Here is a 72,089-nt window from a genome sequence, read left to right as displayed (position 1 = left end):
ACTACTTTGTTGTACTTTGCTACTACTTTGCCACTACTTTGCCGTACTTTGTCGTACTTTGCCACACTTTGCCACTACTTTGCCAATACTTTGCCAAATATTTGCAGTACTTTCTCACTACTTTGCTGTAGGTTGTCACTACTTTGCCGTAATTTGCCACTACTTAGCCGTACTTTACACTTACTTTGCCGTACTTTGCCACTTATTTGTTGTACTTTGCCACTACTTTGCCGTACTTTGCCACTACTTTGCCATACTTTGACGTTCGTTGTTACACTTCGCCACTATTTTGCCGTACTTTGCAACTATTTTGCCGTACTTTGCCACTACTTTGCCGTACTTTGTCGTACTTTACCACACTTTGCCACTACTTTGCCACTATTTAGCAGTACTTTCTCACTACTTTGCCGTACGTTGTTACTACTTTGCCGTACTTTGCCACTACTTTGCCGTACTTTGCAATTACTTTGTAGTACTTTGCCACTACTTTGTTGTACTTTGCTACTACTTTGCCACTACTTTGCCGTACTTTGTCGTACTTTGCCACACTTTGCCACTACTTTGCCACTACTTTGCAGTACTTTGCCACTATTATGCCACACTTTGCCACTACTTTGCCACTACTTTGCAGTACTTTCTCACTACTTTGCCATAGGTGGTCACTACTTTGCCGTAATTTGCCACTACTTAGCCGTACTTTGCAATTACTTTGCCGTAATTTGCCACTTATTTGTTGTACTTTTCCACTACTTCGCCACTATTTTGCCGTACTTTGCAACTATTTTGCCGTACTTTGCCACTACTTTGCCGTACTTTGTCGTCCTTTGCCACACTTTGCCACTACTTTGCCACTATTTAGCAGTACTTTCTCACTACTTTGCCGTAAGTTGTTACTACTTTGCCGTACTTTGCCACTACTTTGCCGTACTTTGCAATTACTTTGTAGTACTTTGCCACTACTTTGTTGTACTTTGCTACTACTTTGCCACTACTTTGCCATACTTTGACGTTCTTTGTTACACTTCGCCACTATTTTGCCGTACTTTGCAACTATTTTGCCGTACTTTGCCACTACTTTGCCGTACTTTGTCGTACTTTGCCACTACTTTGCCGTACTTTGCAATTACTTTGTAGTACTTTGCCACTACTTTGTTGTACTTTGCTACTACTTTGCCACTACTTTGCCGTACTTTGTCGTACTTTGCCACACTTTGCCACTACTTTGCCACTACTTTGCAGTATTTGCAACTACTTTACCACTACTTTGCCGTACTTTGCCACTACTTTGCCATACGTTGTTACTACTTTGCCGTACTTCGCCACTATTTTGCCGTACTTTACAATTACTTTGACATACTTTGCCACTTATTTGTTGTACTTTGCCACTACTTTGCAGTATTTGCAACTACTTTACCACTACTTTGCCGTACTTTCCCACTACTTTGCAGTACTTTGCCACTATTTTGCCGTACTTTGCCACTACTTTGCCGTACTTTGTCGTACTTTGCCACACTTTGCCACTACTTTGCCACTACTTTGCAGTACTTTCTCACTACTTTGCCGTACGTTGTTACTACTTTGCCGTACTTTGCCACTACTTTGCCGTACTTTGCAATTACTTTGCCATACTTTGCCACTTATTTGTTGTACTTTGCCACTACTTTTCCATACTTTGAGGTTCTTTGTCATACTTCGCCACTATTTTGCCGTACTTTGCAACTATTTTGCTGTACTTTGCCACTACTTTGCCGTACTTTGCCACTACTTTGCCGTACTTCGCCACACTTTGCCCCAGTTTGCCACGATTTTGCAGTATTTGCCACTACTTTACCGTACTTTGCCACTAATTTGCCGTACTTTGCTACTACTTTGTCGTGCTTTGCCTCTATGTTGCAGTACTTTGTCACTACTTTGCCATACTTTGTCACTACTTTGCCGTACTTTGCCACTCCTTTGCCGTACTTTGCCACTACTTTGCCGTACTTCGCCACACTTTGCCGCAGTTTGCCACGATTTTCCAGTATTTGCCACTACTTTACCGTACTTTGCCACTAATTTGCCGTACTTTGCTACTACTTTGTCGTGCTTTGCCCCTATTTTGCGGTACTTTGCCACAACTTTGTCGTACTTTGCCACTACTTTGACGTACTTTGCCACTACTTTGCCGTACTTTGCCACTATTTTGCCGTACATTGTCGTACTTTGCCACACTTTGCCATACTTTGCCACTACTTTGCCGTACGTTGCCACTACCTTGCAGTACTTTGTCACTACTTTGCCATACTTTGTCACTACTTTGCCGTACTTTGCCACTACTTTGCCGTACTTTGCCACTACTTTGCCGTACTTTGCAACTATTATGCCGTACTTTGCCACTACTTTGCCACTACTTTGCAGTACTTTGCCACTATTTTGCCACACTTTGCCACTACTTTGTCACTACTTTGCCGTAATTTGCCACTACTTAGCCGTACTTTGCAATTACTTTGCCGTACTTTGCCACTTATTTGTTGTACTTTTCCACTACTTTGCCATACTTTGACATTCTTTGTTACACTTCGCCACTATTTTGCCGTACTTTGCAACTATTTTGCCGTACTTTGCCACTACTTTGCCGTACTTTGTCGTACTTTGCCACACTTTGCCACTACTTTGCCACTATTTAACAGTACTTTCTCACTACTTTGCCGTATGTTGTTACTACTTTGCCGTACTTTGCCACTACTTTGCCGTACTTTGCAATTACTTTGTAGTACTTTGCCACTACTTTGTTGTACTTTGCTACTACTTTGCCACTACTTTGACATACTTTGACGTTCTTTGTTACACTTCATCACCACTTTGCCGTACTTTGCAACTATTTTGCCGTACTTTGCCACTACTTTGCCGTACTTTGTCGTACTTTGCCACTACTTTGCCGTACTTTGCAATTACTTTGTAGTACTTTGCCACTACTTTGTTGTACTTTGCTACTACTTTGCCACTACTTTGCCGTACTTTGCCACTACTTTGCCACTACTTTGCAGTATTTGCAACTACTTTACCACTACTTTGCCGTACTTTGCCACTACTTTGCCATACGTTGTTACTACTTTGCCGTACTTCGCCACTATTTTGCCGTACTTTGCAATTACTTTGACATACTTTGCCACTTATTTGTTGTACTTTGCCACTACTTTGCAGTATTTGCAACTACTTTACCACTACTTTGCCGTACTTTCCCACTACTTTGCAGTACTTTGCCACTATTTTGCCGTACTTTGCCACTACTTTGCCGTACTTTGTCGTACTTTGCCACACTTTGCCACTACTTTGCAGTACTTTCTCACTACTTTGCCGTACGTTGTTACTACTTTGCCGTACTTTGCCACTACTTTGCCGTACTTTGCAATTACTTTGCCATACGTTGCCACTTATTTGTTGTACTTTGCCACTACTTTTCCATACTTTGAGGTTCTTTGTCATACTTCGCCACTATTTTGCCGTACTTTGCAACTATTTTGCTGTACTTTGCCACTACTTTGCCGTACTTTGCCACTACTTTGCAGTACTTCGCCACACTTTGCCACAGTTTGCCACGATTTTGCAGTATTTGCCACTACTTTACCGTACTTTGCCACTAATTTGCCGTACTTTGCTACTACTTTGTCGTGCTTTGCCTCTATTTTGCGGTACTTTTCCACAACTTTGTCGTACTTTGCCACTACTTTGCCGTACTTTACCACTACTTTGCCGTACTTTGCCACTATGTTGCCGTACTTTGTCGTACTTTGCCACACTTTGCCACTACTTTGCCATACTTTACCACTACTTTGCCGTACGTTGCCACTACATTGCAGTACTTTGTCACTACTTTGCCATACTTTGTCACTACTTTGCCGTACTTTGCCACTCCTTTGCCGTACTTTGCCACTACTTTGCCGTACTTCGCCACACTTTGCCGCAGTTTGCCACGATTTTCCAGTATTTGCCACTACTTTACCGTACTTTGCCACTAATTTGCCGTACTTTGCTACTACTTTGTCGTGCTTTGCCCCTATTTTGCGGTACTTTGCCACAACTTTGTCGTACTTTGCCACTACTTTGCCGTACTTTGCCACTACTTTGCCGTACTTTGCCACTATTTTGCCGTACATTGTCGTACTTTGCCACACTTTGCCACTACTTTGCCATACTTTGCCACTACTTTGCCGTACGTTGCCACTACTTTGCAGTACTTTGTCACTACTTTGCCATACTTTGTCACTACTTTGCCGTACTTTGCCACTACTTTGCCGTACTTTGCCACTACTTTGCCGTACTTTGCAACTATTTTGCCGTACTTTGCCACTACTTTGCCGTACTTTGTCGTACTTTGCCACATGTCGCATACGACTTATATACCACTTCCGTGTCACTGAGAATGTTCTAAAACCGTACTGTGCCTGGGTGGAATATTCTAGATTTTGTTTAGAAACTGGTTGAATAGGTAATAGAACACTGTAGGAGGCAATAAAAGGTAATGGAACATTCTAGAAATTGGTTGTAAGTTCCAGACTCATTATGTATGCTGATGTAATGGTCTATTTGTAGACAGTGTGGGTATATATAGAGGAGTTGTTCAGCACTGAGATCAGATCGGAGATCTCGTTGAATTGTATTGGAGTTTAAGTATCTAGTTATTGGAGTAGTGGAATTTTACCGCGTTATTGTTCTTGATGTTTGCAGAGTATAATAATACCAGTACCAGTTGAAACCTCATCTGTTGGCTCCGTGTTCGTATTTTATCGTCGCCGCCAGGGAAGTCTTTCTGTTACTGTGGCCATTTTGGTATTTGAACCATCACACCTGTACTATACCAATTACGGTAATATTACGTTGCGTGTGACACCACATTTTGCCACTACTTTGCCGTACTTTGCCACAATTTTGTCGTACTTTGCCACTACTTTGCCGTACTTAGCCTCTACTTTGCCGTACTTTGCCACTACTTTCCATACTTTGTCGTTCTTTGCCACACTTTGCCACTACTTTGCCGTACTTTGCCACTACTTTGCCGTACTTTGCCACTACTTTGCCGTACTTTGCCACTACTTTGTTGTACTTTGCCACTGCTTTATCTTACTTTGCCACTACTTTGCCATACTTTGCCACTACCTTGCGGTATTTACCGCTCCTTTGCCATACTTTGAAACTACTTTGCAGTATTTGCAACTACTTTGCCGTACTTTGCAGTATTTGCCACTACTTTGCCATACTTTGCCGTACTTTGCCACTACTTTGCCGTACTTTGCCACTCTTTTGCAGTACTTTGCTACAATTTTGCCATACTTTGCCACTACTTTGCCTCTACTTTGTCGTACTTTGCCACTACTTTGCCGTACTTTGCCACTACTTGGCAGTATTTTGCCAATACTTTGCCGTACTTTGCCACTTCTTTGTTGTACTTTGCCACTACTTTGCCGTACTTTGCCACTACTTTGCAGTACTTTGCAATTACTTTGACATACTTTGCCACTTATTTGTTGTACTTTGCCACTACTTTGCCGTACTTTGTCATTCCTTTGCCGTACTTTGTCACTACTTTGCCGTACTTTGTCGTACTTTGCCACATTTTGCCACTACTTTGCCGTACTTTGCCACTACTTTGCCATAGTTTGCCTGGTAAGTGAAGTGTAAAATTACTGAAGAAATAAATTAGGTCTTGTAAATGTTGATAAAAGAAAGACTGCTTGGAAAGTCCAAATCCTGACTGAAGTCTAGGAAAGTAGTTTTGCAAAGTTATCTCACACCTCAAAAAAAAGTTGTAGCAAGAGTTGCTTTGAATGCCAAAAAAGTTGTTTGCCTTGTGTGGTTGTGTATTGATGTTGCCCTACAATTCTCAAAAGTTGTTTAGAATGCCAGGAGCTTAATATGCCTTGAAAAGTTTAAACATTTTCTAGATAATCAGTTAATTTGCTGTGAATATATGAAAAGACCATAAAAAAACTCTGACAAGTTGTATGGAGAATTGTCTGGAATATAAAGTTAAAACCAGGCACAGCAAATGATTAGGCCACACTTTTATTATCCCTTGTTTCGCTAACCCGCCGAATGAACAAGAGCCAAAAATGAAATAAAAATTTTATTTCAGTGTAATTTCTTGCGCCCGCCGACTTTTAAGTGCAAAAAATTGCTAAAAAACTTATTTTATCTTCTTATTTTTCGCCCGTCGCATAACAAATCCAAGTTGCATTTTTGTGGGAGTATCATGATCAAAGTACCAAAGTCTTGCGCAGATGAGAAACAAGGTTATACATGGAATAAAATTTTATTTCATTTCTTCTCTCTGATCAATGATCTCACTTACAATTCTTTGAGAATCACACAAATCTAATGGGAAAAAAATAATTTTATTTTTTGTTCGCCCTCCTCACAAAAATTGCCTTATAAAAACTTGAGAAACAAAGAATAAAAAAAGTCTGGTCTTACTGAGTTTGTGTATTTAACAATCTGTGTTTACACCATTACCATGCAACAGTTAGAAAGTTTGTGTATTCAGTTATTTTGAGAAAGATTGTCAAATTTATGCAACACTTTGTGTTTAGACATCGTTCTGTGCAATAGTATGTGTTTACAGATGATACACAACCCTTTGCATGTTTACAAATACTGTTATACAACAGTGTGTGTTTACAGACACCATTATTGTGCAACAATCTTGGTTTATAAATACTGTTAATATACAATCATTACTATGCAACAATCAGTGTTTTCACTGTTATTGCGCAGCAGTTCGTGTATTTACAAACACCGTTATTGCGCAACAATCTTTGTTTCCAAATAATATGCAATGGTTTCTTGAGTTAAATATTATTATGCTACAATCTGTTTTTTTTTAAACAGTGTTAATATGCAATGGTTTCTTGGTTTAAATATCATTATCTTTTGACAGATCATGCATTTACAAACTGCGTTATCATGCGACAGATTGTGTTTACAAACACTATTATTATGCAACAGTTTTGTGTTTTCAAACATCGTTATTGTGCAACAGTTCGTGTTTTTACCAACACTGTTAATATGCAATGGTTTCTTGGTTTAAATATTATTATTCAACAATCTGTGTTGTCAAACAGCATTAATACAAACTTTAAGTCAAACCTCGATTATCCGAACACCGATTATCCGAATTACGGATTATCCGAACATGTTTCCCAAGTCCCATTTGAAATTTATTTACCGAACAAGACTGCATTTTTTTTATCTCCATTGTTGTTAACAAAAGAGTTGAAGAATGGGGTTCTTGTCACCTCTTTGTTTTGACGGACTTGCTAAGTTACGTCTTTTGTTTACCATAATGAAAGTGGTGTTACCGACACACGCTCGATCATCGGTATTTAGCACGTCCAGTAACCAGTCTTGTGATTGGTTGTTGACAAATGCTGAACAGGCCACGCCTCCAACTGTGCCGTGCGTTCGGGCAAACCGTTAGGAATTCCTAAATGGAGTAAATTTGTGTAGTTTTCTTGATTTATTCTGCAGATATCGGTAAAATGTAGGTAGGGCTTTGGCGAAATTTGAAAAAGCAACTAATATTCTTCAACCTGGTATTTTTTTTATATTTTATTTTTCATTCTTTTCGTCTGTTTTTTCGAGTTTAAAAAATGTGAGCTGGCTGGAGCCTTCATCCCTTGTCTATTTCTTACACTAGATACCAGCCGATACCCCCCCCCCCGCTCATAGAGACTGCGTATTACAGTTGATTATAGTTCCTGGGCTCCCTGTGGATCAACTGTGACAACAACATTGGGTCAGAGACTTTCACTGAGGACGAGATTGTAAAGATTGTAGCCGAAAATCAAAAAGACGACATTGAAAGTGACAACAACGAAAAAGAAAACATGCCGCCCAACGCACCAACACCAGCTGTTCCAGTGACGATCGACGGAATGCAATTTTTTATTGACTGGTACGAAGGTCAAGAGGACATCGATGCAGTGAAACTGGTGAAGTTACGACAAATGCTTTCATTTGCAAAATCAAAAAAACAACAGAAAGTGAAACAACAGCGCCTGGATCATTTCTTTGGGTAACATTTACGAACATTTTGCACGGACTGAAACTGAAACAATATTGACAAAAGTCGACTCTCACATTTTCTTCGTGGACACGTATTATTTATTTATTTATTTATTTATTTATTTATTTATTTATTTATTTATTTATTTATTTATTTATTTATTTATTTATTTATTTATTTATTTATTTATTTATTTATTTATTTTACTACGTAATAATTAACAAAAATCTTCGTTAACAACGATTTTTATAAATATTTACAGTGTAGAATTGTAATACACGTTTATTAATTAAATGTAATGTACATGTATCAATAAAACATGAAATCAACGTACACTCTATTGTCCTTCATTTTATGTTAATTTTACGTTCTGATCGTTTATCCGAACGATCAATTAACCGAACAAATACGTCACCGCCCACTGTGTTCGGATAATCGAGGTTTGACAAACAGCGTTAATATACCATCATGTTTTCTTGGTTTAAATATTGTTATCATGCGACATATTGTATTTACAAACACCGTTATTGTGCAACAGCTCGCGTGTTTACAAACACAATTATTGCGCAGCAGTTCATGTGTTTACAAACACTTAATGCGCAGTAGTTCTCGTGTTTACAAACACTGTTATTGTGCAACAGTTTGTTTTACAATGTTATTGTGCAACTGTTTGGTGTGTTTACAAACACTTTCAATATGCAATGATTTCTTGGTATAAATATCGTTATCATGCGACAGTTCATGTGTTTAAAAACACTGTTACTGTGCAACAGTTTGTTTATGAACACCATTATTGTGGAAAAGTTTGTGTGTCTACAAACACTTTCAATATGCAATGGTTTCTTGGTTTAAATATCGTTACTATGTAACAGTTGAGGTGTTTACAAACACCATTATTGCACAATAGTTCGTGTGTTTACAAACACCATTGTACAACAGTTCATGTGTTTACAAACTCTGTTATTGCGCAACAGTTTGTGTGTTTACAAACATTTTCAATATGCAATGGTTTCTTAGTTTAAATATCGTAACTAAGCAACTGTTCAGGAGTTTACAAACACCATTATTGCACAATAGTTTGTGTGTTTACAAACACCATTGCGCAACAGTTCATGTGTTCACAAACACCGTTATTGTGCAACAGCTCGTGTGTTTACAAACACCGTTGCTTTGCAACAGTTTGTGTTTTTACCAACACTGTTAATATGCAATTGTTTCTTGGTTTAAATATTATTATGCAACAATCTGTGTTTTCAAACAGCGTTAATATACCATCATGTTTTCTTGGTTTAAATATCGTTATCATAAGACATATTGTGTTTTCAAACACTATTATGAAACAGATTATGTGTTTACAAACACCGTCATTGTGCAACAGTTGGTGTGTTCACAAACACTTTCAATATGCAATGGTTTCTTGGTTTAAATATCGTTATCATGCGACATATTGTGTTTACAAACACTATTATGCAACAGATTATATGTTTACAAACACCGTTATTGCGCAACAGTTCGTGTGTTACAAACCCCATTGTTGTGCAACAGTTTGCGTGTTTACAAACACTGTTATTGCGCAGCAGTTAGTGTATTTACAAACACCGTTGTTGCGCAACAATCTTTGTTTCTAAATAATATGCAATGGTTTCTTGAGGTAAATATTATGCAACAATCTGTGTTTTCAAACAGCGTTATTGCGCAACAATCTTTGTTTCCAAATAATTTGCAATGGTTTGTGCAACAGTTCATGTGTTTACAAACACCGTTATTGTGCAACAGTTCATGTGTTTACAAACACCATTATTGTACAACAATCTTTGTTTCCAAATACTGCTAATATGGTTTCTTGGTTTAAATATCGTTACTATGCAACAATCAGTGTTTTCAAACACTATTATCATTCAACAGTTTATGTGTTGTGTTTACAAACACCATTGCGCAACAGTTTGTGTGGTTACAAACACCATTACGCAATAGTTTGTATGTTTACAAACATCATTGCGCAACAGTTCGTGTGTTTACAAACACCATTGCGCAACAGTTCCTGTGTTTACAAACGCTTAACATGCAACAGTTTGTGTGTTTACAAACGCTTAACAAGCAACGGTTCGTGTGTTTACAAACGCTTACCATGCAACAGTTTGTGTGTTTATGAACACCGTCATTGCGCAACAGTTGGTGTGTTCAAAAACACTTTCAATATGCAATGGTTTCTTGGTTTAAATATCGTTACTATGCAACTGTTTGTGTGTTTACAAACACCATTATTGCGCAATAGTTTGTGTGTTTACAAACACTATGGTGCAACAGATTTTGTGTTTACAAACACTTATCATGCAACAGTTTGTGTGTTTACAAACACCATTACGCAATAGATAGTATGTTTACAAACACCAATGCGCAACAGTTCGTGTGTTTGCAAACCCCATTATTGTGCAACAGTTTGCGTGTTTACAAACACTGTTATTGCGCAGCAGTTAGTGTGTTTACAAACACCGTTATTCCGCAACAATCTTTGTTTCCAAATAATTTGCAATAGATTGTGCAACAGTTCATGTGTTTACAACACCGTTATTGTGCAACAGTTCATGTGTTTACAAACAACATTATTATGCAACAATCTTTGTTTATAAGTACTGTCAATATACAATCATTACTATGCAACAATCAGTATTTTCACTGTTATTGCGCAACAGTTTTGTATCTTGCGACAGATTGTGCATTTTCAAACAGCGTTATCTTGCAAAAGATTGTGCGTTTACAAACACCGTTATTGTGCAACAGTTCATGTGTTTACAAACACCCTCATTGCACTACAATCTTTGTTTCCAAATACTGCTAATATGATTTCTTGGTTTAAATATCGTTACTATGCAACAATCAGTGTTTTCAAACACTATTATCATTCAACAGTTTGGGTGTTGTGTTTACAAACACCATTGCGCAACAGTTTGTGTGTTTACAAACACCATTACGCAATAGTTTGTATGTTTACAAACATCATTGCGCAACAGTTTGAGTGTTTATGAACACCGTTAATGTGCAACATTTTGTGTGTTTACAAACACTGTTACTGTGCAACAGTTTTTTTTATGAACACCATTATTGCACAATAGTTCGTGTGTTTACAAACACCATTGTACAACAGTTCACGTGTTTACAAACATCTTTATTGTGCAACAGCTCGAGTTTTTACAAACACTTATTGCGCAACAGTTTTTGTGTTTACAAACACCGTTGTTTTGCAACAGTTCGTGTTTATACCAACACTCTTAATATACAATGGTTTCTTGGTTTAAATATCATTATGCAACAATCTGTGTTTTCAAACAGCGTTAATATACCATCATGTTTTCTTTGTTTAAATATCGTTATCATGCGACATATTGTATTTACAAACACTATTATTCAACAGTTTATTTGTTTACAAACACCGTTATTGTGCAACAGCTCGTGTGTTTACAAACACAATTAATACGCAACAGTTCGTGTGTTTACAAACACTTAATTCGCAGTAGTTCTCGTGTTTACAAACACTGTTATTGCGCAACAGTTTGTGTTTTAAAACAATGTTATTGTGCAGCTGTTTGTGTGTTTACAACCACTTTTAATATGCAATGTTTTCTTGGTATAAATACCATTATCATACGACAGTTCATGTGTTTACAAACACTGTTATTGCGCAACAGTTGGAGTGTTTACAAACACCATTACGCAACAGTTCGTGTGTTCACAAACTCTTATCATGCAACAGTTTGTGTGTTTACAAACACTGTTACTGTGCAACAATTTGTTTATGAACACCATTATTGTGCAAAAGTTTGTGTGTTTACAAACACCATTGTGCAACAGTTCGTGTGTTTACAAACACCATTGCGCAACAGTTTGTGTGTTTACAAACACTTTCAATATGCAATGGTTTCTTGGTTTAAATATCGTTACTATGCAACTGTTCAGATGTTTACAAACACCATTATTGTGCAATAGTTCGTGTGTTTACAAACACTATTGTACAACAGTTCATGTGTTTACAAACACCGTTATTGTGCAACAGCTCGTGTGTTTACAAACACCGTTGTTTTGCAACAGTTCGTGTGTATACCAACACTGTTTATATGCAATGGTTTCTTGGTTTAAATATTAATATGCAACAATCTGTGTTTTCAAACAGCATTAATATACTATCATGTTTCTTGGTTTAAATATCGTTATCATGCGACATATTGTGTTTACAAACACTATTATGCAACAGATTATATGTTTACAAACACCGTTATTGCGCAACGGTTCGTGTGTTACAAACCCCATTATTGTGCAACAGTTTGTGTGTTTACAAACCAGATTATCGTATGCAACAGTTTGTGTGTTTACAAACACCATTGTTGTGCAACAGTTTGTGTGTTTACAAACCTGATTATCATATGCAACAGTTAGTGTGTTTACAAACACAATTATCATATGGAACAGTTTGCGTGTTTACAAACACTGTTATTGCGCAGCAGTTCGTGTATTAAATACAATTATAAATATCGTTATCAAGCGACAGTTCATGTGTTTACAAACACCGTTATTGAGCAACAGTTTGTGTGTTTACAAACACCATTACTGTGCAATAATTTGCAGGTTTACAAACACCATTACGCAACAGTTCGTGTGTTTACAAACACTTATCATTCAACATTTTGTGTGTTTACAAACACTGTTACTGTGCAACAGTTTGTTTATGAACACCATTATTGTGCACAAGTTTGTGTGTTTACAAACACTTTCAATATGCAATGTTTCTTGGTTTAAATATCGTTACTATGCAACTGTTCAGGTGTTTACAAACACCATTATTGCACAATAGTTCGTGTGTTTACAAACACCATTGTACAACAGTTCGTGTGTTTACAAACATTGCGCAACAGTTCATGTGTTTACAAACATCGTTATTGTGCAACAGCTCGTGTGTTTACAAACACTTATTGCACAACAGTTTTTGTGTTTACAAACACCGTTGTTTTGCAACAGTTCGTGTTTATACCAACACTGTTAATATACAATGGTTTCTTGGTTTAAATACCATTATGCAACAATCTGTGTTTTCAAACAGCGTTAATATACCATCATGTTTTCTTAGTTTAAATATCGTTATCATGCGACATATTGTGATTACAAACACTATTTTTTAACAGTTTATTTGTTTACAAACACCGTTATTGTGCAACAGTTCGTGTATTTACAAACACGATTATTGCGCAGCAGTTCGTGTGTTTACAAACACTTAATCCGCAGTAGTTCTCGTGTTTACAAACACTGTTATTGCGCAACAGTTTGTGTTCACAGACAATGTTATTGTGCAGCTGTTTGTATGTTTACAAACACTTTTAATATGCAATGTTTTCTTGGTATAAATATCGTTATCATGCGACAGTTCATGTGTTTACAAACACTGTTATTGCGCAACAGTTGGAGTTTTTACAAACACCATTACGCAACAGTTTTTGTGTTCACAAACTCTTATCATGCAACAGTTTGTGTGTTTACAAACACTGTTACTGTGCAACAGTTTGTTTATGAACACCATTATTGTGCAACAGTTTGTGTGTTTACAAACACCATTGCGCAACAGTTCGTGTGTTTACAAACACCATTGCGCAACAGTTGGTGTGTTTACAAACACTTTCAAAATGCAATGGTTTCTTGGTTTAAATATCGTTACTATGCAGCTGTTCAGATATTTACAAACACCATTATTGTGCAATAGCTCGTGTGTTTACAAACACCATTGTACAACAGTTCGTGTGTTTACAAACATCATTGCGCAACAGTTCAAGTGTTTACAAACACCGTTATTGTGTAACAGCTCGTGTATTTACAAACACCGTTGTTTTGCCACAGTTCGTGTGTATACCAACACTGTTTATATGCAATGGTTTCTTGGTTTAAATATTAATATGCAACAATCTGTGTTTTCAAACAGCATTGATATACTATCATGTTTCTTGGTTTAAATATCGTTATCATGCGACATATTGTGTTTACAAACACTATTTTGCAACAGATTATTTGTTTACAAACACTTTTAATATGCAATGTTTTCTTGGTATAAATATCGTTATCATGCGACAGTTCATGTGTTTACAAACACTGTTATTGCGCAACAGTTGGAGTGTTTACAAACACCATTACGCAACAGTTCGTGTGTTCACAAACTCTTGTCATGAAACAGTTTGTGTGTTTACAAACACTGTTACTGTGCAACAGTTTGTTTATGAACACCATTATTGTGAAAATGTTTGTGTGTTTACAAACGCTTAACATGCAACATTCCGTGCGTTTACAAACACCGTTATTGTGCAACAGTTGATGTGTATACAAACACTTTCAATATGCAATGGTTTCTTGGTTTAATTAATTATCGTTAGTATGCAACTGTTTGTGTGTTTACAAACACCATTATTGCGCAACAGTTCGTGTGTTTACAAACACTTATCATGCAACAGTTTGTGTGTTCACAAACACTGTTACTGTGCAACAGTTTGTGTGTTTACAAACACTTTCAATATGCAATGGTTTCTTGGTTTAAATATTATGCAACAATCTGTGTTTCCAAACAGCATTAATATACCATCATGTTTTCTTGGTTTAAATATCGTTATCATGCGACATATTGTATTTACAAACACTATTATCATATGCAACAGTTTGCGTGTATACAAACACTGTTATTGCGCAGCAGTTCGTGTATCTACAAACAATCTGCTACAATCTGTGTTTTTAAGCAGTGCTAATATACAATGGTTTCTTCGTTTAAATATCGTTGTCATGCAACATATTGTGTTCACAAACATTATGCAATGGTTTCTTGGTTTAAATATTATTATGCAGCAATCTGTGTTTTTAAACAGAGTTAATATACAATGGTTTCTTGATTTGAATAATTTTATCGTTATCTTTCGACAGATTGTGTTTACAAACACTATTATCTTGCAACAGTTCATGTGTTTACAAACACCGTTACTGCGCAACAGTTCGTGTTTTACCAACACTGTTAATATGCAATGGTTTATTGGTTAAAATATTATTATGCAACAATCTGTGTTTTCAAACAGCGTTAATATACCATCATGTTTTCTTGGTTTAAATATCGTTATCATAAGACATATTGTGTTTTCAAACACTATTATGAAACAGATTATGTGTTTACAAACACCGTCATTGTGCAACAGTTGGTGTGTTCACAAACACTTTCAATATGCAATGGTTTCTTGGTTTAAATATCGTTACTATGCAACTGTTTGTGTGTTTACAAACACCATTATTGTGCAACAGTTTGTGTGTTTACAAACCTGATTATCATATGCAACAGTTAGTGTGTTTACAAACACAATTATCATATGGAACAGTTTGCGTGTTTACAAACACTGTTATTGCGCAGCAGTTCGTGTATTTACAAACACTGTTATATAATATGCAATGGTTTTTTGAGTTAAATATTATTATGCTACAATCTGTTTTTTTAAAAAGTGTTAATATACAATGGTTTCTTGGTTTGAATATCGTTATCTTTTGACAGATCATGCATTTACAAACTGCGTTATCATGCGAAAGATTGTGTTTACAAACACTATTATTATGCAACAGTTTTGTGTTTTCAAACACCGTTATTGTGCAACAGTTCGTGTTTTTACCAACACTGTTAATATGCAATGGTTTCTTGGTTTATATATTATTAGGCAACCATCTGTGTTTTCAAACAGCATTGATATACCATCATATTTTCTTGGTTTAAATATCGTTATCATGCGACATATTGTGTTTACAAACACCGTTATTGTGCAACAGCTCGTGTGTTTACAAACACAATTATTGCGCAGCAGTTCGTGTTTACAAACACTTAATGCGCAGTAGTTCTCGTTTTTACAAACACTGTTATTGCGCAACTGTTTGTGTTTACAAACAATGTTATTGTGCAACTGTTTGTGTGTTTACAAATACTTTCAATGTGCAATGATTTCTTGTTATACATATCGTTATCAAGCGACAGTTCATGTGTTTACAAACACCGTTATTGTGCAACAGTTTGTGTGTTTACAAACACCATTACTGTGCAATAGTTTGCGTGTTTACAAACACCATTACGCAGCAGTTCGTGTGTTTACAAACACTTATAATTCAACATTTTGTGTGTTTACAAACACTGTTACTGTGCAACAGTTTGTTTATGAACACCATTATTGTGCACAAGTTTGTGTGTTTACAAACACTTTCAATATGCAATGTTTCTTGGTTTAAATATCGTTACTATGCAACTGTTCAGGTGTTTACAAACACCATTATTGCACAATAGTTCCTGTGTTTACAAACACCATTGTACAACAGTTCGTGTGTTTACAAACATTGCGCAACAGTTCATGTGTTTACAAACATTGTTATTGTGCAACAGCTCGTGTGTTTGCAAACACTTATTGCGCAACAGTTTTTGTGTTTACAAACACCGTTGTTTTGCAACAGTTCGTGTTTATACCAACACTGTTAATATACAATTGTTTCTTGGTTTAAATATCATTATGCAACAATCTGTGTTTTCAAACAGCGTTAATAAACCATCATGTTTTCTTAGTTTAAATATCGTTATCATGCGACATATTGTGTTTACAAACACTATTATTCAACAGTTTATTTGTTTACAAACACAGTTATTGTGCAACAGCTCGTGTGTTTACAAACACAAGTATTGCGCATCAGTTCGTGTGTTTACAAACACTTAATCTGCAGTAGTTCTCGTGTTTACAAACACTGTTATTGCGCAACAGTTTGTGTTTATAAACAATGTTATTTTGCAGCTGTTTGTGTGTTTACAAACACTTTTAATATGCAATGGTTTCTTGGTTTAAATATCGTTACTATGCAGCTGTTCAGATGTTTACAAACACCATTATTGTGCAATAGTTCGTGTGTTTACAAACACCATCGTACAACAGTTCGTGTGTTTACAAACACCAATGTACAACAGTTCGTGTGTTTACAAACATTGCGCAACAGTTCATGTGTTTACAAACATCGTTATTGTGCAACAGCTCGTGTGTTTACAAACACTTATTGCGCAACAGATTTTGTGTTTACAAACACCGTTGTTTTGCAACAGTTCTTGTTTATACCAACACTGTTAATATACAATGGTTTCTTGGTTTAAATATCATTATGCAACAATCTGTGTTTTCAAACAGCGTTAATAAACCATCATGTTTTCTTAGTTTAAATATCGTTATCATGCGACATATTGTGTTTACAAACACTATTATTCAACAGTTTATTTGTTTACAAACACCGTTATTGTGCAATAGCTCGTGTGTTTACAAACACAAGTATTGCGCAGCAGTTCGTGTGTTTACAAACACTTAATCCGCAGTAGTTCTCGTGTTTACAAACACTGTTATTGCGCAACAGTTTGTGTTTACAAACAATGTTATTGTGCAGCTGTTTGTGTGTTTACAATCACTTTTAATATGCAATGGTTTCTTGGTTTAAATATCGTTACTATGCAGCTGTTCAGATGTTTACAAACACCATTATTGTGCAATAGTTCGTGTGTTTACAAACACCATTGTACAACAGTTCGTGTGTTTACACACATCATTGCGCAACAGTTCATGTGTTTACAAACACCGTTATTGTGTAACAGCTCGTGTATTTACAAACACCGTTGTTTTGCAACAGTTCGTGTGTATACCAACACTGTTTATATGCAATGGTTTCTTGGTTTAAATATTAATATGCAACAATCTGTGTTTTCAAACAGCATTAATATACTATCATGTTTCTTGGTTTAAATATCGTTATCATGCGACATATTGTGTTTACAAACACTATTTTGCAACAGATTATATGTTTACAAACACCGTTATTGCGCAACAGTTCGTGTGTTACAAACCCCATTGTTGTGCAACAGTTTGTGTGTTTACAAACCCCATTGTTGTGCAACAGTTTGTGTGTTTACAAACCTGATTATCATATGCAACAGTAGTGTGATTACAAACACAATTATCATATGGAACAGTTTGCGTGTTTACAAACACTGTTATTGCGCAGCAGTTCGTGTATTTACAAACACCGTTATATAATATGCAATGGTTTTTTGAGTTAAATATTATTATGCTACAATCTGTTTTTTTAAACAGTGTTAATATACAATGGTTTCTTGGTTTGAATATCGTTATCTTTTGACAGATCATGCATTTACAAACTGCGTTATCATGCGAAAGATTGTGTTTACAAACACTATTATTATGCAACAGTTTTGTGTTTTCAAACACCGTTATTGTGCAACAGTTCGTGTTTTTACCAACACAGTTAATATGCAATGGTTTCTTGGTTTAAATATTATTAGACAACAATCTGTGTTTTCAAACAGCATTGATATACCATCATGTTTTCTTTGTTTAAATATCGTTATCATGCGACATATTGTGTTTACAAACACCGTTATTGTGCAACAGCTCGTGTGTTTACAAACACAATTATTGCGCAGCAGTTCGTGTTTACAAACACTTAATGCGCAGTAGTTCTCGTTTTTACAAACACTGTTATTGCGCAACAGTTTGTGTTTACAAACAATGTTATTGTGCAACTGTTTGTGTATTTACAAACACTTTCAATGTGCAATGATTTCTTGGTATGAATATCGTTATCATGCGACAGTTCATTTGTTTACAAACACCGTTATTGTGCAACAGTTGGTGTGTTTACAAACACCATTACTGTGCTATAGTTTGCGTGATAACAAAGACCATTACGCAACATTTCGTGTGTTTACAAACACTGTTACTGTGCAACAGTTTGTTTATGAACACCATTATTGTGCACAAGTTTCTGTGTTTACAAACACTTTCAATATGCAATGGCTTTTTGGTTTAAATATCGTTACTATGCAACTATTCAGGTGTTTACACAAACACCATAATTGCACAATAGTTCGTCTGTTTACAAACACCATTGTACAATAGTTCGTGTGTTTACAAACATTGCGCAACAGTTCATGTGTTTACAAACATCGTTATTGTGCAACAGCTCGTGTGTTTACAAACACTTATTGCGCAACAGTTTTTGTGTTTACAAACACCGTTGTTTTGCAACAGTTCGTGTTTATACCAACACGGTTAATATACAATGGTTTCTTGGTTTAAATATCATTATGCAACAATCTGTGTTTTCAAACAGCGTTAATATACCATCATGTTTTCTTAGTTTAAATATCGTTATCATGCGACATATTGTGTTTACAAACACTATTTTTTAACAGTTTATTTGTTTACAAACACCGTTATTGTGCAACAGTTCGTGTATTTACAAACACAATTATTGCGCATCAGTTCGTGTGTTTACAAACACTTAATGCGCAGTAGTTCTCGTTTTTACAAACACTGTTATTGCGCAACAGTTTGTGTGTTTACAAACACTTTCAATGTGCAATGATTTCTTGGTATGAATATCGTTATCATGCGACAGTTCATTTGTTTACAAACACCGTTATTGTGCAACAGTTGGTGTGTTTACAAACACCATTACTGTGCTATAGTTTGCGTGATAACAAAGACCACTACGCAACATTTCGTGTGTTTACAAACACTTATCATTCAACATTTTGTGTGTTTACAAACACTGTTACTGTGCAACCGTTTATTTATGAACACCATTATTGTGCACACGTTTCTGTGTTTACAAACACTTTCAATATGCAATGGCTTTTTGGTTTAAATATCGTTACTATGCAACTATTCAGGTGTTTACACAAACACCATTATTGCACAATAGTTCGTGTGTTTACAAACACCATTGTACAACAGTTCGTGTGTTTACAAACATCGTTATTGTGCAACAGCTCGTGTGTTTACAAACACTTATTGCGCAACAGTTTTTGTGTTTACAAACACCGTTGTTTTGCAACAGTTCGTGTTTATACCAACACTGTTAATATACAATGGTTTCTTGGTTTAAATATCATTATGCAACAATCTGTTTTTTCAAACAGCGTTAATATACCATCATGTTTTCTTAGTTTAAATATCGTTATCATGCGACATATTGTGTTTACAAACACTATTTTTTAACAGTTTATTTGTTTACAAACACCGTTATTGTGCAACAGTTCGTGTATTTACAAACACAATTATTGCGCATCAGTTCGTGTGTTTACAAACACTTAATCCGCAGTAGTTCTCGTGTTTACAAACACTGTTATTGCGCAACAGTTTGTGTTTACAGACAATGTTATTGTGCAGCTGTTTGTGTCTTTACAAACACTTTTAATATGCAATGTTTTCTTGGTATAAATATCGTTATCATGCGACAGTTCATGTGTTTACAAACACTGTTATTGCGCAAAAGTTGGAGTGTTTACAAACACCATTACGCAACAGTTCGTGTGTTCACAAAGTCTTATCATGCAACAGTTTGTGTGTTTACAAACACTGTTACTGTGCAACAGTTTGTTTATGAACACCGTTATTGTGCAACAGCTCGTGTGTTTACAAACACTTTCAATATGCAATGGCTTTTTGGTTTAAATATCGTTACTATGCAACTATTCAGGTGTTTACACAAACACCATTATTGCACAATAGTTCGTCTGTTTACAAACACCATTGTACAACAGTTCGTGTGTTTACAAACATTGCGCAACAGTTCATGTGTTTACAAACATCGTTATTGTGCAACAGCTCGTGTGTTTACAAACACTTATTGCGCAACAGTTTTTGTGTTTTAAAACACCGTTGTTTTGCAACAGTTCGTGTTTATACCAACACTGTTAATATACAATGGTTTCTTGGTTTAAATATCATTATGCAACAATCTGTGTTTTCAAACAGCGTTAATAAACCATCATGTTTTCTTAGTGTAAATATCGATATCATGCGACATATTGTGTTTACAAACACTATTATTCAACAGTTTATTTGTTTACAAACAATGTTATTGTGCAGCTGTTTGTGTGTTTACAAACACTTTTAATATGCAATGTTTTCTTGGTATAAATATCGTTATCATGCGACAGTTCATGTGTTTACAAACACTGTTATTGCGCAACAGTTGGAGTGTTTACAAACACCATTACGCAACAGTTCGTGCGTTCACAAACGCTTGTCATGAAACAGTTTGTGTGTTTACAAACACTGTTACTGTGCAACAGTTTGTTTATGAACACCATTATTGTGCAAATGTTTGTGTGTTTACAAACGCTTAACATGCAACATTCCGTGCGTTTACAAACACCGCTATTGTACAACAGTTGACGTGTATACAAACACTTTAAATATGCAATGGTTTCTTGGTTTAATTATCGTTACTATGCAACTGTTTGTGTGTTTACAAACACCATTATTGCGCAACAGTTCGTGTGTTTACAAACACTTATCATGCAACAGTTTGTGTGTTCACAAACACTGTTACTGTGCAACAGTTTGTGTGTTTACAAACACTTTCAATATGCAATGGTTTCTTGGTTTAAATATCATTACTATGCAACTGTTTGTGTGTTTACAAACACCATTATTGTGCAACAGTTTGTGTTTTTACCAACACTGATATTATGCAATGGTTTCTTGGTTTAAATATTATTAGGCAACAATCTGTGTTTTCAAACAGCATTGATATACCATCATGTTTTCTTGGTTTAAATATCGTTATCATGCGACATATTGTGTTTACAAACACCGTTATTGTGCAACAGCTCGTGTGTTTACAAACACAATTATTGCGCAGCAGTTCGTGTTTACAAACACTTAATGCGCAGTAGTTCTCGTTTTTACAAACACTGTTATTGCGCAACAGTTTGTGTTTACAAACAATGTTATTGTGCAACTGTTTGTGTGTTTACAAACACTTTCAATGTGCAATGATTTCTTGGTATGAATATCGTTATCATGCGACAGTTCATTTGTTTACAAACACCGTTATTGTGCAACAGTTGGTGTGTTTACAAACACCATTACTGTGCTATAGTTTGCGTGATAACAAAGACCATTACGCAACATTTAGTGTGTTTACAAACACTTATCATTCAACATTTTGTGTGTTTACAAACACTGTTACTGTGCAACAGTTTGTTTATGAACACCATTATTGTGCACACGTTTCTGTGTTTACAAACACTTTCAATATGCAATGGCTTTTTGGTTTAAATATCGTTACTATGCAACTATTCAGGTGTTTACACAAACACCATTATTGCACAATAGTTCGTGTGTTTACAAACACAATTGTACAACAGTTCGTGTGTTTACAAACATTGCGCAACAGTTCATGTGTTTACAAACATCGTTATTGTGCAACAGCTCGTGTGTTTACAAACACTTATTGCGCAACAGTTTTTGTGTTTACAAACACCGTTGTTTTGCAACAGTTCGTGTTTATACCAACACTGTTAATATACAATGGTTTCTTGGTTTAAATAACATTATGCAACAATCTTTGTTTTCAAACAGCGTTAATATACCATCATGTTTTCTTAGTTTAAATATCGTTATCATGCGACATATTGTGTTTACAAACACTATTTGTTAACAGTTTATTTGTTTACAAACACCGTTATTGTGCAACAGTTCGTGTATTTACAAACACAATTATTGCGCATCAGTTCGTGTGTTTACAAACACTTAATCCGCAGTAGTTCCCGTGTTTACAAACACTGTTATTGCGCAACAGTTTGTGTTTACAGACAATGTTATTGTGCAGCTGTTTGTGTCTTTACAAACACTTTTAATATGCAATGTTTTCTTGGTATAAATATCGTTATCATGCGACAGTTCATGTGTTTACAAACACTGTTATTGCGCAACAGTTGGAGTGTTTACAAACACCATTACGCAACAGTTCGTGTGTTCACAAAGTCTTATCATGCAACAGTTTGTGTGTTTACAAACACTGTTACTGTGCAACAGTTTGTTTATGGACACCGTTATTGTGCAACAGCTCGTGTGTTTACAAACACAAGTATTGCACAGCAGTTCGTGTGTTTACAAACACTTAATCCGCAGTAGTTCTCGTGTTTACAATCACTGTTATTGCGCAACAGTTTGTGTTTACAAACAATGTTATTGTGCAGATGTTTGTGTGTTTACAAACACTTTTAATATGCAATGTTTTCTTGGTATAAATATCGTTATCATGCGACAGTTCATGTGTTTACAAACACTGTTATTGCGCAACAGTTGGAGTGTTTACAAACACCATTACGCAACAGTTCGTGCGTTCACAAACTCTTGTCATGAAACAGTTTGTGTGTTTACAAACACTGTTACTGTGCAACAGTTTGTTTATGAACACCATTATTGTGCAAATGTTTGTGTGTTTACAAACGCTTAACATGCAACATTCCGTGCGTTTACAAACACCGCTATTGTGCAACAGTTGATGTGTATACAAACACTTTCAATATGCAATGGTTTCTTGGTTTAATTATCGTTACTATGCAACTGTTTGTGTGTTTACAAACACCATTATTGCGCAACAGTTCGTGTGTTTACAAACACTTATCATGCAACAGTTTGTGTGTTCACAAACACTGTTACTGTGCAACAGTTTGTGTGTTTACAAACACTTTCAATATGCAATGGTTTCTTGGTTTAAATATCGTTACTATGCAACTGTTTGTGTGTTTACAAACACCATTATTGTGCAACAGTTTGTGTGTTTACAAACCTGATTATCATATGCAACAGTTAGTGTGTTTACAAACACAATTATCATATGGAACAGTTTGAGTGTTTACAAACACTGTTATTGTGCAACAGTTCGTGTTTTTACCAACACTGATAATATGCAATGGTTTCTTGGTTTAAATATTATTAGGCAACAACCTGTGTTTTCAAACAGCATTGATATACCATCATGTTTTCTTGGTTTAAATATCGTTATCATGCGACATATTGTGTTTACAAACACCGTTATTGTGCAACAGCTCGTGTGTTTACAAACACAATTATTGCGCAGCAGTTCGTGTTTTCAAACACTTAATGCACAGTAGTTCTCGTTTTTACAAACACTGTTATTGCGCAACAGTTTGTGTTTACAAACAATGTTATTGTGCAACTGTGTGTGTGTTTACAAACACTTTCAATGTGCAATGATTTCTTGTTATAAATATCGTTATCAAGCGACAGTTCATGTGTTTACAAACACCGTTATTGTGCAACAGTTGGTGTGTTTACAAACACCATTACTGTGCAATAGTTTGCGTGTTTACAAACACCATTACCCAACAGTTCGTGTGTTTACAAACACTTATCATTCCACATTTTGTGTGTTTACAAACACTGTTACTGTGCAACAGTTTGTTTATGAACACCATTATTGTGCACAAGTTTGTGTGTTTACAAACACTTTCAATATGCAATGTTTCTTGGTTTAAATATCGTTACTATGCAACTGTTCAGGTGTTTACAAACACCATTATTGCACAATAGTTCGTGTGTTTACAAACACCATTGTACAACAGTTCGTGAGTTTACAAACATTGCGCAACAGTTCATGTGTTTACAAACATCATTATTGTGCAACAGCTCGTGTGTTTACAAACACTTATTGCGCAACAGTTTTTGTGTTTACAAACACCGTTGTTTTGCAACAGTTCGTGTTTATACCAACACTGTTAATATACAATGGTTTCTTGGTTTAAATATCATTATGCAACAATCTGTGTTTTCAAACAGCGTTAATATACCATCATGTTTTCTTAGTTTAAATATCGTTATCATGCGACATATTGTGTTTACAAACACTATTTTTTAACAGTTTATTTGTTTACAAACACCGTTATTGTGCAACAGTTTACAAACACAATAATTGCGCAGCAGTTCGTGTGTTTACAAACACTTAATCCGCAGTAGTTCTCGTGTTTACAAACACTGTTATTGCGCAACAGTTTGTGTTTACAGACAATGTTATTGTGCAGCTGTTTGTGTCTTTACAAACACTTTTAATATGCAATGTTTTCTTGGTATAAATAGCGTTACCATGCGAGAGTTCATGTGTTTACAAACACTGTTATTGCGCAACAGTTGGAGTGTTTACAAACACCATTACGCAACAGTTCGTGTGTTCACAAAGTCTTATCATGCAACAGTTTGTGTGTTTACAAACACTGTTACTGTGCAACAGTTTGTTTATGAACACCATTATTGTGCAACAGTTTGTGTGTTTACAAACACCATTGCGCAACAGTTCGTGTGTTTACAAACACCATTGCGCAACAGTTCGTGTGTTTACAAACACTTTCAATATGCAATGGTTTCTTGGTTTAAATATCGTTACTATGCAGCTGTTCAGATGTTTACAAACACCATTATTGTGAAATAGTTCGTGTGTTTACAAACATCATTGTACAACAGTTCGTGTGTTTACAAACATCATTGCGCAACAGTTCATGTGTTTACACACACCGTTATTGTGTTACAGATCGTGTTTTTACAAACACCGTTGTTTTGCAACAGTTCGTGTGTATACCAACACTGTTTATATGCAATGGTTTCTTGGTTTAAATATTAATATGCAACAATCTGTGTTTTCAAACAGCATTAATATACTATCATGTTTCTTGGTTTAAATATCGTTATCATGCGACATATTGTGTTTACAAACACTATTTTGCAACAGATTATATGTTTACAAACACCGTTATTGCGCAACAGTTCGTGTGTTACAAACCCCATTGTTGTGCAACAGTTTGTGTGTTTACAAACCCCATTGTTGTGCAACAGTTTGTGTGTTTACAAACACCATTGTTGTGCAACAGTTTGTGTGTTTACAAACACCATTGTTGTGCAACAGTTTGTGTGTTTACAAACCTGATTATCATATGCAACAGTTAGTGTGTTTACAAACACAATTATCATATGGAACAGTTTGCGTGTTTACAAACACTGTTATTGCGCAGCAGTTCGTGTATTTACAAACACCGTTATATAATATGCAATGGTTTTTGAGTTAAATATTATTATGCTACAATCTGTTTTTTTAAACAGTGTTAATATACAATGGTTTCTTGGTTTGAATATCGTTATCTTTTGACAGATCATGCATTTACAAACTGCGTTATCATGCGAAAGATTGTGTTTACAAACACTATTATTATGCAACAGTTTTGTGTTTTCAAACAACGTTATTGTGCAACAGTTCGTGTTTTTACCAACACAGTTAATATGCAATGGTTTCTTGGTTTAAATATTATTAGGCAACAATCTGTGTTTTCAAACAGCATTGATATACCATCATGTTTTCTTGGTTTAAATATCGTTATCATGCGACATATTGTGTTTACAAACACCGTTATTGTGCAACAGCTCGTGTGTTTACAAACACAATTATTGCGCAGCAGTTCGTGTTTACAAACACTTAATGCGCAGTAGTTCTCGTTTTTACAAACACTGTTATTGCGCAACAGTTTGTGTTTACAAACACTGTTATTGCGCAACAGTTTGTGTTTACAAACGCCGTTATTGTGCAACAGTTGGTGTGTTTACAAACACCATTACTGTGCAATAGTTTGCGTGTTTACAAAGACCATTACGCAACATTTCGTGTGTTTACAAACACTTATCATTCAACATTTTGTGTGTTTACAAACACTGTTCCTGTGCAACAGTTTGTTTATGAACACCATTATTGTGCACAAGTTTGTGTGTTTACAAACACTTTCAATATGCAATGGCTTTTTGGTTTAAATATCGTTACTATGCAACTATTCAGGTGTTTACAAACACCATTATTGCACAATAGTTCGTGTGTTTACAAACACCATTGTACAACAGTTCGTGTGTTTACAAACATTGCGCAACACTTCATGTGTTTACAAACATCGTTATTGTGTAACAGTTCGTGCGTTTACAAACACTTATTGCGCAACAGTTTTTGTGTTTACAAACACCGTTGTTTTGCAACAGTTCGTGGTTATACCAACACTGTTAATATACAATGGTTTCTTGGTTTAAATATCATTATGCAACAATCTGTGTTTTCAAACAGCGTTAATATACCATCATGTTTTCTTAGTTTAAATATCGTTATCATGCGGCATATTGTGTTTACAAACACTATTTTTTAACAGTTTATTTGTTTACAAACACCGTTATTGTGCAACAGCTCGTGTGTTTACAAACACAAGTATTGCGCAGCAGTTCGTGTGTTTACAAACACTTAATCCGCAGTAGTACTCGTGTTTACAAACACTGTTATTGCGCAACAGTTTGTGTTTACAAACAATGTTATTGTGCAGCTGTTTGTGTGTTTACAAACACTTTTAATATGCAATGTTTTCTTGGTATAAATATCGTTATCATGCGACAGTTCATGTGTTTACAAACACTGTTATTGCGCAACAGTTGGAGTGTATACACACACCATTACGCAACAGTTCGTGTGTTCACAAACTCTTGTCATGAAACAGTTTGTGTGTTTACAAACACTGTTACTGTGCAACAGTTTGTTTATGAACACCATTATTGTGCAAATGTTTGTGTGTTTACAAACGCTTAACATGCAACATTCCGTGCGTTTACAAACACCGTTATTGTGCAACAGTTGATGTGTATACAAACACTTTCAATATGCAATGGTTTCTTGGTTTAATTATCGTTACTATGCAACTGTTTGTGTTTTTACAAACACCATTATTGCGCAACAGTTCGTGTGTTTACAAACACTTATCATGCAACAGTTTGTGTGTTTACAAACATTTTCAATATGCAATGGTTTCTTGGTTTAAATATTATGCAACAATCTGTGTTTCCAAACAGCATTAATATACCATCATGTTTTCTTGGTTTAAATATCGTTATCATGCGACATATTGTATTTACAAACACTATTATCATATGCAACAGTTTGCGTGTATACAAACACTGTTATTGCGCAGCAGTTCGTGCATCTACAAACAATCTGCTACAATCTGTGTTTTTAAGCAGTGCTAATATACAATGGTTTCTTCGTTTAAATATCGTTGTCATGCAACATATTGTGTTCACAAACATTATGCAATGGTTTCTTGGTTTAAATATTATTATGCAGCAATCTGTGTTTTTAAACAGAGTTAATATACAATGGTTTCTTGATTTGAATAATTTTATCGTTATCTTTCGACAGATTGTGTTTACAAACACTATTATCATGCAACAGTTCATGTGTTTACAAACACCGTTATTGCGCAACAGTTCGTGTTTTTACCAACACTGTTAATATGCAATGGTTTCTTGGTTTAAATATTATTATGCAACAATCTGTGTTTTCAAACAGCGTTAACATACCATCATGTTTTCTTGGTTTAAATATCGTTATCATGCGACATATTGTGTTTACAAACACTATTATGAAACAGTTGATGTGTTTACAAACATACGCATGCCTCGATTCCCTATATTTCAAAATCGTTTTTTGAGTATGTTCCAACATTGACAAAATTCACTCCGAGTGCCCACGAACCTGCATCTATACCTTAAGCTACATACTGCAAAAGAATCCATTTTAATACGGATTGGACAACCTGACAATATCAATCAAATCCACGTTCACTAATTATAACGCTCATTGCTTTTTTGGGCCATATGTTATAATTATATTAACAAGCTTTTCCTAAATTTCCAAGACAGCCTGAATTGGTCGACCAGAAGAACTCAGATGCGACACATCTTATTCTACGGTTTTGTTGGTTTTCATAATTGTCAGTATTTACATCGCCATCCCGCATATGTTCAATAGTATGGAAAAACGAATTCTTTCAGAAGGTTTCTTGCATTCACATATTTTCGACACTATGTAAAATAGTAAAGTGGACACTGTAGTTCAACTGGTCATGATTATGTAAACCTGTTAACATTAATGATGCTAGAATAAAGAATAACCATGACGACTAATGAACACAATGATACTACCATTATTAGTCGTGAATTATCCAACCTCTCTAACATTTGTCAAATTTTAAAGCAGCCATGCCAACTTTGCCATAATTTGTACAACCTTATACATTGTTTTGTAACAATATCTGGACAGTTCATTCATATAATAAATCGCGTAGCGTCTTTTCGTCACTTTTTTCGAACTTTCAACTACGTGATTCGATAATACAACAACGTCGGTCAAATTGCCATGCAACATGCGACCACATTTCTCATTACTTTTAACAATTGTGTCCGATGTTATGTAACAGGTAGTGGTCAGTTAGTTTGACATTCTGTAAATGTAATGAAGTTGATTGATTCAGTAATCGACCTATGACCTCGAAATTCCCTGAGCGATGTGTTGAACCATAACTGATTTTTTTATAATCACCGCTTAAGAAAGTTTTTTTTTGTCAAGCGAAATGTCAACTTAAAATCAACTTTCACAGTTTCGCGTTGTTTTAACAGATTATGGTCATCTCGTATGGTAATCCGCTGATGCAGTCAACTGTTTTATCCCCATTTCTAATTTATATTAGTGTAGTTCGACTTAACAGTAACATAGTTTAAATTTCCGATAGCTTTTCACAACTTTGCACGCTGCGATGAACCGACTATGACCAATGTTGCCAACTACAAAAGAAAATTATTTATTGCGAATCTCAGAACATTCTATGAACATTATTACGACATTCAACAAACATTATCGATATTTCAGTTACATCTTGAATTGTATGTCATTTTCATGTTTGTGAGGAAATTCGTAGACAAAATAGTTGCCAGGTTTTTTTTTATTAAATCGGTGCCCCGTACATGTAATGCCCATGTCGAAATCAGTTTACCTATTTAGATGGGTCGACCACTAATAATTCTGCTTGTGTGAAAGAATATTTATAAACACGTTATTTCAAGTGTCTGTTACATTAACATTGGGTCAATGACATAACATTCCCACCGGTTATGTTATAACGTACTATATACTGTCTCACAACAGACTTGAAATAGCTCGTAGTGCGCACTTATAATGATTATATTTAATATATGCACATGTTTTGACTCAATTTGAATGATGCACCATCCGTCAATACGTTTATGTGCATAACAGTTTGTATATTTTGAAATTTGCGTAACTATTTGTGAATTTATTTATCGGATTATAATATTGTATTTGTTTCTTTATTCTACTACCAAGGAAGCATGTGTTTGCAGTTGTCACAATACAGATTAGATCAGTTACATGCAAAATTTGCACACAAAGATAACGGGAAATTAAGCAAAAAAGGATATAGACAAATAATAGATCAATAACTTTGAAACGCTGATTCCAATATCAATTCATTCAAAATTTTTTCAGATGGTATACAATAACTATTTTAGATAGCAAAACAAACTCAACTGGAAAATAATAGTATGAATTGTTTTGCGCATGTAAACGCTTTAACATGTGCTACATGTATTGCTATTGTCTAATAAAAATGTAAAACTGGTGATAATAAAACGAACCTGTGCACACCAAATGTAGATCGATCTTTCAACAGCAGTTCAATTCATTGAATTCCTGCAAATTGCGTGGATTTTATTACCAAATAAATCAAATTTGTCACTAACTAAGCCTTGGTTGGGGTTGAAATCACTTTACTTGGCCAAGAATAATGGGACTTTAAAAATATCAAATAACTATTTATAATTAAATATTGTTAATTGTGCTCGCTGATTCTGGGTTATAAATTAATACCAATGTTGCTTGTTCATAGAGTAACGTAACCAACATGCTGTTATAGTGACTGTCATTAATTATGATCTGTATTCGAGTCACGTGAGATTAGTGTTTTGCATTATAATACAGCTCTGGCAATCATATACACTATGGGTTTGCAATCATTGTTGTTGTTACACAGAAAATGTGGTCATAAAACTGTCCACATTGTCGAATGGGAATATTATAATTTATGTATATTAGGCGCAATAATGAAGTACATCGACGTTCTTATACCCCAGTCAAGTTCAAAACAAGAAATATTTGTTTATGGACAAAAATATGGAAATAGATTTAGTTTGGATGAAACACCATTACAAATATTCGGCTCTGTGACATATGTCATGCCATACTAATATTTTAATGCATGTGTATTGCTCATTGATGCTCACAATATATCCAAGCATTTATAGAAATTCTTAATTATTGTGCTAAACATATATTCATTAATTTATGTGGTGGTACGGATTTTTCAATTTGTATTGTAGTATGTTAAAAGATTGGGATCACGTACAGAGGCTCTACCATGGTATAGATGTATTGTGAGTAGATTTCGTGTAAATTATATATGTTTATATATCTCTGGTACAACTGTAACTGCAGTGTTAGTGCTCTGTGACTATTATCTTCACAGCTGCGTGTTTTCTTTGAACGTAACGTGATTGATGTTTTAATTAATAGGTATATATCTATGAGATACTTGTCCATAGTGAAATGCATAGTATATATGCATTCACATCAATAGAGTTGATAATTGAAGACGGTAACCATACATTCCTAGTAGTGACAAATTTTCCACCACTCTATTTAAAATATGATACATTTTGAATGAGATAAAGGTCACAATTATGCAATGCAAATAAGGCAATGATAAGTAAATGATGTGTTAAAATGGCAATACACTGACAAATGTCAACAAAGTATTACGTGTTAGATTATTCCTATGAGATGTTAAGTCATTTTTTTACATTTTTGTTCAAGTTCTGTAAGTGTTGTTTTCCTTCTATATTGTTCGTTTTGTTTGGCAAACTTGCGTAATTGTGGCGTATCCATCATAAGTTTCCAACAAAAAGTTCCAACATGATGGATCTTATTACGTGAACATTCAAATGAAACCTTTGCATTTTTCGAACGGAATCTTTTCAGATCAGAATTGAAATCTCCATCATAATTGTTCACTTTATCCCACAATGAACGATTAAAATGCTCAAATAAAAGCGTATCTGCTAAACTCCATTTTCTGATGTTAATTTTCATAGATGTAGTGATTGTGTTTCTCTTTCTACTTTTCTTACTTATGTGGTAAATGATATCCTCGTCCTTCCAGCACATTATTTGTTTTAGTATCACCAATGACTCGTCAAAATGGTCCAAAATTATCACAAAGTCCATCTCCTTGTCTATTCGTCTGATTGCATGTTGTATAATTGTAACATTATCCTGGTCTTCATCTTCAAACTCTGGATTTAAGAACCACATTTGTCCATTTCGATGCTGGTGATGTACGTCTGTGAAGTCATGGTAACTATCAAGATGTTCAATGTATTGACGAAATGGATCGGTATAATTGAGTAAGGGCTTGGCAAACTTGAAATAGTAAAATGATGATGGTAATTGACTGAATGGTGATCTGAGAATAGTTAAATACCTTGCATCTGGTATGATATTGTTCATCCACGTCCTGTTATAGCGCAAATGCAATGCCATAAAGTCAAAGCCAGTAAAATTAGAGCAATAGAGATATTTGATATTATATGAAGCTGCATACAGATCATTATATAAACCATATCTCATTAAAATGTTTGCAGTTGTACTTCCACCTGTTTTCATGGTCTTAATGAAAATGAACCGTGACTGTGATCTACACTGCATTGCACTCATATCATCCGTCATTGTGTTCTTGTGGTCATTTGTAAGTTCAACCTGCAAGTCAAACAATATAAACAACATTAAATTCATGAGACGTTCGAAATTCTCTGTATTAATTGCAATAAAACAATTTTGAAATGTTCTCATCACATCATCACTCACTTCTGAAACGCATGTATGCATTTTTGTCTGTGACTGATATATCCATATGACTTCAGAGCAACAAAACAATGCTGATAGAAACACAGCCAATAAAAAGTAATGCTGTTGTGTCATTTTAGACACCACTTCCAGTGTGCTTAATACAATAGCAAATATGTGTTTGATATATATGTATCCGAGTACTTATACATATACATATATAATCAATGCAGCTTCGATTCAGACAGCTGTTACTGGTAGTTAAATGTTTTTTCAATGCAAATTTTCAGCATATAATCATTCATGACGTCGGTCGTCTGAAGGTTGGAAGGGTGACCATTCCCAACTGGAGTTAACACACACCTAAACAGGTGTTGGTCGTATTGATTTGAACAATTCACTGTGGTGGATGTATGCATTTCTCTTCTTGGCGATCGACTGCATGTGAAATCGTTTATCCGACTTGACTGCTTAGTATTACGTGTGAGTTTATTGTGTACGTTACAAATCTATATTATGCTACACCATAGATTAAAACTAATGTTCGGCAAAACACTAAAGCATATCTAAATATCACAGAAGTTTATGGCCAACTTCTGTAAATATATTCAAAGCATTGGCTACAAAAAGGTAATCTGATACTGTGCATCATTACCTGAATGGACATAAAGTCTGAAAGATGACACTGAACTTCATTGTCTGAATAATCTCTATCAGCGGAAGATGATTCTGAGATGCATCGTCTAAATGAATATTTAGTTTAAATGGGTTAGAGTTCTGAAGATGATTCTGAGATTCATCATCTAAATACGTATTCAGTTTTGGACATGGCAGGTGCATACACAATCGCCATAAATACTGGAAGAATGAAAATAAGCCTTGTACCAGTCATCGTTATAGGTGAACTCAACCATGAACATTATAGATTAATCCATCCAATTGCAGCATTGCAACAAAGATCGTATACTTTGTGAATTTGTAATAGAATAAAAATTATGCGTAGTTAAGAGACCACTCAATCCCAGTGTCTGTGAGTAATTTCAATTTTAATTCTCCGCCTCCATAAACTAACGTTTATTTTACCATGTCTCATTGATTACGATTGATAAACAAATAAATTTTGAATCAAAGCTTGAACTGTATCACGTGACGCGGTTGCTAGGCCAATTTAACAGTCTCGCGAGATCTCACACGATATAATAGTTCTAAACAATAAACACCCCTGCGATTGAATATCTTGAATCTTAATGATACAACACAATATGCAAACCTTTTTATAAATTTATATTTTACACGCAAACAGACGAGTAGAGGGGGTACACTATTTAACTATTTCCGAGTTTGGAAATGAATGCAAAACAAAAACTACGGCTAATAAACGTCGATGGGCAAAAATACAATACAAACTAATTGAAATCGGTGATAACCTCCTAATAACCTCATAGCCTACTTACACAATAGGCCAGCAGATGCTGAACATTATATTTCCAGGTGTGATATTCAGAAGAACCAGTCTTTCTGTTGCTAAAGCCACTGATTCGACAAACTACATTGTATTGTTTGTAAACAACAATATTTAGATGATTAACATTTTAGTTTATTCAAACTGTGATTGGCAAGCATTGTAAACATATTAGCTGTCATTTTTACTCAAAGATGTTCATGTGTCGTTGTCTGTTTTGATCAACTACATAGAGACATCAAACACCCCAACAAGTGGAATCGTTAGCGCACATGTTCAAGGCCCATTCAAGATCTGTTAGGTGTCACAGTTTGTCTTCAATACTGATTCATTACCCGAAGCACCCTGCCATAGTGCAACTGGCTTGAATCGGATTAGCGCGGCGACCTCCTTCCTCCTAACTGCTTGACATCTTTAGTGGCAAAACCTCTCTCCACTGTTGGTGAATAGACAATTTAAATTAAAACTGTAATCATCATTTTTGCCATTAAAATATGGCCAAATTGTGCAAATGTTGGGTCTTTTGCGTTGTTATCAAACCATTTGGAACAAGTCGTGAACATTACAGATATAAATCATATACGGGCATAAATAAACACTGCAGTCAATTGAATTAATATACAGTTATTTGAGGGTAAGACATGGGTTCGTGGCTCACATTGACCATTATTAGATTTAGGCAGATTCAGACATCATACCTGAACGGATCGAAACGATCGTGACTAATCAGAGTAGTCACCAATGATAATTACATTAAGTGTAAAAGTATAACATTTCCCGATAAGCACTGCGCGATTTAGCTACCATGTTTGCATTTTGATTTTGAAAACCGTAGCCGTATGTCAGCCAGAGGTCGGGCATGTTCGGTATGAGGTTCGTTGTAAAGTTACAGCTTTGATTTCGAAAAGAAAAAACAGTATGAGTTTATATATTTACCTTAACTTGGTCATACACGCACTCTGGTTTCTACTACCCCTCTCCTCTCCTCCCTACCATAGTCAAATAGTAACATGATTTTTCAGAGTGAACCCGTTCCAGACGTCGCGGGCGAGTTAAATTTGAATGGTTTTCTTTTTTTGAGCGGTGGGCCATGCCACTCCTCCATATACAGTAACCACTTAACTGGGCTTGTCACCCTCCGGTTTTACTAATCCCCGGGCACTAGTAGGAACCCATGTGCGTGCAAGGCACTCAATGGGTCTATAAATTATGTTTTATATTGAGCTAGGATGGGTTTTTCTTCGAAATTTGTTTCAGGGGGTGTTTTTTTAGAAATGCGATCTCTCGGAGTGTTATTTCCACCAAAGGTCGATGTTTCGCATACCCGTATATAATTAACACAATAATTATTAAAATCGTTCACTTGGAGAGATCCAAGGTCTGTACTGACTGGTTTGCATTTCCACGATTGGGTTTTAGTTTTCACTGAGGTCTGTATGAAAAAACTTTGTTACCTGCAGTCCAATAGCCGTTGAGTTTGAACACTAGTTTTTTTTATATATACAAAAGCATGGTTGCACTGTTATAAATATCGCGCAGCGCATATCGACAAACAATCATTAAACAATCATGGTCGTTTCGTCTGCTCTGGTGCTATCTGTAGTATTAATATTATTAAACAGGTCTGCAATTACTTTTAGGACTGTGAACAAATATTTGTTTTTAAATTATGTCAACAAATTTGAGTATGTGTGTTCTACCTCTAGAGGGACTGTGTAATTGTGATAAGCACCTTTCATTTGCGATACAACACTAATTAAAATTCAAATAAAACAGTCATGAATTTGCTCTTAACTTTAAACATGAACTTATTTATTTGAGCCTTTTAGCTCGCAGCGAGGAGCTTGTTGAACCTGGTATAGAAATAGAGTGAAATGCGACAGTAGTCAGCGGCACAAATACTGAGGAAACCAAAATATAATGACTGTACAAGCTGTAACCCAAGTGAAACAATTCTGAATAGATAATATAATCGATTACTGTGTTTTTCATTTAATATTTTAGTTATTCAAAGTAGCGATATTCATATTATTCATTGGTGTTATTTGATAAAATATTGAATTGCAAAGTATTTTTTGCACTCTCCATTTTAGGTGATTAACTTTTTTCAATTTAAAAATTGTGGATTAACTTTTTGTATGTATAAACCAAGGATTAGCTTATCTAATTTAAATATCAGTCAGTGCATTCAACACTGTATAGTATACAGCCAATCATATTCGCACATTTCGTGGTGGATATATTTGCATATAATACATTACAGCGACCAAAGACGTCATACACATGTATATGTCTTCTGCGCTTGCGCAGATGTTATGATAGATCGAAATGTTGGTGCTTTACCGTTGATGTTTGTTGGTGACCGAGAGATAAATCATCGTAAAACACGACTATATCGGTCTGTACGTTCGTAGACACCAACCAACATTGCAAGTTTTGATAACGCCGTATAGCGATGTTTAGTGATTCCTTTAATATAGCATTGCACCGACAGCTTAACCCGCCACGCACTGGATCGTGGGATTGCCATTATTAGAATATTCGAAAATAAAATATCAAGACCTTACAAAGTTATCATTTGACTTCTAATATTCTTGTGAGGGGATTTCATGAGAAGGCGTCCGTTGCTCTGCAGAATTCAACTATAGAATTGCTGTTCGGGACAGAATTGGGAGGTATTATATTGAATTTACACTTGCATGCACGTAGTACGCACAGTTACCTTTATTTTCTATATCAGATAATAGCTTATACCATAGTCACATTACTCTGGAATGAAAACAGGTTTGTTGTTCAAATGGCTAAGCGAACTAGTTAAAGGGGGTAGTCGTCGCGCCACGCATGCTGCGAGACACTAGTATATGGGTCTCACATAAACAAAGATGGCGACTTTGGCTGTTGCGCATTAATGTTTATCAACACAAATGTCGCACATGCGCAGCGCGACGACCACACCATTTAAGGTATCTTTCTAAGTAATGTGTCAAGTAAAAATATACACCTATAGGAGTAAAACTCGGCGCAACAAAGGTATTCCCTTATCATTGTTATTATCGACCAATTGAAACCTCGCGTTTCATTTTGAATTTATAAATATTCATAAAGATGAAGGGAGTGCTTTTGTTGCGTTAAGAGTGCGTTTGATCATGATTATGTCAATATTTAAATTTAAGGTTTGTTCGAATTTATCCACTTCGAATCCCGCCACCCCAGAAAGCAACGTCAATGACGACGAGAGGCTGAATTGTGAAGACTACATCGGTGGGTTTGCGTGATTTAGAACCGCACAAATAGCGAACAAATATGTCCCTGTATACCTGTATCACCACAGTTTACGCATTTCTGATCCTGTAGGTGGTTCAATCTTTTCGAAAGAAACGATTGACGACGTCACTTGACCTATTAGATACATGCAGATTACATTTGTAAAAGACCATAGACCCCGCGAAAAGACCAATAACAACACATGTAGTTGCCCGTCATCATGGTCGCTAGTATTGTTGATTATATTTCAAAGGTCACGATAATTTGTCTGCACTGTGTCATTAGTGATATTTGCCGCCTAGTGCGTGTAGCTAATAATTAACCTGGGAAGGGCAAACTAACATAAGGTCATGCAGCCATGATTACGGTTGTTTTCAGTCAGTGGTGTTAATTTAAATTTCTTACCTATTTTACTGCATTTTATTTAACGGGAACTAACACGTGATGTAATATGTAAATGTAGCAGTGTATCGTGAACATTCGGTGAGTTACAATGATTTACAATATGTTCCTTAGAGTATGACCGTAGTGTACGGTTGCGTACGGGAACAGTTATACTTGCTACATCATTCCTTGTTGCGGCTAACGTGAGTACAAATTCTGGCCATTCGTCGTCAGTAGGATTAATTACGAAACACTAGAGTGTTCGTATAGTTAATCGCACGAGTTGGAGTGCGTTTATAACTATAAAGGCCACAGTTTTTGTCAGCCGAAGGCCGAGTGCGTTTACAAGATGCTGACAAAAACTGTGGCCTTTATAGTTGTAAACGCACGACAACGAGTTGCGATTAACGGCTTATACCACGCATCCCCATGCATAAAACGATTAAATTGCAAGAGATTTGTAGTGACTGTTTCGGTTGTGCGTGAGATTGTGCCACTTCAAATTTGCATGAAAATGCTCTTTGAGATTCAAATTAGTAAAGCTCATCTGCGTTCATCGAATACGATTGGATGTTAAGTGATATGACCAATAAGCCTTATTTGCTGAATGCTCTTTTCAAATAAACTCCACTCATTGGTCAATATTTTGAATACATTTGAATTTTCCACGTGTCAAAGCATGGTCTTGTCATTTCGAATGCAGGCAGCGCTCAGTGATGGTCGAATACAACGGAGTACAACGACGACATTGAGAGATTTTGCTCTCAATACGACGAAAAAGAAGATTTTAAGTTAACAAAACAACAAGAACGTCAACGTTTCGGTTTACCTGTAAACAATGAACAGATAGCTGCCATTCAGAATTCGCGAGTGCCAAAAAACACGCGTAGATGTACTAACTGGGGAGTGGCTGTGTGGGATGAATGGGGCCGAGCCAGAAATGAACGAGTCGAGAAGCACGGGGTAAGCAGTAGTGACGTGTTCACATTTGTTCCCAGATTATGCAGCGAACTTGGTGTACGTGAACTTTCATTTTGGTTGTGTCGCTTTGTTGTCGAGGCTCGTCGACAAGACGGAACAGAATATCCATCTAATACCTGCGTGTGCTTTGTAGCGCGATTCAGAGATATTTACGTGACGAATGCAAAAGAGTTGACTTGTGCTTTATGGATACGCATGCTCGGGAATTTATGGAATTCCATCACACCCTGGACGGTGTAATGAAAAGTATAGACAGACGGGGAATAGGTGTTATTAAACGTCAAGCTGAATCATACACAGATGATGATGAAAACAAATTGTGGGATAAGGTTTTTTCCATAGAGTCTGCTACAAATTTGAGTTATGCGGTCTACTTTTATGTGTGTATTTAAAGTGTTCGCTCTCCGAGCAGTCGACGAACATAGTAACCTTACAGCCGAACAGTTCGTACAAGGATCAGACAAATCAAGCTGACTATATTGAATTTAATCGTAGACCGTGTAAAAATGATCAAGGAGGACTGTATTACTCGCGGAAAATCCCGTATAAAAATTTGCGCCATTACGGCGATCCTTCCAACACGCGTTGTGGTGTTCAGTTATTGAAACGTTATTTGCAATGTATTCCACCGAAAGGTCCCTTCTACCGACGTCCACTGACGTCCAGCGGAGGGCTCAAATTTTCTAAACAGAAGATTGGAGTAAATACTTTACGACAATATCCAAAAAGAATGTGTGATCTGGCTGGAATAGATGGGTATCATACTGGACACTCGGGTAAGGTGAGTTTGTCTCAAGTGATTCTGGGGTGGGTGGGATCTTGGGATGGGTTCAAATGTGTTTGAATTTCGCCGATTGAAAACAAATATTGTACATTGTGAAAACTTATTTCAAACGCGATGCAAATAAATGTCTATATATTTACTTCTCAAATCATTCTTTTCATACGTTTAGGTTACTGCGGCGACTTCGTTGTATGAAAAAGGCTTTGATGAGCAACTAATCAAAGAACGCACTGGTCACAGATTGGATGATGGGTTGAGAACATATAAACTAACAAGTAACTCTCTTCAGAAAATCGTATCTGATGCTCTCCAACCTCCACTACCGAAAGCAAGTACTTCAGCCATCGTAATTGACGATTCCGTACACAAGCCTAAGGTTGAAAAATATGAACAGCCACCGCCTGAACCAGTGACTGCAACATCACATGCAGAATTCAGAGAAATGTGTCGTTCAAATGATTGTTGTTCTAAACAAATTAAAATTAAGATCCAGGACGAAAACAAATGTGTCAATATGAATTGTAGTGTTGTAGTACTTTTTTTCCATAGAAAGTATAATTAAATTAGTGCGATTTGCACCCTCATTGTGATTTGTGTGATTAAATGCATATACTTTGTTTAATTTGTAATGCAAATTGTAAACGGTTACACTTCTATTGATATGTTAATTGTAAACCCTACACTTTTGATACAAAGTGTAGTATTTACACTTTGCATATGAATGAAAGTGTGACCGTTTACACTTTGCATATTTGCGAATGCGTTGCTTTTTACAATTTCCATATAAATTCGCCCTGTTTGCAAGAATAAATCGTTGGCGAGAACAATGATGCACGTAACCAAAAGTGGTATAATAATAAATATATGTAAACTTTTAAATGTTAAAATCAATTAAAGGTCACGATTTTTGGGCGAATCTTAATTTAATTAAGTCTGCGTAATTTGAGCAATTTTATTATTGCCAATATACTGCATTGCCTTTGATATTACCTACATATGGATACATCATGTACTGCATTGCCTTTGATATTGGCTACATATGGATATATCATATACTGCATTGCCTTTGATATTAGCTACATATTGATATATCGTATATTGCATTGCCTTTGATATTAGCTACATATGGATATATCATATACTGCATTGCCTTTGATATTAGCTACATATGGATATATCATATACTGCATTGCCTTTGATATTAACTGCATATGGACAGATATATCATATACTGCATTGCCTTTGATATTAGCTACATATGGATATATCATATACTGCATTGCCTTTGATATTAGCTACATATGGATATATCATATACTGCATTGCCTTTGATATTAACTGCATATGGACAGATATATCATATACTGCATTGCCTTTGATATTAGCTACATATGGATACATGGTATACTGCATTGCCTTTGATAATAGCTACATATGGATACATCGTATATTGCATTGCCTTTGATATTAACTGCATATGGACAGATATATCATATACTGCATTGCCTTTGATAATAGCTACATATGGATATATCATATACTGCATTGCCTTTGATATTAACTGCATATGGACAGATATATCATATACTGCATTGCCTTTGATATTAGCTACATATGGATACATGGTATATTGCATTGCCTTTGATATTAACTGCATATGGACAGATGTATCATATACTGCATTGCCTTTGATATTAGCTACATATGGATACATGGTATATTGCATTGCCTTTGATATTAACTTCATATGGACAGATATATCATATACTGCATTGCCTTTGATAATAGCTACATATGGATACATGGTATATTGCATTGCCTTTGATATTAACTGCATATGGACAGATATATCATATACTGCATTGCCTTTGATATTAGCTACATATGGATACATGGTATATTGCATTGCCTTTGATATTAACTGCATATGGACAGATATATCATGTACTGCATTGCCTTTGATATTAGCTACATATGGATACATGGTATATTGCAATGCCTTTGATATTAACTGCATATGGACAGATATATCATGTACTGCATTGCCTTTGATATTAGCTACATATGGATACATGGTATATTGCATTGCCTTTGATATTAACTGCATATGGACAGATATATCATATACTGCATTGCCTTTGATATTAGCTACATATGGATACATGGTATATTGCATTGCCTTTGATATTAACTGCATATGGACAGATATATCATATACTGCATTGCCTTTGATAATAGCTACATATGGATATATCATATACTGTATTGCATTTGATATTAGCTACATATGGATACATGGTATATTGCATTGCCTTTGATATTAACTGCATATGGACAGATATCATATACTGCATTGCCTTTGATAATAGCTACATATTGACAGATATATCATACACTGCATTGCCTTTGATAATAGCTACATATGGATATATCATATACTGCATTGCCTTTGATATTAACTGCATATTGACAGATATATCATACACTGCATTGCCTTTGATAATAGCTACATATGGATATATCATATACTGCATTGCCTTTGATATTAACTACATATGGACAGATATATCATATACTGCATTGCCTTTGATATTAATTGCATATGGACAGATATGTCATATACTGCATTGCCTTTGATAATAGCTACATATGGATACATCGTATATTGCATTGCCTTTGATATTAACTACATATGGACAGATATATCATATACTGCATTGCCTTTGATATTAGCTACATATGGATACATGGTATATTGCATTGCCTTTGATATTTACTGCATATGGACAGATATATCATATACTGCATTGCCTTTGATAATAGCTACATATGGATATATCATATACTGCATTGTCTTTGATATTAACTGCATTTGGACACATGTATCATATACTGTATTGCCTTTAATATTAGCTACATATGGATACATCATTTGCTGCATTGCCTTTGATATTGGCTACATATTGATATATCGTATACTGCATTGCTTTTGATATTAGCTACTCATGGATAAATCATATATTTATTGCCTTTGATATTAGCTACATATCGATATATCATATACTGCATTGCCTTTGATATTAGCTACATATGGATACATGGTATATTGCATTGCCTTTGATATTAACTGCATATGGACAGATATATCATATACTGCATTGCCTTTGATATTAGTTACATATGGATACATCGTATATTGCATTGCCTTTGATATTAACTGCATATGGACAGATGTATCATATACTGCATTGCCTTTGATATTAGCTACATATGGATACATGGTATATTGCATTGCCTTTGATATTAACTGCATATGGACAGATATATCATGTACTGCATTGCCTTTGATATTAGCTACATATGGATACATGGTATATTGCATTGCCTTTGATATTAACTTCATATGGACAGATATATCATATACTGCATTGCCTTTGATAATAGCTACATATGGATACATGGTATATTGCATTGCCTTTGATATTAACTGCATATGGACAGATATATCATATACTGCATTGCCTTTGATATTAGCTACATATGGATACATGGTATATTGCATTGCCTTTGATATTAACTGCATATGGACAGATATATCATGTACTGCATTGCCTTTGATATTAGCTACATATGGATACATGGTATATTGCATTGCCTTTGATATTAACTGCATATGGACAGATATATCATATACTGCATTGCCTTTGATATTAGTTACATATGGATACATCGTATATTGAAATGCCTTTGATATTAACTGCATATGGACAGATGTATCATATACTGCATTGCCTTTGATATTAGCTACATATGGATACATGGTATATTGCATTGCCTTTGATATTAACTGCATATGGACAGATATATCATATACTGCATTGCCTTTGATATTAGCTACATATGGATACATGGTATATTGCATTGCCTTTGATATTAACTGCATATGGACAGATATATCATGTACTGCATTGCCTTTGATATTAGCTACATATGGATACATGGTATATTGCATTGCCTTTGATATTAACTGCATATGGACAGATATATCATGTACTGCATTGCCTTTGATATTAGCTACATATGGATACATGGTATATTGCATTGCCTTTGATATTAACTGCATATGGACAGATATATCATATACTGCATTGCCTTTGATATTAGCTACATATGGATACATGGTATAGTGCATTGCCTTTGATGTTAACTGCATATGGACAGATATATCATATACTGCATTGCCTTTGATATTAGCTACATATGGATACATGGTATATTGCATTGCTTTTGATATTAACTGCATATGGACAGATATATCATATACTGCATTGCCTTTGATAATAGCTACATATGGATATATCATATACTGTATTGCCTTTGATATTAGCTACATATGGATATATCATATACTGCATTGCCTTTGATATTAGCTACATATGGATATATCATATACTGCATTGCCTTTGATATTAACTGCATATGGACAGATATATCATATACTGCATTGTCTTTGATATTAGCTACATATGGATATATCATATACTGCATTGCCTTTGATGTTAGCTACATATGGATATATCATATACTGCATTGCCTTTGATATTAACTGCATATGGACAGATATATCATATACTGCATTGCCTTTGATATTAGCTACATATGGATACATGGTATACTGCATTGCCTTTGATAATAGCTACATATGGATACATCGTATATTGCATTGCCTTTGATATTAACTGCATATGGACAGATATATCATATACTGCATTGCCTTTGATAATAGCTACATATGGATATATCATATACTGCATTGCCTTTGATATTAGCTACATATGGATACATGGTATATTGCATTGCCTTTGATATTAACTGCATATGGACAGATATATCACGTACTGCATTGCCTTTGATATTAGCTACATATGGATACATGGTATATTGCATTGCCTTTGATATTAACTTCATATGGACAGATATATCATATACTGCATTGCCTTTGATAATAGCTACATATGGATACATCGTATATTGCAATGCCTTTGATATTAACTGCATATGGACAGATGTATCATATACTGCATTGCCTTTGATATTAGCTACATATGGATACATGGTATATTGCATTGCCTTTGATATTAACTGCATATGGACAGATATATCATGTACTGCATTGCCTTTGATATTAGCTACATATGGATACATGGTATATTGCATTGCCTTTGATATTAACTGCATATGGACAGATATATCATATACTGCATTGCCTTTGATATTAGCTACATATGGATACATGGTATATTGCATTGCCTTTGATGTTAACTGCATATGGACAGATATATCATATACTGCATTGCCTTTGATATTAGCTACATATGGATACATGGTATATTGCATTGCTTTTGATATTAACTGCATATGGACAGATATATCATATACTGCATTGCCTTTGATAATAGCTACATATGGATATATCATATACTGTATTGCCTTTGATATTAGCTACATATGGATATATCATATACTGCATTGCCTTTGATATTAGCTACATATGGATATATCATATACTGCATTGCCTTTGATATTAACTGCATATGGACAGATATATCATATACTGCATTGCCTTTGATATTAGCTACATATGGATATATCATATACTGCATTGCCTTTGATATTAGCTACATATGGATATATCATATACTGCATTGCCTTTGATATTAACTGCATATGGACAGATATATCATATACTGCATTGCCTTTGATATTAGCTACATATGGATACATGGTATACTGCATTGCCTTTGATAATAGCTACATATGGATACATCGTATATTGCATTGCCTTTGATATTAACTGCATATGGACAGATATATCATATACTGCATTGCCTTTGATAATAGCTACATATGGATATATCATATACTGCATTGCCTTTGATATTAACTGCATATGGACAGATATATCATATACTGCATTGCCTTTGATATTAGCTACATATGGATACATGGTATATTGCATTGCCTTTGATATTAACTGCATATGGACAGATGTATCATATACTGCATTGCCTTTGATATTAGCTACATATGGATACATGGTATATTGCATTGCCTTTGATATTAACTTCATATGGACAGATATATCATATACTGCATTGCCTTTGATAATAGCTACATATGGATACATGGTATATTGCATTGCCTTTGATATTAACTGCATATGGACAGATATATCATATACTGCATTGCCTTTGATATTAGCTACATATGGATACATGGTATATTGCATTGCCTTTGATATTAACTGCATATGGAGAGATATATCATGTACTGCATTGCCTTTGATATTAGCTACATATGGATACATGGTATATTGCATTGCCTTTGATATTAACTGCATATGGACAGATATATCATGTACTGCATTGCCTTTGATATTAGCTACATATGGATACATGGTATATTGCATTGCCTTTGATATTAACTGCATATGGACAGATATATCATATACTGCATTGCCTTTGATATTAGCTACATATGGATACATGGTATATTGCATTGCCTTTGATATTAACTGCATATGGACAGATATATCATGTACTGCATTGCCTTTGATATTAGCTACATATGGATACATGGTATATTGCATTGCCTTTGATATTAACTGCATATGGACAGATATATCATATACTGCATTGCCTTTGATATTAGCTACATATGGATACATGGTATATTGCATTGCCTTTGATATTAACTGCATATGGACAGATATATCATATACTGCATTGCCTTTGATATTAGCTACATATGGATACATGGTATATTGCATTGCCTTTGATATTAACTGCATATGGACAGATATATCATATACTGCATTGCCTTTGATAATAGCTACATATGGATATATCATATACTGTATTGCATTTGATATTAGCTACATATGGATACATGGTATATTGCATTGCCTTTGATATTAACTGCATATGGACAGATATCATATACTGCATTGCCTTTGATAATAGCTACATATTGACAGATATATCATACACTGCATTGCCTTTGATAATAGCTACATATGGATATATCATATACTGTATTGCCTTTGATATTAACTGCATATTGACAGATATATCATACACTGCATTGCCTTTGATAATAGCTACATATGGATATATCATATACTGCATTGCCTTTGATATTAACTACATATGGACAGATATATCATATACTGCATTGCCTTTGATATTAATTGCATATGGACAGATATGTCATATACTGCATTGCCTTTGATAATAGCTACATATGGATACATCGTATATTGCATTGCCTTTGATATTAACTACATATGGACAGATATATCATATACTGCATTGCCTTTGATATTAGCTACATATGGATACATGGTATATTGCATTGCCTTTGATATTTACTGCATATGGACAGATATATCATATACTGCATTGCCTTTGATAATAGCTACATATGGATATATCATATACTGCATTGTCTTTGATATTAACTGCATTTGGACACATGTATCATATACTGTATTGCCTTTAATATTAGCTACATATGGATACATCATTTGCTGCATTGCCTTTGATATTGGCTACATATTGATATATCGTATACTGCATTGCTTTTGATATTAGCTACTCATGGATACATCATATATTTATTGCCTTTGATATTAGCTATATATCGATATATCATATACTGCATTGCCTTTCATATTAACTGCATATGGACAGATGTATCATATACTGCATTGCCTTTGATATTAGCTACATATGGATACATGGTATATTGCATTGCCTTTGATATTAACTGCATATGGACAGATATATCATATACTGCATTGCCTTTGATATTAGTTACATATGGATACATCGTGTATTGCATTGCCTTTGATATTAACTGCATATGGACAGATGTATCATATACTGCATTGCCTTTGATATTAGCTACATATGGATACATGGTATATTGCATTGCCTTTGATATTAACTGCATATGGACAGATATATCATGTACTGCATTGCCTTTGATATTAGCTACATATGGATACATGGTATATTGCATTGCCTTTGATATTAACTTCATATGGACAGATATATCATATACTGCATTGCCTTTGATAATAGCTACATATGGATACATCGTATATTGCAATGCCTTTGATATTAACTGCATATGGACAGATGTATCATATACTGCATTGCCTTTGATATTAGCTACATATGGATACATGGTATATTGCATTGCCTTTGATATTAACTGCATATGGACAGATATATCATATACTGCATTGCCTTTGATATTAGCTACATATGGATACATGGTATATTGCATTGCCTTTGATATTAACTGCATATGGACAGATATATCATGTACTGCATTGCCTTTGATATTAGCTACATATGGATACATGGTATATTGCATTGCCTTTGATATTAACTGCATATGGACAGATATATCATGTACTGCATTGCCTTTGATATTAGCTACATATGGATACATGGTATATTGCATTGCCTTTGATATTAACTGCATATGGACAGATATATCATATACTGCATTGCCTTTGATATTAGCTACATATGGATACATGGTATATTGCATTGCCTTTGATATTAACTGCATATGGACAGATATATCATATACTGCATTGCCTTTGATATTAGCTACATATGGATACATGGTATATTGCATTGCTTTTGATATTAACTGCATATGGACAGATATATCATATACTGCATTGCCTTTGATAATAGCTACATATGGATATATCATATACTGTATTGCATTTGATATTAGCTACATATGGATATATCATATACTGCATTGCCTTTGATATTAACTGCATATGGACAGATATATCATATACTGCATTGCCTTTGATATTAATTGCATATGGACAGATATGTCATATACTGCATTGCCTTTGATAATAGCTACATATGGATACATCGTATATTGCATTGCCTTTGATATTAACTACATATGGACAGATATAACATATACTGCATTGCCTTTGATATTTACTGCATATGGACAGATATATCATATACTGCATTGCCTGTGATAATAGCTACATATGGATATATCATATACTGCATTGTCTTTGATATTAACTGCATTTGGACACATGTATCATATACTGTATTGCCTTTAATATTAGCTACATATGGATACATTATATACTGCATTGCCTTTGATATTAGCTACATATGGATACATCATTTGCTGCATTGCCTTTGATATTGGCTACATATTGATATATCGTATACTGCATTGCTTTTGATATTAGCTACTCATGGATACATCATATATTTATTGCCTTTGATATTAGCTACATATGGATATATCATATACTGCATTGCCTTTGATATTAACTGCATATGGACAGATATATCATATACTGCATTGCCTTTGATAATAGCTACATATGGATATATCATATACTGCATTGCCTTTGATATTAACTGCATATGGACAGATATATCATATACTGCATTGCCTTTGATATTAGCTACATATGGATACATGGTATATTGCATTGCCTTTGATATTAACTGCATATGAACAGATATATCATATACTGCATTGCCTTTGATATTAGTTACATATGGATACATCGTATATTGCATTGCCTTTGATATTAACTGCATATGGACAGATGTATCATATACTGCATTGCCTTTGATATTAACTTCATATGGACAGATATATCATATACTGCATTGCCTTTGATAATAGCTACATATGGATACATGGTATATTGCATTGCCTTTGATATTAACTGCATATGGACAGATATATCATATACTGCATTGCCTTTGATATTAGCTACATATGGATACATGGTATATTGCATTGCCTTTGATATTAACTGCATATGGACAGATGTATCATGTACTGCATTGCCTTTGTTATTAGCTACATATGGATACATGGTATATTGCATTGCCTTTGATATTAACTTCATATGGACAGATATATCATATACTGCATTGCCTTTGATAATAGCTACATATGGATACATGGTATATTGCATTGCCTTTGATATTAACTGCATATGGACAGATATATCATATACTGCATTGCCTTTGATATTAGCTACATATGGATACATGGTATATTGCATTGCCTTTGATATTAACTGCATATGGACAGATATATCATGTACTGCATTGCCTTTGATATTAGCTACATATGGATACATGGTATATTGCATTGCCTTTGATATTAACTGCATATGGACAGATATATCATGTACTGCATTGCCTTTGATATTAGCTACATATGGATACATGGTATATTGCATTGCCTTTGATATTAACTGCATATGGACAGATATATCATATACTGCATTGCCTTTGATATTAGCTACATATGGATACATGGTATATTGCATTGCCTTTGATATTAACTGCATATGGACAGATATATCATATACTGCATTGCCTTTGATATTAGCTACATATGGATACATGGTATATTGCATTGCCTTTGATTTTAACTGCATATGGACAGATATATCATATACTGCATTGCCTTTGATAATAGCTACATATGGATATATCATATACTGTATTGCATTTGATATTAGTTACATATGGATATATCATATACTGCATTGCCTTTGATAATAGCTACATATTGACAGATATATCATACACTGCATTGCCTTTGATAATAGCTACATATGGATATATATCATATACTGCATTGCCTTTAATATTAGCTACATATGGATACATTATATACTGCATTGCCTTTGATATTAGCTACATATGGATACATCATTTGCTGCATTGCCTTTGATATTGGCTACATATTGATATATCGTATACTGCATTGCTTTTGATATTAGCTACTCATGGATACATCATATATTTTTTGCCTTTGATATTAGCTACATATGGATATATCATATACTGCATTGCCTTTGATATTAACTGCATATGGACAGATATATCATATACTGCATTGCCTTTGATAATAGCTACAAATGGATATATCATATACTGCATTGCCTTTGATATTAACTGCATATGGAAAGATATATCATATACTGCATTGCCTTTGATATTAGCTACATATGGATACATCATTTGCTGCATTGCCTTTGATATTGGCTACATATTGATATATCGTATACTGCATTGCTTTTGATATTAGCTACTCATGGATACATCATATATTTTTTGCCTTTGATATTAGCTACATATGGATACATTATATACTGCATTGCCTTTGATATTAGCTACATATGGATACATCATTTGCTGCATTGCCTTTGATATTGGCTACATATTGATATATCGTATACTGCATTGCTTTTGATATTAGCTACTCATGGATACATCATATATTTTTTGCCTTTGATATTAGCTACATATGGATATATCATATACTGCATTGCCTTTGATATTAACTGCATATGGACAGATATATCATATACTGCATTGCCTTTGATAATAGCTACAAATGGATATATCATATACTGCATTGCCTTTGATATTAACTGCATATGGAAAGATATATCATATACTGCATTGCCTTTGATATTAGCTACATATGGATACATGGTATATTGCATTGCCTTTGATATTAACTGCATATGGACAGATATATCATATACTGCATTGCCTTTGATATTAGTTACATATGGATATATCATATACTGCATTGCCTTTGATATTAACTGCATATGGACAGATATATCATATACTGCATTGCCTTTGATATTAGCTACATATGGATACATGGTATATTGCATTGCCTTTGATATTAACTGCATATGGACAGATATATCATATACTGCATTGCCTTTGATATTAGTTACATATGGATACATCGTATATTGCATTGCCTATGATATTAACTGCATATGGACAGATGTATCATATACTGCATTGCCTTTTATATTAGCTACATATGGATACATGGTATATTGCATTGCCTTTGATATTAACTTCATATGGACAGATATATCATATACTGCATTGCCTTTGATAATAGCTACATATGGATACATGGTATATTGCATTGCCTTTGATATTAACTGCATATGGACAGATATATCATATACTGCATTGCCTTTGATATTAGCTACATATGGATACATGGTATATTGCATTGCCTTTGATATTAACTGCATATGGACAGATATATCATGTACTGCATTGCCTTTGATATTAGCTACATATGGATACATGGTATATTGCATTGCCTTTGATATTAACTGCATATGGACAGATATATCATATACTGCATTGCCTTTGATATTAGCTACATATGGATACATGGTATATTGCATTGCCTTTGATATTAACTGCATATGGACAGATATATCATGTACTGCATTGCCTTTGATATTAGCTACATATGGATACATGGTATATTGCATTGCCTTTGATATTAACTGCATATGGACAGATATATCATATACTGCATTGCCTTTGATAATAGCTACATATGGATATATCATATACTGTATTGCATTTGATATTAGCTACATATGGATATATCATATACTGCATTGCCTTTGATATTAACTGCATATGGACAGATATATCATATACTGCATTGCCTTTGATAATAGCTACATATTGACAGATATATCATACACTGCATTGCCTTTGATAATAGCTACATATGGATATATCATATACTGCATTGCCTTTGATATTAACTGCATATTGACAGATATATCATACACTGCATTGCCTTTGATAATAGCTACATATGGATATATCATATACTGCATTGCCTTTGATATTAACTACATATGGACAGATATATCATATACTGCATTGCCTTTGATATTAGTTGCATATGGACAGATATGTCATATACTGCATTGCCTTTGATAATAGCTACATATGGATACATCGTATATTGCATTGCCTTTGATATTAACTACATATGGACAGATATATCATATACTGCATTGCCTTTGATATTTACTGCATATGGACAGATATATCATATACTGCATTGCCTTTGATAATAGCTACATATGGATATATCATATACTGCATTGTCTTTGATATTAACTGCATTTGGACACATGTATCATATACTGTATTGCCTTTAATATTAGCTACATATGGATACATTATATACTGCATTGCCTTTGATATTAGCTACATATGGATACATCATTTGCTGCATTGCCTTTGATATTAACTGCATATTGACAGATATATCATACACTGCATTGCCTTTGATAATAGCTACATATGGATATATCATATACTGCATTGCCTTTGATATTAACTGCATATTGACAGATATATCATATACTGCATTGCCTTTGATAATAGCTACATATGGATATATCATATACTGCATTGCCTTTGATATTAACTACATATGGACAGATATATCATATACTGCATTGCCCTTGATATTAATTGCATATGGACAGATATGTCATATACTGCATTGCCTTTGATAATAGCTACATATGGATACATCGTATATTGCATTGCCTTTGATATTAACTACATATGGACAGATATATCATATACTGCATTGCCTTTGATATTTACTGCATATGGACAGATATATCATATACTGCATTGCCTTTGATAATAGCTACATATGGATATATCATATACTGCATTGTCTTTGATATTAACTGCATTTGGACACATGTATCATATACTGTATTGCCTTTAATATTAGCTACATATGGATACATTATATACTGCATTGCCTTTGATATTAGCTACATATGGATACATCATTTGCTGCATTGCCTTTGATATTGGCTACATATTGATATATCGTATACTGCATTGCTTTTGATATTAGCTACTCATGGATACATCATATATTTATTGCCTTTGATATTAGCTACATATGGATATATCATATACTGTATTTCTTTTGATATTAGCTACATATGGATAAATCGTTTACTGCATTGCCTTTGATATTAACTACATATGGATAAATCGTTCACTGTATTGCCTTTGATATTAGCTACATATAGATAAATCGTTTACTGCATTGCCTTTGATATTAGCTACGTATGGATAAATCGTTTACTGCATTGCCTTTGATATTAGATACATATGGATATATCATATATTGCATTGCCTTTGATATTAGCTACATATGGATATATCATATATTGTATTGCCTTTGACATTAGCTACATATGGATATACCATATACTGCATTGCCTTTGATATTATCTACATATGGATATATCATATACTGTATTGCCTTTGATATTAGCTACATATGGATATGTCATATATTGCATTGCCTTTGATATTATCTACATATGAATATATCATATACTGTATTGCCTTTGATATTATCTCTTGCACAAAACTGTACGCGTGTGTTTTACATAATCCTGTTAATGCATTGTTTTCACAGATAATTAACACAATACAATCCTAACGTGATGTGATTTGGTCAGATTCAAGAGAAAAATGAGACTTCGTAGAACATTGATAAAGTTTGTCCAGTTAAGCTTACTCTTAGGAGCACTTAATGGACTCTATATTATGGGATATAAAGTATATTTTGAAGTCACGTATCGGACGGTGCAGTACACATGTGACTTAACCACTCACAGCAGAGGTCAGTTTTGTGTTTTATGTTGTGCCATATGATGAGGTTATATTTTGTTTCTGGTGCTAGTTGATATGAGTAACGTCATTGCTTTGATATTTACGAAAGTGTAGGAAATTCCCTCAACCAGCTTTATGTATAAATGATACCTAGAGATTATTGTTATATTACGGTGGCTAGACATACAGAGATACTTGAGTTGTATTTGTAGACGTTTTAAGTTATCTATCATACTTGTTCCATGGTTCGTGTCTGCAACCGTATGTGGGGGGAAATCGGCCATAGAGCGAAAGATATAACGAACACGGACGTAACGCATCAAAAGATGCTTCTCCCGACATGCTTCGCAACGTGTTTCCCGAAAAAGATTTCTCGCTGACATGGACACGGTCCACGGATCGTGTCTGAATGATAGTAAGATAGGTTAATGATAGTAAACCATTCATACGTGAATACTTTGGACTTACATGATACTGTTCAAACCTGTCTGAGAACTCTAGTCAGAAACAACTACCATCACATAAGTGTTACCAAACACTTGCCAATGAATTTAGCAACTTTGTCATCAATAAGATCAAAGATATTCGTATCAAACTAGACTCGATTGGAAATGTCAATATTCTGCCGGATATAGTAACTATATCGACCTCCACTTTTCACGCTTTCAGTACCACTAATACAGATGAACTATCCGACATTATTAGTAAATCATGCCGCTTGGATCCTATTCCAACAACACTATTTAAACAATGTCTTGGAAAACTGGTACACAAACTTGCTGATTAGCTATTTATTAGCATCACTCCACATCTTGGAATTGTACCAGAGTTCATGCAAACTGCAATCGTCACACCTTCACTGAAGAAACCGTCACTCAACAGCAACATACTAAAACATTACCGTCCTATCTCAAATCTAACATTTACTTCCAAGATCCTGGAGAAAGCTGAGAAAGTCGTAGCGCTACAACTGAATTCATATATTTCTGAACATTCATTACTTGAACCTTTACAATCTGCATATAAGAGATTTCATAGCACCGAAACAGCACTTCTAAAAGTCCATAATGACATTTGTAAGTCGCTTGACTCTGGTTAATGTGTACTTCTTATCCTTCTGGATTTATCCGCAGCCTTCGATACAATTGACCATGATATACTTCTGAGAAGACTGTTCAACCTTGGAATTACTGATACTCCACTTCTCTGGTTAACTTCTTATCTGTAGGATCGTCATCAGCGTGTTCCATCAATGATAGTCTATCCGCTTCTCATTTACTTAAAACCGGAGTTCCCCAAGGGTCTGTTCTAGGACCTCTACTATTCTCCATTTATATATCATCACTAGATCAACTTATTCGTCGTCATAGTGTTAATTTTCATCATTATGCTGATGACAACCAACTCTACCTCGCCTTCTCATACTCTGATACACCGTCTTCAGTCAGCATAATTGGAAGTACAGCTTGTGACATTAAATCATGGATGTCATGCAACAAATTAAAGTTGAATGATGATAAAACTGAGGCTCTTCTAATTAGATCACCGTTTAACCGCATTCCCTGCCCAATAGAAAATATTCTCATTGGTTCCAGAGTTATCCAACTCACTGAGACGGCACGAAACATCGGGGTCATCTTTGAACATCATCACAGCTTCAAGAAGCACATATCTGCAACATGTCGGTCTATATACTTTCACCTACATAAAATTGGTCACGTACGACGCTTCCTCTCCAAAAATACAATAATTATTCATGCATTAATTATCTTCAAAACTTTATTACGGCAATTCACTACTATTCGGACAACCAGAGAATACTACAAAGTCACTATAACATGCCCAGAACACAGCAGCAAGAATTGTGACACACACAAAGAAACGTGAACACATTACACCGATTCAACAAGATTTGCATTGGCTACCAGTGTAACTCAGAATTGAATACATGATGCTACTAAACACCTACAAAGCACTGAATGACATGTCACCTTGTTATATATCAGACTTAATTCATTTTAGATCTTCACATCGCGAACTTCTTTCAACAAATCTTACATGAACCAAGATATCGGCAAACGTTCTTTCTCATGTGATGCAACAGAGGCGGATCCAGCTTCGATTTTTACGGAGCGTAAATTGGAGAGAAGCTATGCGTAATCCAGATGCATTTTCATACGTTGGGGGGCATGCCCCCCCCCCTGGATCCGCCACTGCTTTGGAACACATTGCCACTTGAACTACGCAAGTCACCAACATTGAACAGTTTCAAGACTCAACTTAATACCCATCTGTTCAGGAAAGCCTTTAACACCTAGCCATCTCTATGTACAGCGCCATTGAACATTATTTTGTTTTGGATACTAGCGCTATATAAATTACGTATTATCATTATCATCATTCTTGTGATATTCGGAATAAAGATGGATAAAAACTCGCAAAGTGAAAAAGAACTATAAACTATAAACTTTAAAAACAGCTGTCTTTCTAACCCCCAAAAAACAAGGTTAGGTGAGCCAGTGCAAGCAACCCCATACCACCATTATTGACATACCCATAATGTAATTTGCAGCCATTTTTTGGCTACGAACGCCTCGCCCGCCCGTGATTTAACAATTTACAATCGTTAGGTTATGCCAAATTTCTTACCTGCTAAGAAGTGTCGTGGGTTAAATGTACACAGACAGTACCATCGATTCAATATTGTGACTCGTCGAAAGGTTACATATCTGTATCTATTGTTGTACATATCTGTACATAACTGTTGCGGTAGACGTAAATTCAAACGTGTTACCTTACGCGGGACCTAATCATTTTTTGATATCGTATTGCGGACAATTAATTGTTAATATTGTCTACCACAACAAGTATTATAGTAGTATAGATACCAAGGTGTACATATAATGACAATAAAATAATTTGTATGCACTGTTACAACGTTAGGTATGAATGTTATTGCTAACAATCTATTTCCGTTAAATCCTTTAGAAGTGGCTAAGAAGAGAGTGTCCGAAATGAGAGCAAGTATTCCTGGGTAAATACTTCATTACAATATATCATATCCATAAATCGTACACTCTATTGATGGATGCTTCTGTGACGTCGCAATGACGTACATAGATGAAGTCTTTCATCGTCTAGAAAATAGTAAATTCTCTCATTAAAATAATTTTCGTTGGTGGATGACTACAGATCAAAACGAAATCTACGCTTTGAACGGCAGCGTAGCGACCCGTCACTGTAGGGGCGGGCGCTTTATAATAATTCACAATTTGTAATTTATACCTGAGTCTAGGCGTGAAATCATTATGAACATTTAGTTAAAAGTGAAACTAAGCGTGTGTCACGAATACGTCAATGATGTTCAACGTAATTTACCGGCAACTGAGATTGTAACATTTGGGGCGCATGTACAACGTAAAATTTTTACCCTCTCGACATATCTAATCCATTACTGTGGCTGATTTATTTAGAGAACTCTGGGTAAAGCCAGTATGTGAGAAGCAGTCATCAGGAAACAAAATGACGGAATTGAGATCCGAGTAAGTCTGAATCTGTTCAAGTATAAATCTGAATCATAATGTGTTTTCTGATAATCAATGTGTATGGGCCATTACCATGGTGAATTGTGTTACTTGCCTGATAATGTGTCACTAAAAAGTCGATATCCTATCAATTGCTGGACGTGGACACAGAACTGACCTGGGTAAGGGCAAACAACAATTGTCTTTTCTAAATATAATAATACATTCTTGTTTTTCCAGGTTTAATGCCAACACGCCTATATTCCTTAATAATGACTTCCAGGAGTGGTCGCAATCGCATGGTATGGGATTGCCATTTGATGTGGATGGATATGGTAAAGTGGATATTTTTTCCCATTCATGTCATACCTACACCGATGACATTCAAGTATTACAATTTCGTACACATTATGCCATACATATACAATATACACATTAATTTCAAGATCAGAATTGAATATTTCCACCATCTGAAGTCGAGACAATATAGGATTGAACAAGAAGGCACGAAACAAATCCAGTAAATACATTTTTGTTTTTGTATAGAAAATGGAATAATGGATCTTCTGAAGGTGGTTAATACAACAAGTTACCCCAAAGAACTGACAAGGTTAGTAACATAAGTTATTCCATTGAACTGACAAGGTCAGTGCCACAGGTTATATATGTTATCGCCTTTAAACAATTACAATGTTGTAACAATTATACAGTTACGAATTACATGACTAAACGTTCGTGGTGAAGATACGCACGTGACCAATACTACTGGCATGCTGCAGTGTTATGCATGAATGCAAGCGAGCTTTGGACAATGGGCGTCATGTTCTTGACCAGGTCAAGGCGTTCTATTGAAAGCTTTATTTACTTATAATAATACTGTTCCAATGCGCTATACAAGTTTCTATTTATTCGTTTAAATCACTTTCCGATTTGCAAAACTTTTGATTTTCGTGTTATCATATATTGTGTTATCGTGGTCGGGTCATCGTGAGTTAATGAAGACACGTCTGTAATTCTCTATATACTATATACGTCAACGTCAAATAACATTGGCTTTGCTTTTAACATCTTTTAACAATGTACTTTTTATTTCAAAGGAAAGACTGTACAACCTGCGTTGTTGTTGGCAGTGCAGGAATTCTTGCTGGTAGTAAGAAAGGACCAGAGATCGACTCTCATGACGTTGTTATTAGGTACCCTGCTCGTAATTATATCTTTGATTTCCCTGATTTCTCTTCACAAACTTTTGTCGACACACACTGTTCAAATATCTGCTTTAATATGGTAAAATGCAGAAACTCACAAACTTGAACAAATAAAACCATTATATATTATTCCAAGATATTTACTATACTATAAACCAGAATCTTCCTTGTATTCCAAAACGTTAATTTAAACAATAGTTGGAAAATCTCCGAAAGGTAATGAAAGGGTAATCTAATTGTCGACCGCAATAGCAAAATCAGCATTTCAACATTTAATGCAGATTCACTGGAACGGGATTTCGATTTATTTTGTGCATATATGAAGGGCAAGATTTCCTTAGGGTATTCACCCCTAACTCTAATCCTATTCGTGCCCCTCCTCTATTGTAATTGTATATGCCCCTTTCAGGACACGTATAGATATCTGGAGGAGCATATAACACAATTAGAACTATTTCGGGATAATTGTTTGTTTTCACAAAAATATTTTATTTGTTCGTTTTAGATTTTTTTCGATAATTTCTTGTATTGATATCAGAAATGAGGAAATTAAGAACAATACTACCCTACAGTAGCACATTTTAAGCGAATCCAATTATCCCGAACTAGTTCCAAGTGTGTTATATGCAATTACATTGGAGAGGTAGGGTTAGTGTTTAGTTAGGCTGAGAAACTTTTCTATTTTAATTTCGATATTTTGTCGAGACTTTTTCAAATATTACATATTTGAAAACAGAGTAAATGGAGGACCAACTCGATGCTTTGAGGGGGATGTTGGTTCTAGAACAACAATGAGGATTTCATACCCAGAGAGTGCTCCACAAAGTCCCGGGGAATATGACCCAGAAAGTTTATTTGTGATGCTTCCTTTCAAAGACAAGGATCTGGAATGGTTAGATAGGGTGGCTACTCGTAAAGCTGTGGTAAGCTGTAATAAATATTACTATATGTGATGAGAACGAATATGCTGCAATAACTTGTTAGTTAAGATATCGGAGCGACTCGTTTACCGTACGACAATCATCGTTTGTCATTTTGTCTTTACAAGTTTATTACCAGTCATCTTTCGTGAATATGAATTTACCATCCGTCATCATTTGTCATTACGAGTTTATTACCAGTCATCGTTCGTGAATATGAATTTACCACCAGTCATCATTCGTTATTGCGATGTTATTACCAGTCATCTTCCATGAATATGAATTTACCATCAGTCATCATTTGTCATTGCGAAGTTATTACCAGTCTTCTTTCGTGAATATGAATTTACCATCAGTCATCATTTGTCATTGAGATGTTATTACCAGTCATCGTTCGTGAATATGAATTTGCCATCAGTCATCATTTGTCATTGCCATGTTATTACCAGTCATCTTTCGTGAATACGAGTTTACCATCAGTAATTGCGAGTTTATTACCAGTCATCGTTCGTGAATATGAATTTACCATCTGTCATCATTTGTCATTACGAGTTTATTACCAGTCATCTTTCGTGAATATAAATTTACCATCAGTCATCATTTGTCATTGCGATGTTATTACCAGTCATCTTTCGTGAATATGAATCTACCATCAGTCATCATTTGTCATTGCGATGTTATTACCAGTCATCGTTCGTGATTACCAGCAGTCATAATTTGTCATTGCGATGTTATTACCAGTCATCTTTCGTGAATATGAATTTACCATCAGTCATCATTTGTCATTACGAGTTTATTACCAGTCACCTTTCGTGAATATGAATTTACCATTAGTCGTCATATGTCATTACGAGTTTATTACCAGTCATCATTCGTGAATATGAATTTACCATCAGTCATCATTTGTCATTGCGATGTTATTACCAGTCTTCTTTCGTGAATATGAATTTACCATCAGTCATCATTTGTCATTGAGATGCTATTACCAGTCATCGTTCGTGAATATGAATTTGCCATCAGTCATCATTTGTCATTGCGATGTTATTACCAGTCAACTTTCGTGAATATGAATTTACCATCAGTTATAATTTGTCATTGCAATGTTATTACCAGTCGTCTTTCGTGAATATGAATTTACCAGCAGTCATCTTTTGTCATTGAGATGTTATTACCAGTCATCGTTCGTGAATATGAATTTACCATCAGTCATCATTTGTCATTGCGATGTTATTACCAGTCATCGTTCGTGAATATGAATTTGCATTCAGTCATCATTTGTCAACGGGATGTTATTACCAGTCATTGCTCGTGATTACCATCAGTCATCATTTGTCATTGCCATGTTATTGCCAGTCATATTTCGTGAATATGAATTTACCGCCAGTCATCATTTGTCATTGCGATGTTATTACCAGTCAACTTTCGTGAATATGAATTTACCATCAGTCATCATTTGTCATTGCGATGTTATAACCAGTCATCGTTCGTGAATATGAATATACCGCCAGTCATCATTTGTCATTGCGATGTTATTACCAGTCAACTTTCGTGAATATGAATTTACCATCAGTCATCATTTGTTATAGCGATGTTATAACCAGTCATCGTTCGTGAATATGAATTTACCGCCAGTCATCATTTGTCATTGCGATGTTATTACCAGTCATCTTTCGTGAATATGAATTTACCATCAGTCATCATTTGTCATTGCGATGTTATAACCAGTCATCGTTCGTGAATATGAATTTACCATCAGTCATCATTTGTCATTACGATGTTATTACCAGTCATCTTTCGTGAATATGAATTTACCATCAGTCATCATTTGTCATTGCGATGTTATTACCAGTAATCGTTCGTGAATATGAATTTACCATCAGTCATCATTTGTCATTACGAGTTTATTACCAGTCATCTTTCGTGAATATGAATTTACCATCAGTCATCATTTGTCATTACGAGTTTATTGCCAGTCATCGTTCATGAATATGAATTTACCATAAGTCGTCAATTGTCATTGCGATGTTATTACCAGTCATCTTTTGTGAATATGAATTTACCACCAGTCATCATTTGTCATTGCGATGTTATTACCAGTCATCTTTCGTGAATATGAATTTACCATCAGACATCATTTGTCATTGCGATGTTATTACCAGTCATCTTTCGTGATTACCACCAGTCATCATTTGTCATTGCCATGTTATTACCAATCATCTTTCGTGAATATGAATTTACTATCAGTCATAATTTGTCATTGCGATGTTATTACCAGTCATCGTTCGTGATTACCACCAGTCATAATTTGTCATTGCGATGTTATTACCAGTCATCTTTCGTGAATACGAGTTTATCATCAGTAATTGCGAGTTTATCACCAGTCATCTTTCGTGAATATGAATTTACCATTAGTTTTCCTGCTTTAATGTACGCCATAAAAATCATATTTTGAAGAAAAAAAATAATTATAAATTTTAACAAACTTTACCAAAATTAGTTTGCAGACTATGTTTCTATATTAAGATCAGAAATATAATGATATCATTCCATTTGATATATTCTTTTTTATTGTATATTATGCTAAGTCTTGGATGGGATATTGGCGACCACGCATTGCACAGAGTGTACCTATTTCAAGAAGCAACTTCCGCATTATAAACCCAGAGCTTGTTAGACACACTGCATTTGATCTAGTGAAATTTCCTGCACATGGTGGAAGGAATTACAAGGCAAGTGTGCTTTAATAGCGTTGCATCTCTATACACACATGAAAGTATCTTTGTGGGAAGCGCTGGAGATGCAGTTTCTGTCTTGAACTGCTAGATAATGATGCCTCCCCAAGTCTGTGATACACACTCAGACAAGAATTGCACTTTGTCAGTTTTACGGTTCATAAATTAGCTTAACATTCAGTACAATACTTGTCATGATTTTATAGATCTATGCTCACTGTATTGTAGATTTCCTCACATGTTCATAGAAATAATAATAAAGTTTTAATACACTGTAATTAAATTACAAATTAATTTTTGGCTGAAAGTAATAAAAGGAATGGTAAGTAAAAATCAGAACGTTAAATAATATAAGATCAGGCAGTTTCAGATACCGTGTCACGTCTAATTAGTTTTGGATGGCTATTAGTAATAAGGATAATGAACTTATTGTTTTCAGACTGGAAAGTAGGGATTTCTTTGGTAAATTCAGTATACATAGTATCCCTTTTATCAGTGTAGTAGCTACAGTCTGTAATGAAATGAACATCATCTTTAATACTGTCACTCAAAAAAACAATATTCATAAGATTGTGACTGTATATTAGGCAAGTCTCTGGGGTCTAATCTGTGAACAGATTACAATATTTGTGCACAGATTAACCCATGGGGAAAGGTCACAAGAATGGATGCTCCTGAAGGAAACCATGGAAACAAGCACTAACAAATTACATACGCATCTTATTTATTAATTAATAATAGGTAAAAAATTCTCCATTTGTAGAATGTTCCAACAATGGGCGCCATTTCAATTGTAGCTGCACTCAGTGTATGTGATATGGTATCCGTCGCCGGGTTCGGTTACGATCCAAATAGACCAGATTCCAGAGTACATTATTATGAAGATATGAAGATGGATACAGCATTTGTGTTATCAACCCATGATATTTATGGTGAAAAACAATTCTTGCGAGACTTAGTGAAATATGGTATTATCAAGGACCTGACAGGGGGAATAATGAAGTAGCTACAGATATGGTATTATCAAAGGACCCGGCTTAAAAGAATACTTTAGGAGATAATCTTATGTTGTACTTTTAATATTTACCTTCCTATGAAGAAATAGTGTTTCAGATAATACTATAGAACACGATAGATCGCCCAAGATCTGCTCTAATTGATTTGTCATATGTAACAAATCTAATGTTAGGTTGACTATCATATTCCAGATATCAGTTATGTGTAGCATAGTTAATGTTCACAAACATTCTTCTGTGGCTAATAGCAATGAACTTTTATACACTTGTTCACTGAATGAAACACCAAACCATTTTGGCCAGAATCACTAAGTTGGTGGAATAGAAAAATAGAGACCAGCGAGCAATCAGTAGTGGGAACCAAGAAAACAGCTTGTCCAGAATAAAGACATGCCATAAATAATAGAAAAAATTAATTAAAATTAGGAGAGAATTCTATATTTTGTCATTTTTTTTATTGTGAAAACCTTACATAGAACTGACCAATCCAACACATAGGAGAGATCTGATATTAGTGTCCAGTATATGTGAAGCTTAGAACAGTACTTGTACAATCATAGAATACATACTAATACAATGGCTCCCTTTTTGTGTTAGTACACTGGATTAAAAAATACTACTAATCCATTCATCACAAGTAAAATAGTCACTTTTAAAAACACTTACAAAGCAACAGAAAGTTGCATGATCAGTGGTTTTGTGGCAGTATTTTTACATATCATGAATGAACACCAATCGTTAATCACACGCAACGTAATATTACCGTAATTGGTATAGTACAGGTGTGATGGTTCAAATACCAAAATGGCAACAGTAACAAAAAGACTTCCCTGGCGGCGATGATAAAATACGAACACGGAGCCAACAGATGAGGTTTCAACTGGTACTGGTATTATTATACTCTGCAAACATCAAGTACAATAACGCGGTAAAAATCCACTACTCCAATAACTAGATACTTAAACTCCGATACAATTCAACGAGATCTCCGATCTGATCTCAGTGCTGAACAACTCCCCTATATATACCCACACTGTCTATAAATAGACCATTACATCAGCATACATAATGAGTCTGGAACTTACTACAAATTTCTAGAATGTTCCATTACCTTCTACAGTGCCCTATTACCTATTCAACCAACTTCTAAAAATTCCACCCAAACACAGTACGGTTCTAGAACATTCTCAGTCACACGGAAGTGGTAAACAAGTCGTATGCGACATACCTCCCCTCTCAAGAATATTATAACATATAATATTACATGACTAGCAACGACGTCAATGATACGAATACGACAACAATTTTAAATAAAACAACAATACAATATATCAAATCGAACTGAATAAAGCTCTGAGTACAAAAATTCGAAAATCACATACAGTAGAATATAATAAAATATGAAATAGTCATAAACGAATAACATTCTACTATACTGTTCAAAAGTTCTTCAATCCATCAATCTACTCAGGTAGTCCGCTACCACATTGTCCCGTCCAGGAATATCCTCAACACGATAATTATATCCTTGCAGAGTCATCACCCATCTCATCACTCGGTCATTTGCAAACTTGGCTTTATCCAGGTAAGACAATGGTTTATGATCCGTCTGCAAAATGAACTCCACACTGGCTAAATATAGGCGAAATTTATTCACGCCCCATACAATGGCTAAACATTCCCTTTCTACAGTTGAATATTTCTTTTCTGCATCGGATAACTTCTTACTTGCATACGCAACTGGATGAAGCTTCTCACCATGATTCTGCATAAGTACTGCTCCAATTCCTACCTGAGACGCGTCCGTCCGCAACACAAATGGTTTCTGTGGGTCTGGTAACTTCAAAATTGGTTTGCCCAATAAGTATTCCCGCAAAGTGTTATATGCTTTCTCCTGGGCCTCTCCCCATACAACTTTGTTGGGTTGTCCTTTCCTTAGTAGATCACTCAGGGGTGCTGCAATAGTTGTGAATAAGGGGATGTGGTCTCTGTAGTAATTGACCAGCCCAAAGAATGATCGGACACCTTTCTTGGTCGCTGGTCTTTGCGCTTCTCGAATTTTTTTCATGTTGTCGTGACTCGGACTCGCCCAATTGTGTCCAATTTCATGACCCAGGAATTCTACTGATGTTGCACCCAGAACACACTTGGATGGTCTAGCTGTTATGTCCGCTGCCCTCAGTCTTCGTAACAACTCAGATAATACTTGAACATGCTCATCCCAGCAGCTTGAATAAACTATCAGGTCATCTATATAGCTTCCAACCCCCTCCATACCTGACAATATTTCCCTGATTCCCCGCACCAGAGTAGCTCCCGAATTCTTCATTCCAAATGGCATCCTTAAAAATTCATAAGTTCCATCAGGAGTAACAAATGCTGTCTTTGGTATATCTTCTTCAGCTACTGGTATCTGCCAATAACCCTTACTTAAATCAATTTTCGACAGGAACTTACTATTATGTAGCCTCTGAAATATGTCCCCTGTTGTTACCATTGGCTCAGGGTCGGTTACAGTGACCTTATTTAATTTCCTATAATCTACACATATGCGATTCGATCCATCCTTCTTCTTTACAATCACCACCGGTGACGCATAGGGTGACGTGGACTTCCTGATTACTCCCATTTTTAACATGTCTTCAATATCTTGCCTAAGGTTCTCCCTTATTGCATATGGTAGTGAGTATGGCTTAGATCGTATTGGTGTATCATTTGTCAGGTCAATCTTATGACTGATTATCTTGGTCTTTCCTGGCAAGTCAGTAAACACCTTATCATAAGTATTGACTAAACCCACCAGTTCATTTCTCTGGATTTCTGTCAGGTCTGTACCAATTTGAACATCTTTACCTGACTCCTTGGGTTTACAAGTTCCTAACTCTAGAAGATCATCTTCATCTACAGCATTCTCTTCATCTGACTCGTTGCACCTCGCTGTAGCTGCGCGCACAGCATTCATCAAGTCTATGGCCGTATTTGGTGAGTAACTTGTCTCACTTCCATCTGGTTGAGGTGACATCTCCCTCTCAACATACAACTTTAACATATTTACATGATACGTCTTCACTTTGTCACCTACCCTCACTCGATAATCGTTTTCGCCTATTACCTGCTCCACCACATAAGGACCCTTCCACTGCATCAATAGCTTGTTGTTGTCAGTTGGCAGCAAAATTAACACCTTATCTCCTTCCTTAAGCACTCGTTTCTTTGTTTTACGATCATAGTAACACTTGTATCGGTTCTGTGCCTTTTGTAATTCCTCTTGAGCAATCTCTAAAGTCTGTTCTAACCGATCTCTCAACTCAAACACATACTGGTAACTATTAACTATCTCAGGAGTATCACTCTCTTCGGTCCATAACTCTTTAAGGATCTTCATTGGGCCTCTAACCGTTCGACCATATAACAGCTCAAATGGGGAAAAACCAGTTGACTCCTGTGGTACCTCTCTATACGCAAAGAGTAAAGCATTAATATACCCATGCCATTGCCTTGGTTGTTCATGGCACAACCGCTTTAACATCTTCTTCAAAGTGCCATTAAACTTTTCCACCAGTCCATTACAGATGGGGTGATAGGGCGTAGACGTCAGTCTCTTAATGCTAAGCAATCTTGATACTTCTTGCATGCATTCTGACACAAACTGAGTCCCCAGGTCACTTAGTACTTCTTCTGGAATCCCCAATCGGCTATAAAAGTCAATCAACGCCTCGGCTACAGTCTCTGTATCTATATTTTTAAGTGGAACGGCCTCTGGATACCGTGTAGCATAGTCCACCATAGTTAAGATGTATCGATGACCCCCGTCACTGGCTGGTGTAATTGGTCCAACCAAATCTATAGCCACACGCTTGAATGGCATATCAATTAAAGGCATCTTACCCAATGGGGCCTTCACAACTGATCCCTTTGAAACAGTCTTCTGGCACACATCACACGACCTACAAAAACTGGTAACATCTTGATGTAGCCCAGGCCAATAAAAGCTAGTCACAATCCGGTCTTCTGTCTTCTTTATCCCCATGTGTCCACCAAATATTGAATCATGGGCAATCTCCATAACACGAGTCCTCAGCAGTTTTGGCACAACCACTTGACGTACCGTCTTGCCTCCTGGAACTGAACGATCTCGATACACACGATATAGCAAGCCTCCATATACCTGGAACTCGGTTGTATGGTGCCCTCTCACTTCTGGTTCTCTCCTATTATAATATTTCTTCAACGATGTGTCTGCTTGCTGCATCTCGATTAATTTGTCTTTTGTTACATGTGCTCCAGTCTTTACATCACACACTTTGAGCGGCTTCACCTTACCAGATTTCTTCGCTTGTGCTCTGGTTGTTACTGCTCCACTTACATTCCACACTGGATCCGGGTCATCTGGTGGTCTTGCTCCGGGCACATTCCCAACAATTAAATCATAGATTGGGTCCTGCACACATAATGCTTCCACCGTGCCTCTCAAATATGGCGTATCAATTTCCACCATGGTGACTGGAACCCTTCTTACAGTACGATCAACCATCAACATATGACCCATCTTTTTTGTATACTGGTCATCTGGTACCAAGCTCTTCTTGACTATAATGCCATTACACCCAGTGTCTCTCAACATGGTCACAACTGTGTCACCAACCTTCCCTTGACCCACAGGCAAAGTCCTGTCCTCCACAATGCCACTCCGTTCCATACATGCACCATTCACAACCTTTAACTGCTCCCCCGATGCTAACAACAAATGGTCCTTCTCAACCATTTTAGGCACGTCACCGTTAATTTGAACAGCACAGCTAGCACTGATATTAGACTCCTCTTTAACCACTGCAGCTGCACCAGTAGTAGTGCTGGGTTTGACACTCTTTCTTTCTTGACCCCTGTGTTGTCCACTACGGCAGAACTTAGCCACATGTCCTATAGCACCACACTGAAGGCATTGTCCACCTTTGTCATGGTTGACATCAGTAACACGGGATGGACATTGTACTGCTCGATGACCAACACCCTGACACACATAACACCGGATACTACTACCCTGTCCCACATCAGTATTTCTAATGGCTGTCTTATTATCGTTACGCCTCACCTGGTCCTTTGTGGATAACTGTCGACCATGTGCCACTAGGTACTGCTTTGCTATTACTGCCAACTCATCTAAATCTTTGGGTGCTCTTTCTTTAAGATAAATTGCAAGATCTTTTGTACAGGCACCAATAAACTGCTCCTTCACCATCAAGTCGGTAACACCATCATATGTTGCTGCAGTGCCTGACAACTCAACCCATTTAGCAAAATAATTCTTAAGCAGCACAATTAACTGGTCAGGACTCTCGGAACTTTCAGGTTTAATTTCACGGAATCGCTTCCTGTACCCATCCTCTGTGAAATCGTATCTTGTCAACAGCGCCACCTTCACACGATCATAGTCAACTGCATCAGTGTTGGACATCCTGGAATATACTTCCAGTGATCTACCAGTCAACAGCGCACTCAATTTTGTGGCCCATCCATTTCTATGCCAACTCGCATTCGTTGCAAACCTCTCAAACCGCAATAAATAACTATCAAGTTCGTTCTTACCATCAACAAATGCAGGCAACTTTGGTGACTGTGCATCACTGACCACATTTCGTTGACCGCCAAAATCAGCCTGTTGGAGCCCCGGCATTGCTGCTTGCAGCTCTAATTTCCTCAACTCAAATTCTCTTTCCTTTTCTCGCTGTTCTGCTTCCGCTTCCAGTCGTAACTTTTCCTTTCTTTCCTCAATCTCCATTTTCTTTACCTCTGCTTCCCTTTCCTTTTCTCGCTGTTCTGCTTCCATTCGCAATTTCTCTCTTTCACCTGCTTCCGCTTCCAGCCGAAACTTGTCCTTTATCTCCATTTTCCTCACCTCTGCTTCTATTTGCATTTTTGCCTTTCTCTCTTCCCTCGCCGCTTGTCTCTCAGCTCGCTGAGAACTCAATTGCTCCAAAATAAATTTCCTTTTGTCTTCTCCAGTCATTCCCAGTTCATCCGCCCACTCCATCAACTCTTGCTTCGACATATCTTTTATCTCGCTGGCCATGCTGTCTTCTATATGTCTTCACTGTTCCCGGACGAGCCCCCAGATGTCACACGCAACGTAATATTACCGTAATTGGTATAGTACAGGTGTGATGGTTCAAATACCAAAATGGCAACAGTAACAAAAAGACTTCCCTGGCGGCGATGATAAAATACGAACACGGAGCCAACAGATGAGGTTTCAACTGGTACTGGTATTATTATACTCTGCAAACATCAAGTACAATAACGCGGTAAAAATCCACTACTCCAATAACTAGATACTTAAACTCCGATACAATTCAACGAGATCTCCGATCTGATCTCAGTGCTGAACAAATCCCCTATATATACCCACACTGTCTATAAATAGACCATTACATCAGCATACATAATGAGTCTGGAACTTACTACAAATTTCTAGAATGTTCCATTACCTTCTACAGTGCCCTATTACCTATTCAACCAACTTCTAAAAATTCCACCCAGACACAGTACGGTTCTAGAACATTCTCAGTCACACGGAAGTGGTAAACAAGTCGTATGCGACAGACATTTAGGTGAATTTTTATGTATCTATTACAAGATGTCACAAATTTAAAAGAACAAGATTGTTGACACTTGAGCTAAAATGGAATGTAGCAATTTCAAAGTGTTTTACACTATTATTTTTTTTATACAAATGTGTAAATATACGATGCTCGGGGGGGGGGGGGGCTTTTTATGCCTATACCAGTGTACACTTTATAGCTAGGAAGCTCAAAAAATAAAATGTAGAGTTGTTTACTATTCAAAATATATACAGATTTGTATGTACATAAATACACTATGCTAGAAGGCTTCGTGAAGAATATTGTAATGTATATCAAAACTAAGTTAGGGGGCCTAGTTAACAATACTTATGCAATATAATCTTTTGCTGATATTTTCTGTTTTATTATTTAGCAGAGCACACAAATGAGCAGCAAACAATTCAATTTTATTACATGTTTTAGTATATTGAAAAATAAAATGTCATTTTACAAAAGCTGTGTACATAGAACTATGTATATATCATTTGGAAAATCTCAGAATCAATGGGACATGGAAATTTGATTTTTATTATGATGCAATTGATTTCTACAGTAAAGGAAATAACAGTGTACCTGTCATTTCACTCAGTTAACTACAAGTAACTACTGAAGATACTGGAGACTATCGTTATTTTGATGAAAGTCAATTTAATGAATGAACAATACAAAAATATCTTTTTCTTCTTTAAAAGACAAAACAAGTTTGTAGTTTTGCAAAAAACCCAGAATTTCTAGCAAAACCTTTTTTTCATCATGATTTGAGGTTGTACACGTAAAAGTTGAGATGCATCATGGTGGGAGTGCCACCCTGCAAGAAATGTTAATAGACCCTAATCCTAAAAGTCAAGAATTTGTTGAGAGCGAAAACACCATTAGACGTTCTCTAAATATATATAGAATATATATATATTATATATATTATATTATATATATAATATATATATTTTATATATATATATAATATATATATATATATAGTGTTCCATTCTGTCCTGTCATTACATTCACTGTTCCACTGACTGTGGTATTTGGAATAGTGGATGGATGGCTGTAATGAATGGAACACATTTGGAAGAAAACTATTCGTGTGGCTCTCTCGCTCTCAACAAGTTCTCTATAGTCATTTGGAAAGGTGTGTAAGAAAACATGAACCATGCATGACATATACATTTGTTTCATGTACAAGTACATCAAATCTACAGCTAGTTCCAAGCATTGACAGAAATTTACAAAGCTATATGAAGCATATATGTGGTACATATATACACAAGACGGGTGTGAAGGGAAGTCAAATATATGAACATTTTTTATGATTTTGAGTTTGATGCACTCCACCTCTACATGGGTCAATCTGTGTAAATATTCTAATTCTGACCCAGTAACTTCTTTCAGCAACTGAATTATCTAGACAACAATTTATTTCACGTACATTTTACATGAATTGCAATTACAAGTTCTCCAAAGAATCATCCATGATAAAAGTCATGATTTTTATCAATTTACATCATAGATTTATATGTTGTATAGCAACTGTAAATTTGATTGGTATCTCTGGGTATTGGATTTCAATATTTGTGCATAGATTGCCCAATAGGTGCATGTCAAACAAAGCCATGGAATAAAGGATTATGATTAATCAAACATTTCATGCCAAAATCACACAAGAAAAACACATTGGATATTTAGTTTTTATGTAAAAGTTATGAATACATTTTGTTCCAAACTTCTACCACATAATACAAGCATTTCAACACTTTGTGTTTTCACATACACATATGCACTTCAAACGTAAATTCCATTTGTTCAACATCCATATCACCTATACATGTTTTGTCCCAACCTTGCACCATACACAAGGCTTATAATTTCATATTGTTCGCA

The 72,089-nt window shown here is 35.3% G+C and overlaps 2 protein-coding genes and 1 pseudogene across 2 annotated transcripts; 2 read left to right on the top strand and 1 right to left on the bottom strand.

The window, feature by feature from the left end:
- Positions 1-31,657: 31,657 nt before the first annotated feature.
- On the bottom strand, positions 31,658-32,599 carry LOC102805127 (galactosylceramide sulfotransferase-like). Its single transcript, XM_006818497.1, has one exon. The coding sequence runs from the start codon at positions 32,597-32,599 to the stop codon at positions 31,658-31,660; it is 942 nt and encodes a 313-aa protein (XP_006818560.1).
- Positions 32,600-37,781: 5,182 nt separating this feature from the next.
- On the top strand, positions 37,782-63,578 carry LOC102805234 (CMP-N-acetylneuraminate-beta-1,4-galactoside alpha-2,3-sialyltransferase-like). The gene is made up of 10 exons (XM_085503543.1): positions 37,782-37,925; positions 53,995-54,201; positions 57,180-57,225; positions 57,665-57,733; positions 57,956-58,050; positions 58,262-58,325; positions 58,813-58,908; positions 59,657-59,843; positions 62,426-62,569; positions 63,336-63,578. Exons 2-10 carry the CDS (start codon positions 54,051-54,053, stop codon positions 63,576-63,578), a joined length of 1,095 nt encoding a protein of 364 aa, XP_085359669.1. The 5' UTR covers positions 37,782-37,925; positions 53,995-54,050.
- Positions 38,993-40,153, top strand: LOC144343111 (uncharacterized; annotated as a pseudogene).
- Positions 63,579-72,089: the final 8,511 nt, after the last annotated feature.

The sequence above is a fragment of the Saccoglossus kowalevskii genome, chromosome 9 (genome assembly GCF_978046115.1).
Source record: "Saccoglossus kowalevskii chromosome 9, keSacKowa6.1, whole genome shotgun sequence".
Taxonomy (NCBI): Eukaryota; Metazoa; Hemichordata; class Enteropneusta; family Harrimaniidae; genus Saccoglossus; species Saccoglossus kowalevskii.
The sequence above is the reverse complement of the archived record's forward strand: the minus strand, read 5'-3'. Positions and strand labels throughout refer to the sequence as shown.

Excerpts from the sequence above, each read along its gene's own strand:
- LOC102805127 (XM_006818497.1), bottom strand. The coding sequence starts at position 32,599 with ATGACGGATGATATGAGTGCAATGCAGTGTAGATCACAGTCACGGTTC.
- LOC102805234 (XM_085503543.1), top strand. The coding sequence starts at position 54,051 with ATGAGACTTCGTAGAACATTGATAAAGTTTGTCCAGTTAAGCTTACTC. Across the intron at positions 58,051-58,261 it reads ATTTGATGTGGATGGATATG|AAAATGGAATAATGGATCTT; the intron begins GTAAAGTGGATA and ends GTTTTTGTATAG. Across the intron at positions 58,909-59,656 it reads TCTCATGACGTTGTTATTAG|AGTAAATGGAGGACCAACTC; the intron begins GTACCCTGCTCG and ends ATTTGAAAACAG.